Raw genomic sequence first — 63584 nt, 5'->3', positions numbered from 1 at the left:
AGTGAAGGTGATGTCATGCGCATTGCCTTATTGGGATGTTTCTAGCACAAAAGACAGGTGGTACTTTGGTGTCCATTGTCAGACAAATGGCCGGCTCTGCTCTGTCACCACACCTTGTATTGTGAATTTAATTCTCAGACAGGAAGAAATAGAGACGAAGGCTTTCACTAGTTTTCACACCCCGTCACTTGAAGGTGTGTGAGAGAGACCCAATTGTCTCAAAGGGTTTCCCTAGTTAAATAAAGATTAAATTAATTAAATAAACTCAAAACAAAACATAAATACACAAACAAACAAACAAACAAACAAATAAACAAATAAATAAATAAATAAATAAATAAATAAATAAATAAATAAATAAATAAATAAATAAATAAATAAATAAATAAATAAATAAATAAATAAATAAATAAATAAATATAAAAATAAATATGAACAGGTTTGTATGGTATTTAATTACTCATTTAAACGGGACTTGTTGGTTCAAAATAGGACCCTGCAATACGCCACGCATAAAATTATATGTAGGCTATTTTGAATTGAGAATTGAGGTCTGTCTGTCTGTCTGTCTAATTGATTGATTGATTGATTGATTGAATACTTTATAACAGTATTCAATACACAAGGCACCCTGGTGGTCATCTTGGTGGTATAGACTAGAGCAGTGGTTTTCAACACTGAGTCCATTATTGTCTCCACCAGGCCGAAGGCATGTGGAGTGTATGTTTTGCGGATAGTGTTTTCCATTAACTGCATTGTGTTGTGATATACAACATGCTGTGTACTGATACTTGGTACTTGTATGTGAATATGCAATGTACGGTATGGTGCACTGCCTGAACTGTAACATACTTTAGAGCTGTGTTAGAGCATGCTGAAGGCCGCGTGCTGCAGGCAGTGATTGTGATGTCTAGTCAGTGACGTCATTAGGACATAGTATCCAAGCTATATATGTTGCTGTATGTGTAATAAACTTTGTGAACGTTTTAATGTGACCAAGTCTTCGCGTCATGTTAATATCTTCTCCCGGGCTAGCCTGTCTGTCTGTCCGCCGCCGAACCATGGAAATGTCAACCGGGTCGTCACACACCAGAACCAGACGAGCGTCCAATGCATAGAACAGAGTTTCATAACACATTGTAACAGCTGAAATCAATAAAAGGAGACTTTTACAGGCAAAAAAACGTTTCTGCTTACCTACTGTAATCATTAATAAGAGAAACCTATGAAAATCTGGGAACTAAATCGTTACTAAGAAATTTCTTCACCAATATGTTTCTAAAGGTGTCTAATGACATGTACTAAAAGTTTGAAATTGTGGGAAATTTGACTTAGCATAAGATTCAATTCAATTCAAGATTCAATAATTTATTTGCCATGTCAACAAGTTGATAGGAATTTGTCTTGGTTCATACTCAACATGTATACAGACAACCATAGATACACAAACAAGAAGGACAGTACCATACAAAAACAAAAATCAGCAGCATAGGAAATTACATCCAGTTTTTTAAAGTGCTATATGCATATACTATGAGTTCAGATGTATAATGGCTACGGGGTAAGTGCTATCCCTGAAGCGACATGTAGAGCTCTGGATACTTCTATATCTCCTGCCTGATGGGAGGAGATTGAAGAGGTGATGTGCAGGATGGGAGTTGTCTGCAATGATTTTATTTGCCTTCCTAATTATTCTGGTGGAATAGAGTGAGGAAAGTGTAGGGAGGCTACATCCTATGTTTTTTGATGCGCGACGTACTACTCTTTCCAGCTTTGATTTGTCTTGAGAGGTTGTGTGACCAAACCAGACAAGCATGGAGAAGGTGAGAACACTTTCAATAGTGGCCCTATAGAAGTGAGTCATGGCTGCTTGGCTGACTTTGAACTTCTTAAGCTGCCGCAGGAAATAGAGACGCTGGTGTGATTTGCTTATTATGAGACTGGTGTTAATATCCCATGATAAGGATTCATGGATGGTGGTCCCTAGGAACCGGAATGAGGAAACTCTTTCTACCTCTTCCCCATTGATGAAGGGGGGGGGGGGGGGGGGGGGACACGATTTATCTTTCCTAAAATCTATGAACATCTCTTTGGTTTTAGAGATGTTTAGAATCAAGTTGTAACTCTCACACCATCTCACCAGCTCCTGTACTGCTCTGCGGTAGTCGGTTTCAACCTTGTTGGTAATAAGACCTACTAAAGATGTGTCATCAGCAAACTTATACATCATAACTGTACTAAAGTGAGATTGACAGAAATGAGTGTATAATGAGTACAGAAGTGGAGAAAGGACGCACCCCTGGGGGGCCCCAGTGTTTAGGAGCCTCGACAGCGAGACGAGATCACCTATTCTGACCACCTGTTTCCTGTCACATAGAAAATTAAAGATCCATTTACATAGATGTGTGCTGACGCCTAGCTCCTGTAGGGTTGAAATCAGCTTCCCAGGCAATATTGTATTAAATGCGGAGCTGAAGTCAACAAAAAGTACACGAGCATAGGTGGATCTGGATTCTAGATGTTGGGTAATAGTGTGCAGACAGAGGGATACTGCATCATCTACACTCCTATTTGCTCTGTAGGCAAATTGGTGGGGGTCTAGTGCTATGCTGGACAGGTGCTTACAGACCAGTCGCTCAAAGACTTTCATAATGACAGATGTTAGGGCAACAGGCCTATAGTCATTAAGACAGGTGATATTATTTGTCTTTGGGACAGGAATGATAACCGCAGATTTAAAGCAAGCAGGCACAGTACAGAGTTCAAGTGACCAGTTGAAAATGGAAGTGAGGACAGGTGCAAGTTGGTCGGCACAGTGCTTTAGTGTGGCAGACGACACGCCATCAGGCCCTGCCGCCTTTCTGGGGTTTTGCTGACGGAGCAACAGTCTGACATCATGTTCATGTATGTTGGGTGGAGAGTCACCCTGCTCTCTTGGAAAAGAGGGGGACCGTCAGTCCAGAGGTTAGTCCATTCTGTGGACTCCAAACAGTCCTGTAATGAATCTATGGCTTGTGTAGACCATTTCCTACATAGTTTGACAGTTGGTTTTGCCACCTTTAGTTTCTGTCGATACTTAGGGGATAATATGTGACCATACCATTGACATCCTATATAAGGCAAAAAGTGCGTGCGAGCGTGCGTGCGTGTGTGCGTGTGTGCGTGTGTGTATGTCGTGTGACGTGAGTGTGAATCTCAGTATTACATTATAAACAGAATAGGAACATGAATGCATGTTTTCATTATCTCTTTTTTAAACAGGGGGTATTTAACCTGCAGCTATTATTGTTTTTTATAAGAAAGTATAAAGAACTACCTGTAGTAATAAATATTTCATTCCACTTTCGTCTTTTTTGTGCGACTCCTCTGAGTACCACCAGAGGGGGGCTCAAGTACCACCAGTGGTACTGGTACCAGTGGTTGGGAACCTCTGGTCCACAACAACAGCATGCTGCATAATGATATGAGGAACATTGATTACGATTCACTATTAGACTAATTGGATTACTAATACTGAGTTCTTAGAACCCTAAAAATTAAACAGATTAGGCACAAATGCTTATCATATACAGAAATGGTTTGTGTGTGTGTGTGTGTGTGTGTGTGTTCATCCATCTACCGTGCTACCAAGATTGGTTTGATGAAAATGCACCTGGCATTCACGACCTTCTCAAGGCAAAACACGAAGCACATACCATCGCTCTAGCCAACCCTCAATCGGAAGCCCTCAGGAAAAAACTGTCAAAGCGGAAGCTCAAAGAGCCCTTCGGCAGATGGAAAATGACTGGTGGGTCAAGAAGGTGGAAGAAATCCAATCTCTCGCAGACATCAACAACACGCACGGCTTCTATGACGCCATCAAAACCATCTATGGCCCTCAGAGAAGAAGCATTGCACCAGTCAGATCTGCCGATGGAACCACCCTCTTAAATGATCAACAACACATACTAGAACAGGGGTGACGTCGTCTTATGCGGCCCGCCTGCCTCAAGCAACATTTTTTTTTTTTTTTAATAGCTAAAATATAATAAGCAATAAGTAATGCTGCATGATATATCGAACATGTACCTTCATCAGAGTGGAGAATATAAGTATAAATCAAGTTGAGCAAAGCCACTCTTCTCTGCCCCTCTCTCTAACAGACACAGTTAATGATCGCTTGTTACAGTAAGTGCCTGCCAGACAGACAATCAGATGAAATGAAGGCAGGTGTAGAGTAGAGTGTAGACTAGTGAACTGAACATGTTCTCTTTATATCAAGTACTTCATACCAGCCCCTTATGAAACTACTTCTCCCCAAATCCAAATGGATTTAATTTTCCATCCTGAATGGCAGTAATTAGCATACAATGAGAACTGAGAAGATCTCCACAAAGGTTTACTCATCAAAACTGATTATAAAACTGTAACCATCAAAGCATGCACTCAACATATAATGGTTATGTGACCATGGCATGTGCATAATATAAAATCTTATAAGTTGTATCTGATATTGATTAATATGGGGGGTGGGTTCAATGAATCGATTATTAATCGGCAGAGCTGTCGACTATTGTCAACATATTCCCCAATTTCCACTGAGATTATGGGGTGAATGAATGTGGCCAGACCCATCTTCTCATTCTGTCATAGTGACATAGTCCTGCATCAGATCATGTCCAAATCAGGTTCTCCAATCTCCAGTAGCCTCTTCAGTTTTTTGAAGATTTTTTGAGTGGTGCAACCACTCCCTTACGGAGCTATGTGTGTGGCTGGCTGGGTCTGAGAACTATGTGTGTGTGTGTGTGTGTGTGTGTGTGTGTGTGTGTGTGTGTGTGTGGCTGGCTAGCTGGCTGGGTCTGAGCATACATAGACAGATAGATAGATAGATTATAGCAGTGACTGACTGAGACATTGAGCGTGTGTGCGCAACTGGTTGTGGCCCTCATCAAGTGACCTTTTGACCAATGCGGCCCTCGCCCCAATTTGAGTTCGACACCCCTGTACTAGAACGTTGGGCAGAGCACTTCTGCACCCTATTAAACCAGAGCAACCCCAGAGACACAACCATCCTGGATGATCTCCCAAGCTTCCCCTCTGTTCCCCAACTTGATGAAGTTCCTGAATTTCATGAAGTTAAGAAGGTGATCAAATGTCTTAAAAACAATAAAAGTGCAGGTTCAGACTCCATCCCTGCTGAAGTATTCAAGTGTGGAGGTTACCTACTCAAACGACGACTACACCAACTCATCTCTGCCATCTGGACAACTCAGACTGTCCCACAAGACTGGAAAGATGCCACCATTATCACAATCTATAAAAAGAAAGGTCACAGCAGAGGTGTGTCACTCCTGTCAGTTGCAGGCAAAGTTCTGACAAGGATCATGTTCTCCCGCCTGGCGACACACATCTCAGAGAACATCTTGCCAGAAACCAATGTGGTTTCCGTAAAGACCGCAGCACAACAGACATGATCTTTGCCGCCAGGCAAATATAGGAGAAATCCAGAGAACACAAGCAAGATCTGTATATATATATAGCTTCTCTGGAGCATACTCAGCCGGTTTGGGGTCCCACCCAACTTCCTCTCCATCCTCCAACAGTTCCATGATGGCATGCAAGCCAGGGTTCGAATGGGTGGACAACTGTCTGACCCCTTCGACGTCAAGATTGGAGTAAAGCAAGGATGTGTTTTAGCTTCCTCACAGCAGTTACAATCATCACCCATAAACGTCTGGAGAACACGGATGGAGTCAGCATTAGTTTCCGCCTGGATGGAAACCTATTTAACATCCGACACCTCCAGGCATCCTCCAAGTCCGCGAACTCCAGTATGCGGATGACTGCATGCTGATTACTCACTCCCCTGAGTCCCTTCAGCATGCCCTCAATGTGGTAGCTGCCACGTACAGAGCTGTCGGTCATATCAAGAAGACACAAATAGTCCACCAACCAAGCTCCACACACACTCCCACACCAGTCTTCTACATTGACAACACCCCTCTGGATGGAAGGATCCTGGGCATCACATTGCAGCACCACATGACCTATGAGGAGATCTACACACGCACCAACTCTTCCAGCATAGAGGTGATTCTGGCACGCAGACAGCTCCGCTGGTTAGGGCATGTGATCTGTATGCCTGCAGTCCGGTTACCTCGACAGGTCCACTATGGCCAACTCCAATCCGGGCAGAGGTCTGCAGGAGGACAACGAAAGCGCTATAAGGACCACATGAAGGTGCTGCTCAAGGACTGCAACATTCCACCCTCCAACCTGGAAAGGACAGCAGCAGATCGAGACACCTGGCGCCTCACCTGGCGCCTCCCACCAGGAGGCCAAGACATCCTTGAGGCGCGCAGAGAAGCGCAGGCAGCGGCATGAGCACGCTGCAAGACCTGTCCAATCAGGTTCAACACACATCTGCCCCACATGTGGACAAGATTGCAATCAAGAATTGGTCTAAACAGCCCCATGAGGGCGCATGAGCGCAACAAGCGCTGAAACCCCCCACCCCCAGGAGACATGAAGTCATCATCGACAACGATGGACTGCCATAAGCAAGCAAGTATGTGTGTGTGTACTGTGTCAGATGAATGACAAAACAGTGAGCCTATTGCGAAAATGGTTTGGTCTCAACTCCCCCTGTGACATCATTTTTCATCCACATTGGGAGGGAGGGCTGGGAATCCCAAACGTGGATTGGATCTACACACCAGCATGAGGATTTCCCACCTCCTAAAAATGTTTAACAACGATGACAAGGATGTTAGGGAGCTGGCTCGATCCTCCCTGTTCCTGGACCTAAGGAGGCGTAAGGTCCCTCTGACCAAGGATTTAGAGCAACACTTTCTTGGCTTCAAGATGAAACCCAGCGGGAAACCCGTTCCGCTGGCTTTGGGGTTTGGTCGGACCAGAGCTATCTAATAGAAGAGTTGCGATGTTGAGGGGGCAGAAACCGAGCGCTTGAGCTCTGTTCATGCAGCCAAGACAAGCTGGAGTTGGAAATACATTGTTTTCAACAAGGGCAAGAGCTATTTTAAGCATGTGTGCAACATGACAACTGTTTTAAAGTATTGTATTACTTACAACTTACAACTGAAGTCTCTTTAATGTTTATGTTGTACTATTACTACAAAACAATTTAAAATAAAGGGATTTAAGATCATTGAAGCTGGGCTGTTGCCTGAGTCCAATGCATTTCTGCCTACTTCCGGTCCAGGACTTGTCCCAGTTGGTTGTCCCCATTCTCAATAGAAGTCTATGTAGAAGACTGGCCCCATGAAGTGAACGCAGTTTGCGTAACTCTGTCTATATCTAAGGCTCTGGGTCGGACTAAGTAGCCTTGCCAAGCCATGAGGCCCATAGTGCAGGAGCCTATCTCCTGTTTCTGTAGCGTGAGGCAGCTTGATGTACACTGTGAAGTACACCCCCTGGACATAACGCTAGTATGTCGCTAGTTCGTTGGACTGGCCAGACCTAAATGACCTCTGTGTCTGCACTGGAGTGTCCCTGGAGTGGGTGCGGTCTGACTCAGAGACTGTGAGGGTCTCCGAGGACATTATAATCATCCAGGTCACCTATGCTGGACAGTGGACACAGTCACCTGCTAACGGCTACAGGTGCCAGACGAGTCCTCATGGATGTACACCAACAACAACAATACTGGACTGGACTAAAACTCCAAGGGAAACTTGCATGTCTTCCCTATGCTGATCACTCTGTCTCACATTCATTCATTAAGAACACTGCACTAAATGAGGACATTATCACATTCACAATTAAAGCCAGACTACAATTCCTTTCCACCAGACTCAGTCTCTCCATATGGTTCCCCACAGGTCCCTCCTTGCATGCACCACACCACAGAAACACTGTCACACATCTTAAACGGTTGTTGTTATGCATGCAAAGGAATGTACATAGCACGCCATGATAGAACAGTGGAACTCATAGCAAAGGACATATCCAAATATCATGCATCTTCAGTGAGAAGTAATGTACAAACATTTCTACGTCATTCCATCCATGTTCCAACTCTGTGATAATAACCCAGATACCTTTACATCTCTGACAGCTAAATCTAATACACCTGTCGTTGTCGTTGATGAAGAGAAGTGTCTGCATTAGATAGCCTGCACCTTTAACCCTAGCCTAGAGGAATGACCAAGGCCATTAAATACCTACCACTTCTACATACCATCTCAGAGCTGGACTATAGGTGCAGACTATTTGTCTTTATATTTGGCAGCCTATGGCATACGCACAGACTGGTTGTTATAGCCTTAGGGTTCCAACAAAAAGGCTGGCAAAGTATTATGGTGTCTCCGCTATAATTAGCAGCCGCCGCCAGTGGCGGAGTGTGTGTGTGTGTGTGTGTGTACAGTGTGTGTGTGTGAGAGAGACAGAGAGAGTGTGAGTGTGAGTGTGAGTGTGAGTGTGAGTGTGAGTGTGTGTGTGTGTGTGTGTGTGTGTGTGTGTGTGTGTGTGGAAATACAGCCTGATTCAGGCTTCCATCTGGGGGTCGATGTTATCTGTTGTCACTTCTTGCTCTCTTGGGCTAGGTGTGTGTGCTGCAGGGAGTGACATGCAGGATCAGAGCCTATACATCAAACTAAACTGTATATTGTACTAAATAATAACCATGAGGTTATTACAGTAAAATAAATCCTTATTCACAGATGCTATTGTCATTTATAGATAGTATATTGATAGATGCTAGGTTTACTAGTTACTTTGTAGCACTTTACTTTTTATCATTCTAATTGCCTAGTCATTCATTGAGACATTGACTGACTTGTATAGGTTTCATGACTCTTAACTCTGACCTTGGCAGAAGACTTAATTCTGAAGGGCCTAATTCTGATGAACACTTCTTCTGTCTGGTGAATTAGGTCATCCTATTATTCTACTCCAACATGTTTGCGCTCCAGTGGGACACCAGCTAGCCCCAAGGGCAAACCCAGAGATGCCAATCCCGTTTCAATATGAATTGACCTAACATTAACTAAGTAAGCCCTATTTATTTTATACTTTGTATGGTGGTGGTCGTGCTGCAAAAAAGAAATGCAAAAATGGCTGATCTAAAAACTCACAACGCAAATAATTTACCTCTCTGGAATCATCTCCATGTGGGCAGTTGCAGTAGAACCAACCAACCATCTTCACTCCAGTGCTGCACTATTCCCTGGCCATCTCACCTCCTCCACTGCATGGGGACTCAAGATAGTGAGGTAAGATGACACTTTTGTGCTACAGTATGAGTTACGGTAAAAATGTATTTCCATCTAAAGCCTCATTTATACTTTGTAATGAATGACACTGTCATACAAACTTCTAATAAGGGTCCATTTGGTTAACAACTCTCCATCATTTAGCTGGGGACCACCTGGAAACTCCTCAAGGACTACTTGTGGTCCACGGACCACTGGTCTATCCTGGTCCTCATGTATCCAACAAGCGAGTGGCCACCTTCCACAAGATTCACTTGCCTGTGTCAACTGTCCATCCATACCACTGTCCACTGCCCAACCTTCTTACATTGGCATCCTAACACAGCATGCTTCAGTTTCAAAGTGTTGGCACTTACGATATTAGATATAGTAGGAACATTTAGGATGGGATATAGCGAAACTGAATGCAATGTAGATTTAGATTACAAGCGGAATGTAAACCCAAGATGTTGTAATTAAATGTAAAAAAAATTAATTGAATGTAAAATAACATTAAATGTGGCCCATGTGGTAGGCTACATTATGATTTTGTACTGCAATGAAAATGGCTACACAGTTTCAATACGGTCGCTATCTGACCTTGTATGTGAAGTGATGAAACTGTATTGCAAAGTAGAATTTAATTCAATAAGTATGTCACAGATTCATAAAGATATAATATATGGCAATAGGTCAAGCTGAATCAATGCACAATTAGGTCTATGGACAATGCAAAAATAGGAGTTGATAAGACTACACAAACTCTGCTAAAAGCTAAATCCTCTGTATTTATCATGTAAAAGAAGAAACAAGCAGCTGTTTTAGAAAAGTAGAAATGAAATAGTACTATACTTGATTTACATTCCAAGGACGTACATGCTAATTCAAGCCATTGAAGATTCTATAGATAAGGAAGTTATTTCACAGAGCTGAATTGGTACAACAGCAATTTCCCCTGTCAAGGGACCAAAAATACTCCCGTCATCCGATTTCATCCCTGTAATTTCTTTCAACAACTGCAATCTAAATTTAAAAAAAATCTCAGTTGTCATATTCAAACTTCAACGTTAAATTTGTGTTGCTTTATAGCATTGGAGACCTTACACATTTTATTTGTACAAAGATAACATACAGAAAAAGTTTAAACTGATAAAATGGTAAAACCAATGACTTAAATATGCAGTTGAAACAGGACATTGGAGAAGCCAAATTACAACTGTACATTTGGAATGATGCACAGAGACAGCTTGCAAATTAAATGTGAGGCTTTAATGCAGGGGTGCCCAAAAGGTAGATCGTGATCTACCAGTAGATCACAAAGGCAGTGCAGGTTAGACCACGACATGCCCTGGCCTAAAATAGATATTATTTAAATGAAAAATAAATAAATAAAAAGGGCATCTGCCAGTTGAATTAAGGTGATTTGATTGACGTCAAAAAGGGCCTCAGCTCAAACCCACAATGCAATACTTTGTCTTTAAGTATTGTATGATCACAAACATCAGTATCAGTTCAAAGTCTTATATGTAATGTAAATTTAATGTAATGTAAAGTTAGTCTTATATGTAATGCCATTGCCGCTATTCCAAAGCCCCCTCAGGTACATTGTTTAACAATGTTCAGCAATTTGATAATATTTTTTTGGTGGGTGGGTAGATCTAGTTGAACTCTCAAGTAAAAAAAGTGTGGGCACCCCTGCTTTAATGCATGAACTTTTTCAGTGCAAGGAGGAAGGTTCAAACTACATCCATGCCCAGGCCCCTTGCGACATCAGTCAGGGCCTGCACTGCTCCAGAGGTTCCACCAGAGTCACCATCCTCCAGGGCTAACCCCCCTGGGTCATCTTCAATAAGAGGGACACTGTTCATGACGCAGTACACAGGGTATATAGAGTCACTGCCCCTGCTGGGACTACCTTGAGGTGAGCTGTCTTCCCCTCCAGACGGCTCAGAAGAGGAGCAGGACGAAGACCAGGAGGACGGAGATGAGGAGCCCGGGGGAGAGTTGGGGCGGGACTCTTCTCTGGTGGCAGCTCTTTTTGCCCGGCTGCCGATGCTCTTCCGAACGGTCTGGCGCTTCTTATCCATGTTCTTCATGAGTTCCTGGGTCACCTCCACTGTCTCATACCGAACCATGTTCAATTTCAGGTAGCCATCTTCATCCTCTTTGTATCTTTGTTGCAAAACCAAACAAGCAAAACACAACATTATTCGATTTTGAGCACAGATCTATTGGTTGGTGGTTATTGACCAATCAATCTATCAGTTGTCCAATTGAGGCGCTAGCCCCTCCTATATTCAGCTATAGTGTCCTAACACAAACATTAAATGCCATTGACAGACAACAAATGGAGAATTTACGTCTGAGCAAATCGGCTATTTATGCGTTAGCAGCACAGACATTAAATGCCATTGACAAAGAATGGAGAATTTACGTCATATGTGGACGAACAAATCGGCTATTTCGGTCCAATTTAGTCATGATGTACGATTGTACGATGATAAGAGCCCCCTCACTTCACATGGGTGTGATACTGTGATTTTTGAGGGGTGCTAGCCCCTCCGACGTATATACAGCTTTTGTCCCCACAAAATGTCCGCAACACAAACATTAAATGACAACGAAGTGAAAATGTTCGTCATCTTGTCCCCACACGTCTCATATTTGCCATCGATAATGAAAGGAGAAATTAGGTCAAATGTCCGCCAAATATGACGTAAATTTGTGGCAACAAACATTACAGGTAGTTTTTTTTTCTTTTTCGTTTCACACTAAATTCAAGCGTTTAGGTTCTAAACACTTATTTGTAACACTTTTTAAACATGTCACAGTGTTTAGTTTATAAACAGAAGAGCATGTTTAAATGCCATGATTGCAGGCTAGTCCTGTCCGCCTCGGCAGGTTGTGTTTTGTCGCTGGGACGGCAGAAGGTTTCAACGGCAGGCTGGCAGCCAGGGTGTTCTTGCTGGTGGTGGTTTCATTGTGAACAAGTAGCCTAAGAAGCAGAGTACTGTATGCATGCATACCCATACCTACCTGGCAGGTTAAGCACCCAGATTAGCATTTTAATACCTGATCTGCATGTGTACAATGGGACAGGCGACGCGGTCCACCCCCACCACCCCCCGCCCCGGACAGTGAGGAAAACAGACGTGTTAAGGTGCCAGACTTGGATGGTTAGAGCAGCTCCCCGAGTTTGGGGAGGGTGTCTGACTGTTGGTATGTCTAACTAAACTAAACACAGGCCAAACTGTGTTTCGTGTTAATCCATTCATTCCATGAGCAACAAGTGTTGACCGACTTGTCAACACTTGTGTCGCGGAGGACCTCCGCCAACAGTGTTGTGTACCTCCGGAAACATACAAGGTTGCAGACGCCTTCATAAAATGTTTGGTTGGGAAGATGCACGAGACTACATCCACTTCCTTGTTTACTTTTTGTGGCAAAGCTGTCATGCTGGCCAGTTGCAGAGCAGATGGTATGAAATGAATACTCAAAACATTTGAGAGATACGTAGCTGCTCAACGTATAAATTGGGCTTTAGAGACAACTCCAAGTACAGCCTCTGAAAGATTGGGTATTGGGTAAGACTGACGTTATGTATCTTTCAGGACCTTTCATGGCCTTTCTGGTTTGTGTTTGTACTTTGCAAGTTGAACCTGTAAAAATGTTGCATTTGTGGATATAGATTTTCTATTAACATTTGTGAACAGAAAAAGTATGAATGCAAAGTTATTACTATACATACATTTGCATTCCATCACACAGTGTACTCTATTAAGAAAGTTACAGATCTGTCTTAGCTGTGAATACTCATACCTGAAGCGGGAATGGCCAGATGGCCATTTCAGCTGATGTTGCTTGCGCAGGTGAAGGGTGAGTGTGTAACACCAGGAGAAGGTCTTTTCACAGATATGGCATTTGTATTTGGAAATCATGCTACCCTGAGGATATAAACCCAAAACACACTCATGTAATAATGCAAGTAACAGAAAACCATTGCAGTTATCATCAAGCACAAAGGTTTATCTGATAGACTTGTGTAAATTGATAGTGTGTAGTTGTACTCAGATGACGGACCTCATGGATTCTCTTGTAATGCTGTTTCATGACGTGTGACGTACGGCAGGAATAATCACAGCTCTCCACTGTGCAGTGGTAGCTACCACCCTCATTGTGGGTGTCCATGTGTTTCCGCAGGTCATGCTGATTTTTAAACCTGTGGTAAAGATGTTACACCAGTAACCAGTACAGAATTTGGTCATGATTATGTTCAGAAATACATAGTAATTAATTACATTATTTCATCATAGATAATTGATGTGAATGAATTAGCTGCCTTATTAAAGAAATATGAACTGAAATAACTCAACCCAATTTACAATGTTATTGTTTTCCATACTTTTCTACATTAGATTATAGTCAATATGAAACGTATTAAGTAAAAGTGTTTGTGTTTTTTGTTACCACATTCTTGCCATTATTAGACAATGAGATAGACACCTATTTACTTAGAAGTAGGCAACAAATAAAATAACATAAAACCATAGTAGCAAATATCAAACTGAAGAAACAGTGTAGCCAAATGGCATTGAAATCATTTTTTATCTATCTAATATCTATATCTATCTAAAAGTACTAATTATTAAAAAAATTCTAATGGTAGCTGATATGTCCCAAGTAGAATGAATGTTGTAGAGTTGGAATGGAGTTTATAGCTAAAAGCATGAAGGACTAGTTAGTTAGGTGCCAAAAATAATAATAATAAAAGAATAATAGCCAGAGAACTCGACATTTCCCTATTGAAATGAATAGGGGAATTAATTATTGTTTTTTTATTGTTTTCTTCTACCAACATATTCACCCCAAGTAGTCAGTGAGACCCAATCTGTTTAACTTAAATTGATAGTTTTGTTTGGGATTTAGTTCGGGTGAGGTACAGAAACAGAAACAGAGATACAGTGAGATACAGAAGCAAACATTTCAGCAGCCGTTTTGATGGTCTACCTGCTCTCACAGAAATCACAGGGGAAGGGCCGCTCGTCGCAGTGGCGGAACTTGATGTGGATTTTCAGAGTTGCCAGAGTAGTACAGGTCATATCACACAATGGACACTTGACATGATTCACTGCAGAAGAAACACAAGGTTACTAGGTTATGTGTGTAATATATTTTATAGAATATGTAGCGTGGCTACATTATTATTTTAATGAATGATGTGAAAACGTCTACAATATACTTGGAAGAATTCTCTCTCCTGCTTCCTCTTTAACCTGTGTCATTGAAAACTGTGATTGAAATCACACAGTAGTCCATAGAATTGACGTATATTGATGAATTGTGTATTAATTCAATATTGCAATGTAACAAATATGACCATTTGGTCTATAACTTGTGATGACACAAACTCAATATCTAAACCAGCTACATCAAGACAACTTTAGGTTTACAAACTGAAGAATATAATTACCATGCTGTCGCACATGGTCCCTCAAAAGTCTCTCATTGGCAAAGCCTTTGCCACAATGCTCACAAACCAAAGATGCTGTTGGAATGAGATCAACGGGTAAAATACACGAGGAAATCGAAATGAAGACCACTGCTATTGAATAGATTTAAGATGCAGCTTCTCTTCTCACCCTCTGGTGGAGCTTGCCTATGGAGGTGATCAAAGAACTTGGTGTTGCTGGAGAACATACAACCACAGGTAGGACAGGCCACAACTCTCTCCTGAGTGTGGCTACGCAGGTGTTCCCTAAGGCGGTACTTGATCTTGAAGAAGGCATCGCAACCTATGGTGAAAAACAAAAAGCCAAATGTCACTCAAACTTTGACCAGAGTTGGAGCAAACTAAGCTGTAGAACATCAGAGTGGGGTACATGTTAGCTCTGATCCATAGCTCTAATGCATTTCATTTAGAGCTATGTTAATCTCAACTTCCGCCGCTCGCATAAATGCAGACCAGCCTCTCCTCTTTAGCGTAAATAAAAAGAACGTTTTTGCTACTCACCAAAACAAAGGCGAGTTGTGTCATTAGAAAGCCTACTTTCCTTAGTGGACGCACTGAGACCCCCACCACACGTATAAACGGTACTTTTTGGCCAAAAGGGGATTTTGTTTCCACAGGGGAAAATAAACGTTTAGTTACTCCGCTGCGCCCTCTACCGATATTGCCCAGAGAATTGCCTCATAGAGAATATTTTTCCTCCTTCCTCTAATGACACAACTCGCCTTTGTTTTGGTGAGTAGCAAAAACGTTATTTTTATTTACGCTAAAGAGGAGAGGCTGGTCAGCATTCATGCGAGCGGTGGAAGTTGAGAGTAACATAGCTCTAAATGAAACGCATTAGAGCTATGGACCAGAGATAGATACATGTGCACCTTTTGTCAATCCTTAATTTCCTAGTCATACCGTACCTTTCCAGTGACAAAAGAGGGCCGTCTCTTGACCTGCGAGAGGCTCCTGCTCTGCACACTGAACATGATTGTCGACATGGCGGTAGAACCACTCTGGATTGTTAAATGTACTCTGTACAAATATAAGGAAAAAGGTAAGTAAGTAAAGTTTATTTATAGAGCACCTTTCACAGACAATTACAGTCACAAAGTGCTTTAACAACAATAAAATGAAAACAAGTCAATAGTCAATAAAACAAGTTAAGAACTAAATCACTAATAAAGTAAGACAAAATCGAAAATAGAAAAAAGTAGAGTAAAAATAAAGCAATCAACATTTAACCAGGCCGGCTATGGAAAGGCCTGTTTAAAAAGGTGAGTTTTTAACAGTCCTTTGAAAATGTCCACAGAGTCCACAGTCAAGGTCATGGTTTCATAAAATTATGTCTAGTTTAGGTAGGGTTAAGTGATTTTCTTTGGTTAAAACATGTGTTAAATAGCTCTATATTCTCATAGCACTGATTGCTATAGAGTGTTTGTTCAGTAACCAGTCTCAACCATGTCTCTCCAGTCAAGATACAGATTAAACAAGTGCAATTGGAAGTGATGACACAAATCAGCATGAGACATAATTGGAACTGGAACACAATCAGTTAACTACTTCTACAAAATGATGGAGCTTTACACATGTGATGTGACAATTAAGTTGATTCTGATTCTCTCATTTCTCCAGATCTCATCTCGTTTTTCCTTTATGAAAAATCTATACAACAATCAAGAATTAATGTTCATGATAAAATACCACAATACATTTCTTTCCACTCGGTCTGTGTCTCATAGGAGGGCTGTGGCTGGGCAGTTCAGAAACCTGTCCACCAGTTACATCATCTTTAGGCAGATTTAAAAAAAAAAAAACATATTTAGATTTATTTCTTATTATTGTGAGACTGATGGCTTCCATTTTCATATTGCAACTGTTCAGGAATAGAAAGCCTGCAGTTTCTATTAGCTTGGATTCCCCATCGATGTCACAGCTCAGCTGGTGGATGGGTTTCTGAACTGCCCACAGCACTCCTATGAGACACTGAGTAGAAAATAATTGTGCTATTTTATCATGATCATTAGTTTGAGGACCAATTATACGAAGATAGGTTGAAAAGTAGTCCTTTAACAAAGTCAATACACATGTGTACATACATCACAGTGCTCCCACAGGCAAATAAGTCCATCTGTGTCCTCACAGATCAGGTTGCTGTTGTGCTGGTTACAGCTGGGGAGGTCTGGGTGGGATTTGCGAAGTTGTGTGCCTATGAACTTGAGTTTGCCGTGATAGGTGTGGAAGTGAGCATGGACCTCAAGCCCCTTGGGCTTACCCATGGCTAGGAACTCACAACCCTCCCAAAGACAGGGATAGTCATCTAAACAACAAGTAAGAAGAAAGAGACAAGGGTTACATGGCAAAACTACTAAATATATATTTTGACATCATCTTTCTTTCACCATCCTAACTGATCATAGACCACAGGAAGGAATGTTCGTGTGGGACGGACAGGACAGGAGGCATGAATACATCTTCCTCACGCACCTAATTCCTCCATGGCATCTCCTTCTCCCAAGTGGTCCTTCAAGTGCAGAGACATGTGCTCGCTCAGCTCCTCCATGGAGGTGCCCTTGAAGGTGCACGACGCCCATTCACACATCACCACTAAATTAGAAAGTTGCTTCTTCTTTGCCATAATTCTGCGGGAACGTACCCTAGATAGCAAAAGGCTCACAACAATGAATCCAATAGCACATAGGTTGGTCCTGGGCACAAAGGATACAGTGAGCAATGAGCAGATGGAAATATGATCGAATTAATCCGCGAAACCGTGTGTAAAGATGAGCTGTTTAGGTACACGGTCACGACCAGAGATGGATTAATTAATCCCAGGATCGTGTTTAGCAGCCGTTGTTGTCACCTGTCACCTGTCACTGTCTCCTAAAACCTTTCTCTGGGTAATCCTTTTAACATACCATTAATAGGGGAGAACGTATGCAGCCATCATAATTTAATGACAGGCACAAAAAACACATTAAAGTTATGTTATCTTGCTGTTGACACCATAGATTAAGATTCCTTCTCTGTCAAGTCTTTCGGTCTTTTTTCCCTCCAATGTTTTGGTTTACTTCCTGCAAAAGGAAGAGAGTCTTCTTTGTTGTCGGAAGGTCACACTCTGACAAGCACATACCGCCACCAAGGGGCGACTGTAAGAAATGTCACTCAAAGCTTTATTTGGATGGATGAACAATACGATATACTCAATAAGTACGTGTTTCATTTAGACTTCCATCCATCCATCCTGATCTTGTAATATGTTATAGGCTGGTGAGTTTGTAATATAATGAAAGAGGACTGCAAGCATGCAGTCATAGTCACATAGTCACAGCCATAGCCTTCTATACAGCCCTACAAATGAAGTAGTCTATTTTTATCTGAAATAATTTGTAACTAGTCCACTTCTGCAATATACAATATTACATATTTTGTATTATTAAATATTTGTTTGCTCTTATCTGTAGCGTTTGTAACAGGTGAATAATACAAAAAGTATGAACAATACGATATACTCAATAAGTACGTGTTTCATTTAGACTTCCATCCATCCATCCTGATCTTGTAATATGTTATAGGCTGGTGAGTTTGTAATATAATGAAAGAGGACTGCAAGCATGCAGTCATAGTCACATAGTCACAGCCATAGCCTTCTATACAGCCCTACAAATGAAGTAGTCTATTTTTATCTGAAATAATTTGTAACTAGTCCACTTCTGCAATATACAATATTACATATTTTGTATTATTAAATATTTGTTTGCTCTTATCTGTAGCGTTTGTAACAGGTGAATAATACAAAAAGTAGGCTACTGAATTTGTCTTGCAGTAAGGATTTTGTTTTTACAGAAGCTACTGTGTTCATTCTGTTACAGCTCTTTTCCACTAGAGGTCAGAACTGGCTGACATTTAAGGTACATCTTTCATTTCATAAAAATGTATAGCCTACAGTGCTCAATATAGTTGTTGATAAAAAAAATAAAACATGAATGAATGAATGTCTGATTGTATGTTCACAGGTAGACATTTTTATTTATTTATTGTCAAAGATGTGTCACTGACTCACTGTAAATGTATATAAAATAATTTAAAGCTGTAGGCCTACTGAAGACTGGAATATGTATACTTCTCCCACGTGTACATGGTCTTACACCACACAGCTCTTTCAGAGAGATCACTGCATTGGTGGCTGATCCACTGTCATATGGTCTTGTTCTCAATTTTTCATACAGCTCTACAAATGTAATTTTGCCTCATAACAACTGAATTATTCATACAGTCTTATGTCAGGATGACTGATTCCCAAAATGACCACCACCATGTAATAGCAATTCAGTGAACAACTGAACAAAAAAATCCATTAAACATGATAATAATGTGTACATACATCATGTAAATAAAATAGAAAGTTACAGCTTTTCAGGACATTTTGTACAGACTCAAGACACACAATGATAAGGGGCATGTATGGTACAGTACAGATCTACTGTACCTCAGAGCCATCGATGCATGTAGCCTAGTTGGTTATCAACCAAGATATTTTAAGCTTTATGTTCCCGAAAGTATACTTACTTTCTCTCTGAGGTATAACCAACCTTATACACATGAAATGTCGATTTGGATTATCTATTGTTCAAAGTTCAAACTAGACACTGTAAATAGCCACTTGTGGTATTAATAATGTTGCCCTTTTGCCTTTATTGTTACCAAATTATAGCCTACCAAGTTTGCTTATTTACCACCACAAAGACATCCACAAAGACTAGAAAGATTTTTATAAAGCAATCACTAGTGTTAATCTGAAAACCCATTGTTCGGCTCTTAAAAAACACCTTTTTTGTCAGGATTTTACATCCAAATTAATGAATGAGCTACTGGTCTTATTTGTCCGGTAGCTGTTTTTTTATTGCCTGTAAATCACTTTCAGATTAAAAAAAAGCACTTAAATATTATATGTCATCATACTTTATGAAATGTAGATGTATTTTTTTGTTTTAACAGGATGCAAGTGAATATTTTATACACGCATGCACGCATGCACGCACACACACACACACACACACACACACACACACACACACACACACACACACACACACACACACACACGCAAATGTCTAAAGCCAAGACTTCAAGAAGTCACAACAGATGATTTTCTTTTGTCCTTTTAATAATCATTTCACCCAGCAAGCTTAGAATACAAGCACATAATCACAATGCATCTGTAGCAGACAGTATAATGACACAAACTTGTCATTTCACTCAGTCAAACAACCCCACACAACCCAAAAACAGACAGCATAGATGAGATATAGCACCAGGGTGTCGGCATGCTCAGCAGCACTTCTAGTGACCATAATGGATGCTAGTGTAGGCAGGCTGCTAAGGTCATTTTTCACACACGCACGCACACACACGAGTTTGAGTTCAGACAAAGACAGGAAGTATACAAGACTAATAGCCTACTAGAACTAGACTGTGCACTCACTCACAGCTAGTTGGGCTGCCAACATTAATGTGTTACAGGACAGTGTGTTACTGTACAGCCGTAAAATAGAAGGCTGATATAAGTGAAAACATGGTGAATAAATGTGATTTCAACATTTTTGAACAGCAGCATTTTAAGAACTTCAAGTCCTGGCCCACTCCTGGTCTTACAATACATTGTTGGCATATGCCCTTTCAAAGTGAAGGTGATTGAGTAAATACAGTAGGTTCTCCTATTTCTATATCATAGGCCTGTGCATAATTACTTTCTTATTTAGCAATTATATTTCAGTGAAGAAAATGGGCTACTACTAGAGAAAGCTTATCAGTCACTGTAAAAAACAGTAGTAGTATACAGTATGCATGTTAAATCAAAGTAGTAGAAAGCAGACAGTGATTTCCAGTTCAGATTGCTAGAGGCAGTTAGTGGATAGAACCATATTGTTGATTCGTTGGTGAGTTGATTTAGTAGCTACAGACACTACACTATGTGTTTACTTATTTGTGAAAGTCTACTTGTTGATTTCTGATCTCTGCACATGCATTAGATTGGGAAATGTCCAGCCCCTATCGTGTTCTTGAATTACTTAATTTACAAGCTACTACGCTTTGGCTATTACTCAACCAGACATGGGGCCTTGCATGCAAGCTGTAGCAATTATATTACAGTTCAGTTGGTTTCCTAGCAACCAAACGGATGAAACAAGATATCATCCAATACGATGAAATGAAAACCAGGACCATACAGCAGACTGGGCAGAGGCACTGTAACCAGGAAATGCAACACTAATGCAGATTTAATATCTTAGAGAAACCTCAAGTTTGATCTCAGAGATTGAAAAGGAGAGCCTTTATTACTGTTTACAATCATTACATTAAAGATGAGTTGAATTGAGTTTTTGCTGGGTCTGGATTCTCGGATATCCAGAAAATATAAAGGTAAGAATGGCCTTTCATAGACATAGCTGATGTGTACAGATGGCTCTGAGATTCTTTCTTTTTTAGTTTGGCTTCAGAATTAACTGATATAATAATGAACAAGTGCAAAATAAGCAAAATAGGGGCTCAATAATGTAGAGAAAGTGCACAATAACACACGTACATCCAATCCCACTCTGACACTCACACAGGGTGCATGCACGAGTAAGCCCGCACATACACAAACACAATAGCTTATAGTGAGATTATGTCAACATTTGCATGAAATCAAACTCTCAATATCAGCCGGCACCACATTTAAACAGTAAATTAAAATGCAACAAAAAGATAGACAGAAGGGAAAGGTTTTGTTCACGAAGCGGCCTTTTGTTCCACAAATAAAGAACAAAACACAGAGATGTATCTTTTTACTGCTTTGCCTCAGCCAGTCTGTTGCTTATTTCTTTGCTCTTCTTTGTGACGCCACCCTCTGGCTTGGGTTCTGCAGTGCTTGGTTTCTTCTTGGCTGTCTGGGAGCTAGCTATCTGCTTCTCTTTGGCTTTTTTCACCATTTTGCTTGTTGTGGTCGTCGGTGTCTTTTTTGTTTTGGTGCGAGATACAGGCTTGTCGACCTGAGGGAGAGTATAAAGTGTGCACCAAATTAGTTAATTTAACTACTACAGAAACCAAAGCACAGACATATTATGCCAGAGCTTTATTTTGTACATGCAATACATACCCTGGCCTCTTTATCCTGTTACCAAAGATTAATGGCAGACAAATGCCACCACATTACATTGGTGATATTTGCATGTGGTTAGTGCAATGAAAATAAAACAGCACATTGTGTGCTTTCGTGCCTTGTTTTATATATTTGTGATACATGCATAATTCTCAACTTAAAACACATTTTCTAAAAACAAATGATATGTTCTGTTAGTATCTGCAGATAGATGTTTATGCCATATAATGGTGTATTTGGTATCAGTCAACCAGTAGTACTCTGTAAGAAGTTAAGAACTGAATTCCTCCTTTGTGACAGGCCTTTTGTGACACTTTTACAACTAAAGATGAACTGCTATCAAAGGTATATTAATCAAAAGGTGGAAAGAAGTCTACTGATTTTAAATCTATTGCAATGGCATAGTTGCACATTATTTTGATCTGTGTCCTTTACATGTCTCCCAATGCATCCATCCAAACCTTCCATCCTTCTGTTAATCCATCCATCCATCCACTCATGCACTTGGAAGTCCCCAGAAAATACACAATCAGTAAATGTAAATTAACAATAATGTGACCTCTGGTCTCTACTAACCTCGCCTCACCAGGCTTTCCACCTCAGAGGAAAGCCTGGTCTCTGTTCCAAAAGTGCCGTGTGAACCGGTCTGGAACGGATGATACGATCGTTACGTGTTATGTTGTAGTACTGTTTTCTTTTGTAGGCGAGGAGGGGATCTTCCGCGGATTCTTGGAAACGCCCCCAGCCACTGCGTTTACTTTTACTGAGGTTAGGTTTAGGTATAGTTTACTGAGGTTAGGTTTAGGTATAGTTATACTGAGGTTAGGGTTAGGTTTAGGTATAGTTTTACTGACGTTAAGGTTAGGGTTAGATTTAGGTATAGTTTTACTGAGGTTAAGGTTAGGGTTAGGTTTAGGCTGTCAATCACAGCGACTGGCCAGTCACAGCGCACCCTCTACGTCACTCTGTACTCAACCCGAGGAAGGAACCATGCTCGCGTTTTGTAGTCATCAGGCAGGAACAATCAAACGGAACTTCCTTTTACCTCAAACCGGAAGAATATCAATAAAAGCTCTTGTAGCCTGTAGCTTTTATTGAGAAAAATCGGTTTGAGGGAAGAGGAAGTTCCGGAGGATTAATGACTACAAACCAATACTACTACATGACGTAGCGATATTATCCGCTCCCGACCGGTTCATAAACCCGAAATGGAATGGTGCCCAGGCTAGGTCTCTACTAGTGCATTCTGCATCTATAAATGTGCTTGTGCGTGCGTGTACATATCTTGATGTGTCTGTTGGTCAATCTGAGGTCAACCTCAGAACCAACCATGCCTTCTAAAAGAAATAGACAACACACCTGACTACAGCAGATTTAGAACAGAGCTGTTCTCAGTCTCTGAGAAGTCCTACAAGAGTGAGAGAGGGAGTGTCCTTTTAAACACACTGCATGCAGACACACATTACCTACTACTGAGACAAACATGCATGCATCTATCTATCTATCTATCTATCTATCTATCTATCTATCTATCTATCTATGTACGCACGCATGCACGCACGCACACGCACACACTTTAAAACTAAATAAGTCATTTTCTTTCAAAAAAGATACCCTGATTACAAACTAATATTGTTTGCTGTATTTATTTGCTCTCATAGGTAATTGTTACTGACTATAGCCTACACACCATACATTGGATGTTCTTGGATAATGATATCCTAATCCTAATATCATGATGAATGATTTATTTTTATTAAAACAAATTGCAAAAAAATTAGAAACAGGCTATGAATGGTTTTAATTAACACAAGTTAAATAGCTAATATATATTTCATATATTTATACCAGTTAATTACTACTTCAATTTTGGTAATTGCCACACTAAGCCTACCACAAAAAAGATCATCCAACTCACATTGATTTTTTTAAATACAATACACGGGAGCTGAAATCTAAGCATAACGCAGATTTTATTCATTGTACAGTTTCAAACTCATGGTGTTGAGTTAAAGGCTATAACGACATGGGATGACATGGAGTGAGTCCCTCACCTTGGTGGGCTCCTTGCCTCCAGGCTGATTGTAGAGGCTACGTATCCGTCTGCGGTCCACCAGCTTATTATCAGCGGGACACACCTTGGCCTGCTCGCCCTTGTACGCAGCACTGTAGGTGCTGGTTTCTAGGCTGGTCTCCTTAACAGCGTGTTGGTACTGAGATGGGGCTTTAATGGGCTTTACTGGCTTTACATCCTTGTATGCCTTGAATTCATTCCTAAGAGCAATGATAAACAACAGTTTAACATCCATGGAAAAATAAAGATAAGCTGTCATGTCAACACACTATTCTGACTTACAATAAGAAAATCATCATCAGAAATATCCAACCAAAGCACACACAAAATCCAAATTCAATGACCGAAAAAAGGCATAGGCTGTTGCACAATGCTTATTCTTTGACTATACTCTACAATCCTTATGCATGCATGGAGCAATCGCTGTATAATATTGGTTCACCTATCTGATCTAAACTTATTATTATAATGTAATATATTGCCACATATAAAAAAGAGAGTGGAACATATCACTCCAGTTCTTAAATATTTACGCTGGCTCCCTGTGTGTCAGATAATTGATTATAAAATACTACTGTAAAGCTTTAAATGGTTTAGGGCCAAAATATATTTCTGATCTTGTACGATATCGTGAACCATCCAGAACACTCAGGTCAACTGCTTGCTGTCCCTAAAACCAAAAATAGACATGGGAAAGCAGCATTTCGTTTTTACTTTATATGCACCACATATCTGGAACAGGCTCCCGCCTCCCAGAAAACTGCAGGCATGGGCCAGACTATATGTTTTGCACCCTGACCGTCCGTTTGTGGTTCTGCCTGTGAGCAGCTAATCTCCAGCACTGTTGGCTTGATCGCAGCACACGCCATTGACGCCAACACTCCCTGGGTGCCAGAGCAGAACCTCATACCGGTTTTCTGGCTGTTTTGTATTCCTTCCTTTCATTCCGCCAGCACACCAACTAAAGGAGGTCTGGAGAAACATCTAAAGTTTGCAAGAGTGGCCTGTATTGAAGGAAATGTGTCAAATCATGAACACAACGTCTGATTCCGGTGAAACTTTGCACGCACATTGCTGGCCAACAATAACCTACTGGTTCTGATTCCTGGTGACCTGTGCTCCAAGGAGGAGCATTTCTCTATAGTCTATTTTAAAAATCAGACCAGTCTGAATGCGTGTGGTGCAACAGCACCCCCAATTGGTACTCTAAACATAGTAACACAGTCACATAGTCCCATAGGGACAAAGCTGTTCCTTAGTCACATAGTCCCATAGGGACAAAGCTTGTTCCTTGGAGTGGTTGCACCACTCAAAAACACAACTAAATACCTTTCTGTTTGGCACTGCCTTTGATTTTTGTCCCCTCCACTGCATGTTTTCTTTTGTATAATTGTGTTTGCTTTGCTTGTTCTGTGTAAAGCACATTGTATAGCCTTGTTAAAATGTGCTATAGCCTACAAATAAAACTGTCTACCTGAAAATGTATTTTATGTTTATTAAAGAGCTAGAGAAACAAGGAGAACCTTGCAACTGAACAGTTTGTACAGCAATTATTGTCACAATATATTGTTAGTGTGGTGGCTTTTTGAGGGGCGCTAGCTCCTCCTATGTCCAGCTTCGAGGGTCTGTGTAAACACAAACATTGATGACATAAGTGTGTAAACACAAACATTGAAAAGTGAGGATGCAAATTGTGATTGGCAAGAATGAGATGATGTATGAAAGATGAAAAAGTGATTTGTAGTAAATATCGTAACTTATATTGGCTCATAGATACCTTTATTTTACTTAACATAATTGTACCCACTACCAACCAAGACAATAAATATCCATTCTAAGAATGTCAGAGACGAATTGTACCAACCAAGACAATAGATCCATTCAAAGAATGTCAGAGACGAATTGTACCAACCAAGACAATAGATATCCATTCAAAGAATGTTAGAGACGGGCTAGAGTAGATTTAGATTTTGTGGCTATGTGGCTTTCCTTTTAATTTAAAAAAAGGTGTGCATAAAAAAAACATCCATTAGACTTGATATTATGCATAATTCATTAATTACTGATATGCCTATGTGTAGCCAAATTCATATAGGCCTACATGAGGCTGATTTATTTAATTTGCTTTAATATTAGTAAAGCTCCAATAAATAACTAGATATGCCCATGACTTGGATTTCCGAGGCTATACCCTAGCTCTGGTCCATAGACCAGAGCTAGCTATACCCATGACTTTCAATCCCACAACCAGGCTAGCCTATAGGCTAGTAACTAAGGCTACTGTACTGTACTGTACTCACTGTACTTACCTGTAGCTGCTGCCAGTCGAAACATCCTTTATCTGTTTGTTCACGGCGTCTGCAGCTGCTCTGCCTTTCCTCTCCATAGTGACATCTGCTGGCAACTGCTCTTCCGTTTTTTCAGGCATTTTTACATCTACGGCTTGATCTTTCTTAGGCGTTTTTACTACATTCTCTTTATCTTTTACTTTCTCTTGGACCTTTTCCTCTATTTCACTCTTCTCTACGCCGCTGTCGGCTTCAGCAGGGATATGTTCAAGCTTGGTACTGGAGGAGGTAGTGGTAGTGGCAGTGGGGCTGGGCTTGGGGATCCATGGGTGATCTCCCTTTTTCGGAATAGGCCATGGTTTGTAATCCTTCTGATACTGGGTTACGTTGTTGAAAGGTTCCACCGAACGTTGGAACTCATTCCTCGGCTTGCAACTAGGTTCAGGGCGCACTTTCCAAGCCTTGAAGTCTTGGCGCATGACGGACGCAGAGCCATCTTCGCCCGCTGCGACACCAGTCGCGGGCGGTGCCTTTGGCCCCTGTTCCCTGGAATGAAGCTGGGTTTCTATGGCAATGGGGCCGGTCTTCTTCTGTTGAAGTTGAGGCTTGGCTGAGAGATACTGCGCTTCGGTTGCATCCGAGTATTTTGCGAAAACCAACGGCACCGAGATGTCGGCTTTGTCCAACTCACTCCAATAACGATTGATGCAGCAAGCACGCGTAATGCACGGCCATGCCATTATTATCGGGGGAGCAATACGCCTAGAGTCGAATACTACTGAAATGTGGCCCGGTGATGTGCTAAAACGAATGCGCTACTCACGATAAGACTTCTGCACGCTGCCTGCAACCACTCAATGTCGGTCCACCCAGGACTGTTCTCTATTTTAAGATTGACCGCACTGATCTTTGCCAGGAGTGAGGTAGAATCTGCACGCTGTGTTCTTACCAAGTAGGCTACCAGCTATTGTTGAAGTTTAAATTGACTTTGGGGTTCGGTGGGTGGAGTAGCTCAGAGAGATCTGGACTGGAGTAGCTTACATTGCTTGCGAGTTGCGCATCATACCGACCCCACCCACTCTAGTGATGCGAGCCTCCCTCCAGATGCCCAGGATGGCGAGTCCGTAGTACCATTACAGTCTGTACGGTGAACTATCACCTGTATCCATCACCGTCTGGCCAGCAGAGGGAGGACACATTCTTAACCCATCATTCCCCACGACTCATTTTAAAAGCTAGGCTTTTTCTTCGATTCTTTCATCAATGGAATACCAGCGGTTACACTGTGCACTACTAACTATAATGTATAGGCTAGTACCTCCTAAGACGCCTATGGAGAGAACGCAGAGAAGCGCTCTTTAATTCAGATGAGTCTGTTCTATATAGTTTGTAGCCATCACCATAAACACACAAGGTCATTAATAATACACAATTGCTTTAATGGAATACATCATCCCATTTAAACGGAGGGTGTGTCTAAAAAGGCTGTCTAGGAAGAATGATTCCGAATCATTTTAGTCCTATTAAAATGTGCTAAACATTGCTCTTGTTTAGCAGTTTAGCATTAGCTGTAAATTAAATTCAAATTTTACCATTTTATGATGACATAATACAGATTATAATCTAAAAGCAATTGTTGCATTATCACCACACCTACCTGGGACTGGCCTGACAGGCCTAACCATGTGCCTTATATAAATATGGAAATTAAACATAGCATAGACATTGATGATTTTATTAACACCAAGAACAAGTATCTTGTATTAGAAGAAAATCTATACTACTTAAGAAAATAATGCAGGAACATGTTAAACGCCATATAAAATACCAGAAAATACTTTCATACAAATCACACCATTATAGGCCTCAACACAATAACTATCTACAGCTGACATTGTCAAGTCTGAGAACAAATCAAGTTAATACAAAAGTAATCACTCCCCTCAAAGTTCTGTTGTGCATCAATTCAACATTATATTGCATGTCAAGTCCTCTAGTCTCTATACTACCAATGGCTTCATGTCCAACATGCACTGTTATCTACCTTCACTAAAATTAGTGTATTTTCAAGGTAATTTGTTTAGAATCTTCTAGAATAATATACTGTATAATTATGTTCTAACCTACCCATGTAATATGCATATGAAACATGAATGAGTTATGGTGAATGTATTCTAATCTAGAGCAGAGTCCCACTTAGAACCATACAATCTTATTATGCTGTGAATTCTTTGCAAGAAAAACCAGAACAATGATTCATTGATTAGGTTGATATGAAATGGATAGAAAAATGCACACAAATAAGCCTTTTCTTTTTTGCAAAAAACATTAATGAGGGTAGAAACATTTATGAGCAACATCATATATTTTCAACTCGATTGTGTCCAATTAAGCTTAATCTTAAAGTCAATGTCAAATACATTATGTCACCACATCTAACTCTCCATGGGCTCAGCCTTGGCAATGGCTTCCAATTCAATTTCAACTTCAGACTCATCTTCAGGGTAAAGTCTGCAGTATTTGTCCACCATGACATCAAAGTCATGCTTGACATGGGCGTTAACATTAAGCACGGCCAGACTCTTGTTCCGGTGCTTGACAGGTGTGCTGCTAAGGTAGGTCTGCAGCCGCTCACCTGCTCTCTCAACATTGCCTTCCTCCATCTTCAGTACGGGCAGGGTGGAGAGAATTTTGAGGAATGAATTCACATTGGGGAAGAACTTAACATCTGATAGCTGGAGGGTCTCATGGATGGTAGTGGGCAGACGTACCTCCTTGCCTCTGTGCTTCCACTTGATCCTCCAGCAGTGAAGTTCTGCTGGGAGCGTGTCTGGGGTGGGAAGGTCATTGCGGTAAACTTCTGCATAGTTTTCCTCAGAGGTGTTAAACTTCATCTGACCCATTACAGCAGGGACCAAGGACAGACATTTGAGGGTTTTAAGGTTGGACTCTGAGAATATGTCTTCCACCTCCTGGATTACTCCTCGGATCACAGGGACAGTCACATATTCTTTGAAGTATGCCTCTGGGTGGACCTCCCCGACATCAGCTGCACGCTGTTTCCGAAGGAACAGCCGAGGTACTGTCACAGGAACCCCCATCGCAGTAGCCAAATTCACAGCCTCCTCAAACCAGAATTCATGGTAGACATCAATGTTATCAATGACCTCATTCAGGGAATGCAGCACAGCAGTTAGGGTATTGGCAGCAAAAAACACATCAAGCGTTTCTCCTTGGAGATTCTTGCCAAAAGCTCTGGTGAAAGACAAGGCATTTTTTAAGATGACTATAGTGACAATAATCTCAAAGTCAGCCAGTATCTCTGTGATTGAGTAGGCATCTGCTGTAAGTGCATCACTGAACTTTCCGTCCTCATTGTCCCGGATGCTATCCATGCTTTGCACAAGGGCCTCCAGCATATCCACCATCAAATCAAATACGTTGTGCTGTTGTGTCCAGTGTGAGCCACAGACTTCTTTTAACTTGGTTTCTTTCTCTTCGCTCCCTTGGTAATTAGCAGAGATAGCTTTCTCTAATTCTACCCGAGTAGAAGGGTCGCTAAAGAAACTATCAACCTTTCTCAAGGTTGCCATGGCAATCTGGACACTGGGGAAAGGTAGACTGTTGGCCAGGTGGATGTTTAGTGCGGGAGAGGAGCAAGGCAAGTGCAGTGCCAACGGATACTTCTCCACCAAGATTGCTGCCACTGCTTTCATTTTGATGGTTGAGGTCCCTGTGGCCTGGTGAGCTTGCCCACGGCAGTCCTCCATGCTCAGGCCCCAACGTTCAGTCAGTTGGGCTTCTAGTCTCTCCACTAGAGAAGCCTCATCACCACAGAATGGAACAAAGTCCAGAAACTCCTCCCTAAGCATGTTGCGTTGATCCACAAAGCGCAAAAACAGAGGGAGATTTTTCTCATTGGAAAATTCAATCAGGTCTCCTGTGACTAGAGAGAAGAAGCGACTCTCTCTTGCCTCCATGAGTATCTCTTCTCTTACAGTGTTCTCAAAGATGTCCAGGAGCTGGCTCTGCTGTTCTATGGAGAGGCACTCTGTGTTCACAGCCGATGCCCCAAAACGCTTGCTCAAGGCCACATCGCCAGCATTCATGCGGTATTCTAGCAGGGCCTGGAAGTTACTACCGTCTCGTTTAGCTTCTGGTAGCTTGTCAGTACCCAGTGAGATGTTCTGCTTTCCCAGCATGGCAACAACTTCAAATAAGGACCTCAAGTACTCACGAAAGCCCCTTTCGTCTGGAGACAGCTGCGGCTCATCGTCTTTGTTGCCGTCCTCCTCAACTGTATCTTTTTTGGAAATCAACTGTTCAATAGAAGATGCTACTGTAGATGAGAGGAAGAGAGATATTATTTGATTGAAGATATATATATATATATATAGACAGAATACATAGAGAAAAGCAGGGGCTCGCAACTCACTTTGTAATGCTCCAGATAACTTTTATTCACGAACACAGCAGGCAGGACCAGTATAGGTCTTTCTCAAGTATACGTGTAAGTGATGACAGGAAATTATTTTTATATAGTACAGAATTCATTCCATGTTGATCGGACCTCCCCCTTTAGGGCGAGGTCGCTTCTCTCTCTCTCTCACACACACACATGCATACATATATAATATAATAAAATGTTACTTACATCTCCTTTCCTTGATTTTCCTTATATCCTCTTCAGTCTATTAAGAAAAGAAAAAAAATTACTTTGGGGAGAAATAAACACAAAAATACTATTGTTTGAAAAAAACTAGTTGTCTTTTTGTTTTTTTAAGAATTGACTTTTTCATACCAATTCTTTAATTCGTTTGCGATGTCGAGTGTGAGGATTTTTGAGGTGGCTTGTCAAGTCAAATATAGTTGGAATGGCTGTATCCTTCAGAACGGTCCTATAGGGGCTCTGAAAAAACCCCCCACATAAGATCACTTGAGAAAATTCTTAATGTGGAAAAAGAATGGCTCACTGAGTAAGGTTTTTTACAGCAATAACACAAAAGGCTACTTACGGTTTTGCACACCATTGCTGGGTCAAAGTGTTTGGCACACAATCTGTAGTGCTTGTTTAATTGGTCTGAGGTTTTTGTCTCTAGATCAGCCCTGCGACAGTTCTCTACCCAGAGTCGGCATCTGCATTATAAACACAGTCACAGAACAAAAGATAAGTGGAGGGATTCATCTAGGTGGCATACTATTGTGATTTTGGTTGACCACCTGAGTGCCTCTGGTCCCTCATAAGTCTCCATCTAAACCAAAGGGGTGGTGCACTGGTGGGTGAGGATCAGCTGAGTTGCACATGTCAACACACCAGGCAAGCATTGCATATACATTCTAGTTCATTGTAGACACCCAAAATACACATGACGTACCTAGCAGATTAGCTCGGATCCATAGCCCTAGCCCATAGCTTTAATGCAATAGCATTAGAGCTATGGACCAGAGCTACTAATGCCCTATGGTCTGGACCAGAGCTGCTAGCAGATATGAAAAGGAGGATAAGCGCTGAATGAACAGGAACAGAGCATGCATCTCATATCATTGCGCACAGACAGACAGTAGATCTGATAAAGTAGTGATGGTCATCGTATCATAGAAATTATGCTTACGTAGACGAGTGTTTCGCCACAGGGTCAAGCATAAATCATAACACTAATTTGCTCTGTGTTATAAGCAATGCATATGAGCCATTCTAGGGCTATGATAGCTCTGGTCCAATGCCTTACTCCTTCTATGATTCTGAAGCAGTAAGGCTATGGATCAGAACTAGGGCTATGATAATCCTGCTGAAATAAAAAGGTGTAAATAGTAGAATCGCCCATAAGGCAACCACCACCGATACGGTAACTTTTAACTTGTTCCAGCAATGCTTATTGCTTACACAACATCATATATTTACTAACAAATACAATACAGACTACACTCTTGCGCCTTACCGTTCCGGGTCCCTAGGAAACCGAAAAAACGCCAGATCAGACTGAGTACTCTTCCTGGTGCAGTTTGGAGCCGCGCAAAAATTTGGCATTATCCACCTAGCTAACGCTAGCCCCGCTAGCCAACTTTTAGCGAATATGCCAAGCAAATGGCAACGCTAACTGTAACGCGAGCCGTAACTGTGGAATCTCAAACTATTTCGTTTCTAATACTGTGCTCAAGGTTCTTCGTAGAAGACGTAGATAGATACGACAGTTAACAATTGTGAACATGCAACAGAGTGTAGCAGGCAGCGTGATGGATTCAAAAAACCTCTACCGACTTTAGATTTTATTCTTCGTCTTGTACATTTCGGGAAGTTCGTGGTTATTGCAACACAATACTGCCTCCCACTGGTTGTTAGCCAGGTTGTTGTACTGAGGATGTTACCATTACGCTTTCATGTAATCGCTAATCCTACATCAGCTGCAGTCTTTTCTACTGTATTTAACTTAACGAATAAATGTAGTTTGCATGTCTTTAATGCGCATACAAAAACACATAGGCGGCCTATCTATATGGACTATATGCAGGTGTAGCCCCAGGCCCCCAGCCTCCAGAAACAACAACTCTGAAGTCTGCACTAAACACTTATTTAGGTATACTTCCAGGGACATTTGGCTCGTTGGTCTAGGGGTATGATTCTCGCTTAGGGTGCGAGAGGTCCCGGGTTAAAATCCCGGACGAGCCCTTGATATTCTTAGAAATGATGTAAATTTTCATTTGGTATAACGTCAGCGGAAGTATCGCCTTATTTATCGTGTACTATTTATCACTACATTTCACTTTATTATCGTTGCCGTCTCTACTTCACAGATAATATTTGGCAATAGTTTCTTTTAAAGAAACAAATTATGATCTATAAATCAGTCCATGCGATACAAAAATGTTAACAAAAATGGGCTCGTCCGGGATTTGAACCCGGGACCTCTCGCACCCGAAGCGAGAATCATACCCCTAGACCAACGAGCCTGGGCTCATGATTGGTTGACTTTACCATTATTGACAGTCTTAATCGAACGTACATTATCTTTGTCAACATGACTAGTTCATCCAAGAATAGTTCGAACTTTCTGTTATAATATAATCATCTCAATGTGAATGCTAGGGTATATGCATTCACATATGCTTCTTTATAAAAAAATGGTGAACAACGATTAGTGGCTAGATACTGGCAATACACATCCGACAGAAGAATAAAGACACACAAAAGATTTCAATTAACTTCTTTTTATATATCATACATAAGACTGTCTTAATATAATACAAAGGGCATTGTCATAAACACAGCAAAGTCTTGACTAGATCTTACAATCTGTGGATACATGGACTTATCCTTTCCCCCATGCTGTTCAATTTTATAGTGCATGTTGCATGTACAAAAAAAGTGATAAAATGTGGGGAAAAAAACTTAAGGAAAATATTCAAATGAAATCAGAGGACTTAGACTTCTGTTGGGTGTAAGATATAATGTCAACAAGTATACACGTTTGTGTAACAACCACAAACAGAACAGGCTTATGGAAAATGGAACCACTTTTCAACCATGTGCTTCTCATTTAACCAAAAAGTAAGGTTTGTGATGTACATGCACTTACAATATACCCTGTGAAAATTATTAAGGTTTGAAGATCTAGCTTTCCCTGTTTGATTCAAACCCTACCTCATAGTGTTGTCCTGATGCAGTCAAGTACCTCTGCCAAAAGGCAAGGTTTTGCCACTAAGAAAACAGGAGTTCCTGCCCACTGAATGGTCACCACATTGACAAACATAATCAACATACCAGCAGGAGCAAGGTAGTGAGTTCTATACTTCCTTTATTAAAAAAATATAAATATATACATAAATTCTATTTCAACTATTAAAAAGGGGCTGCATTTCATGACAACTGCTCTAAATAAGAGGTCAATCAGCATGATCTGAAATAGGCGCACACTTACGAGTCACTGCAGTCTTTTTTTTTCCTTTTTTCTTTTTTTTCAGTCTTTATTTTGGAATGTTTAGTACCAGTATGAGTGCCAGTAATCAAACTCCTGGCAATTTCTGAATGTCTCAAATTCTCAGGGGTATGAAAAATGATTGCAAATTTGCAGTTAACCTTGACATCCAGATAAAACTCCAATCTCAATATAGGTAGCGTTACATTTGTATTTGTTGAAACACCAAACATGATTTGTCCTTATGTCTCTCCTTTTGAATTATGACATTAAAATGACCGGTTTCCTGCCCTGTACTTAAAATGCAGTTGTGGGCAGGTTTTCTGTCTAATTCCAAAGTTGATAAAAATGAGCAACAGAAAAAGAAAGCACTTCAAAATCCCTGATATAAAAAAAAGAAAAAAAAAGAAAAAGAAAAAAAAATGAATATTCTGTATCAACTATAATGTTCCGAGGACATACATGTCTGCCAAAGCCGAGCATGTGATTGTGGGCTGACGGGCACCAATTCCCTTTGAATAGGACAACAACCATGGGGATCTGCCCTAACAAACCAGAACAAAACCATATCAAACAAATTCCGATTTGCCACAAGTATCCCTTTCCTGCCAGGACAATGACACAAAGAGTCATGGCAGAAAACTAGCAAGTTGACCAAATGATGTATGAAAGGCAGCAAAACCCTTTGAAATAGTATGATGGGGGCAAAAGAAAAACAACGACACAGAAATAGAACGCATTAGTCTCCTTTTTTTTTTAACCATCAGCTTCTATCTTGCTACTCCGGAGCCTGCAGAGTAACTACCAAATTCTCTAACATACCAAAGTTTTAAAAGACTCCCAAAATAATCTACCAATTAATATGGAAACAGTTTTGGTAAAACGTTGCAAACAAATCTGATCAGAATACACAATAGCCAACGGTCTCAACAACGATCTCCAGTTTTGCTAAAGTAATATATTGCAGCTGTTTTGTATTGACGTTAAAATAAGATCTTGATAAACTTTGCGTCAAAAGTGGTGAACTGCTACATTATTGGTTACAGACACCTATATGCTATAAAACAACTGCTTTGGTATAAAAACATATCCAAAGGGAAAATAAATTCTTGTAAAATTCACAGCATAATTTGAGGAGAAAAAAGGCAGTCACTTAAATTATTATTTTTCTTCAGTTTCCATGTTTTGGATGGAGAGACTTGTGCAGGTGTTCTGATGAGGAACTACATGCAAAAGGGAAAAGTAACAAAAAAGTAAAACAGTAGACTCTGGAATAGATAGTTCTTTCCACTGCAAAATCCTTAATCGGTGAACAAGATTTCAAGGAAGTAATGTTTAGGTTGATGTGTACAATAAGACCCTGTTATGTAGGGCCCTGCTGAAGAAGAAATCTTTGTAGAGAAAGGCCTCAAATTACCATTCTTATTTACCTTTTTCTATGTTGTTTTAATTTCCTTTAAGAATTAAGGGCTGTCTAGAGAGAAAAATAGAGAAAAGCCATCTTAATTCAAATAATAATGTCCAGCTCCATCTCGTTCCAAGTCCATGAGTCATAAGGCCAAAGGGTTATCTAAGAACCAGCCACTGACTGTCTTCCATTCATTGGGCTGGAGTCTTCCGTCTCCCGAGCCCACTGCTGCTCTCGTTTGTGCCAGGCCCAGTTGCAGCTGCAGACTACAGGGCCTCTAGGCCTGAGGGGTACCACCTCCCTCTTTCCAGCCGACCGGCGTCGGTATCCACCTGCAGGGCCTCCCCTCCACTCGGCCAGCACACGCTGTAGGGACTCCACTGCTATGTGCTCCCCTTTTACAGAGTTACACAATACCGACCAACAACATGAAATATCACCGCAAACACTTCCCCTCATCAAGCTACAGGATTTACAAGCAGCTCTTATGTGAAATTTCACTTAAAATAGGGCAAAACAATTAATAACCAGTGGAACAGTAATGTCAGACATTCCACCGTTTGAACCGAAAGAGGACGCTAAGCATTTCATCACTGACAGCTACCTGTAAAACAGCTTAAAACTTCATTCTGAAATGCTCCTCAGAAGATTTTGCCACATAATACCATATGGTGATTACTCTATGGTTACATGGAATCTGTGAAATGGTAAGATGGATGTCTCAATCTTACTATGGTTATTCTGCAATATTACTTTGTGCCTAATGATTGAAAATAAATTTGATGAAAATTACATATATACTCTTAACAAAATGTTTTTCTCTGTAGTAGCGGTTCAGTGATATCTCCCTTCTGACGTGAGCAGCTTTTGTTCTCAACACACCTTGTAGTAAAAAACATCACCTTAAAAATGACGCACAGGGGGAACACACAGCCAAATGTCAGTGCAGTCACGAGCTGGCCATGGAACTCTGCTGCACACACACTCCAGTCATCGGAGACTCCTCTCGGTCCATGCCCTGCCTCATGCCCAGGTGGCCTTCCGCTAGGTAGTGGGCAGGCCCTGTGTTCGTGCCCATGGGGAACGCGGGGTGCGCTGCCATGCCAGTCTCCTGCCGCGGGTTTGAGAAGGCACCCAGCCCCATACTCAGCCCACCGTTCTGACCAAAGTCCAGGGCACCAGCGGGCAGGTGGCGGAGCTGGTAGGCCTGGTTGCCGTGGTTCCCAGTGGAAGAGGACGACGTGGAAGAAGAGGAGGCAGAGGAAGACAGGGAGGTCATGGACAGATGGCCATGTACCACCTCCATGGAGTCCTGTGTCGAGGAGCTGTGTGTCGGGGAGGTGTAGTGGCGTGGGCGTGGCCGGGTGGCCATCATGTGCCCGTGGTGGTGATGGGGGTGTGAGTGGGGATGTAGGGCCTTAGGGTGCTGAGGGGGAACATGGAAGGTGGTCTCCTGAACTGGGTGCGTCTCTCCAGTAACTGCCTCTGGTCCAACGCCTCCACCCCATACCAATGGAGGAGGGTAAGGCTGTCTTGCCTGTCAAAATCCAGCAAACAATATATTAACAATATATTTCCCAAGGTGTACACAAGATTTCAAGCAAATTAAAACAAAAATTAATACAAAAATAATATTACAGCAAGTTTGTTCAACTTAGACAGCCTTCAAATTTGGCATTGGTCCTTGAAATATTATCCAAGCTAATCTCCAATTAGTAGATTTTTAACTACATGAAATTCAAATAAGAACTTGAATTTGAGTTACAGATGATATGCCATACTTAAAAAACTCTGGAGTCGACATTGAATCAATAAAGAAAAAGGGAGACAGGTAGAATGATAATCATTGTAAAGAAATTTTACAAACCTGTGGGCAGAGGCTGTCACCATCGATGGCAGGCAGGGCCGTGCCAAAGTGCCCTCCACTGTGCAAGTGGTGGTGGGTGGGGTCTGACCTCGCTCTGCCACTGGTACTCGTCCCAGATGACCCTCCTAAACAGGACAAAAGGTGTACCAAGCACACCTTGATTATGACTGAATAACAAGAGCATTGATGCATCAAGGATGAATTACAAATAAAAAAAGAGTAGACTAAATTTGTAAGCCATTTGTTGTTATGATGACATACATGTTCAGATAGAGGCATGACTTCATCAGCTAGTACTTATAGTACTAGTTAAGAGTTTTGCAATATGTATTATCCAGTCTGTAATGTGTAGAGGTGATTAAGTGAGTCATTAAGTCTAGGCCTGTAAAATCACTGAATCCAGTGCTGAATCCATGCTTTTTTCTTTTTCCTTCTCTTTTTAGAAACTAGAAACTTGATTCGATTTAGCTTTTAAAGGTTTTCATTTGAAGGTATATGGTGAATCCAATGTCATATTCTGATTTGAGATCAAATGTGAGGAAACTGCTTGAAACTCATATGGTGAAAATTGACATTTATAGTCAGGGTTATTGCAAAGAAATTAGGACAAATTCCTTACCAAGACATAATCTTCAGCAATGTGCTTGAATGTGTCTAGACTACACACACACGCCTATGGGAACTCGCCCAGGGGAACTTGTGACAGATGCTGAAAGTCGGGGTACCCGCAACTTTGTGGAAAACATTGAAACCATTTCATTCTGCCTCAAGAAGCTTGTGTGGGGTCAAACTATGGGTTTTCATGATCCTGGATCAATTGCAAGCACTTGTTTTTCACCACGGCCACTTCTTGGCAGAAGAACACTAAACCACCCACTTTTCCCTCTCATCACAGACCCATTTCTTGTGTGAAAGAATACAGTATATTGCTGGCTGCATGTAAATTAAAACTTAGCTTGGTTTGTTTCACAAATACTACGATATACTGCTCCACAGTCAAATGTCAAGGGCCTGGTACCTCAGAGCAGTACTTCTCAACCTGAGAAGTAGTAGTTCTCTGAGGTTTCTGCAAATACTTTGGAGGGGTCTAAATGCATTCAAAGAAATTAAAATCTGAATAAATGATAATAAAAATAGTATTCATATTTTTCTTATTTCAGTAAAAGCACAGTATTTTTTATTAAGTTATTTAATTCATGACATCCGTTATTTAATTAGTATGTAAAAAAAATTCGGAGGAAGAGAGAGTGAGGACGGGTATAGACACATTCAGAGAAGGCGAACGTATTTCCTGTAGGCGGAGACAACTTAGCTGTACACAGTCACATCAGTCAGCCATCGTTTTTTTAATCATGATTTTTCTACTTCAACTGCACAGAGCTGTCTTGGACCCTCTTTAAAGTTCGCCACCTTCTTACCTCCTTCCACATTGATTTAGACTCATTCAAGGTATAGAACTTTTAAAGAACTCATGTGCTGTATTATGGGAAAGTGACTGGTGTTAGTGTGCTCAAACGTTACTCTTTTACCTGCTAACACTAACTTTACAAAGATGCCCAGAACATTGGGATGAACATGTGTAGTGTAGTATATGGCTGCTCCGTTCTCCGTTTCTCTCCAATTTTGCCAGTACTGTTGGAGCAGCCATAAACTACACAGGTTCATCACAGGGCATCTTTGTAAAGTTAGTGTTAGTAAAAAGCAGGTAAAAGAGTAACGCACACTAACATCTGTCACTTTCCCATTCAACGTAGTAGAACAGCTGACTGTCTTTACATGTTGTCTCCGCCTACAGGAAATACGTTTACTGCGACCAGGGGACCCATCTCTGAATGTGTCTGATTAAACCTATATATAAAAAGGGAAAAACTAGGGGTTATTCATGATTCTGAATCGATTGCACAAATATGATCATCACATTTGGGCACATTTGGCCAAGTGTACCGCAGCTTTCAACCCCATAATTTACCATGATCCACAACTTTTCAATACAACCATTTTTTATATGTTTTTTGGATACCTTGAACAAGTACTATTGCAATTTATTTTGGGCCACGCCCCCTTTTAGCTTAGATTGACTGGCCTAATTCACCCTGGCTCTGCACTCACTGCGGCACAGGGGATTCATACATTTCCACATAAGCTTAACTTGCTCCATGAAAGTTTAAGAAGTGTTCATGTGACAACAGCGAATGGTTAATCCATGTAAGGAAATAATCTCAAAACATGAAACGGTGCCTCTCAACAGCCTATCAATGGTGAATGAAACGGCGTGATGGATGCATCGTGCTGTTACTAAGATCAATACAAAATATCACACACTCAACACCTTTGGACTTTGGCCCGCAAGTGAGAAACTCAAAGTGGGCAAGTTGAGGCACAGCTATTTACAAAGTGGGGGGCATAAACTGATGAGCCCAAAAATCGTTGTCTTTTTTTCAGACTGCGCCCCTGGGCCAGTGTAATAACTGGATAAATAACTGGACAAATACCGAACTCATAAACCCATGGGTGGGTGTGGCTGTGGAGGCAAGAGGGTCTGGACATGCAGGAAGTCCTGGGCACTTGAAAAGCTCCAGACTCTGGGACTGAGCTGGGCCATCAGATATGTGGGGAAGATTGGTTAGTCAGTAGATACAGTGGGGAGACATGGCCCCTTCTGGGCCTGGAGTTCACTGTAGAGATGTCGAATGTATTTTTTAATGGAGCTTTTTAACAGCAAGAGTGGAAAGGCGAACAACCCATGATACCCTGGGCTCCAGTCCTCCCATTGTGATCCTACTCTCCGACCTCCCTACTGCCATCTGATAGACGAGCACTGCTTTCCACATACACAAAATGCTCAGATTCTGTGTATTCTGGTCTGGAGCTTTTTAAACTTTGAGTAATGATCAGTAGCTGGGTGGGGAGTGACCCATGTTAATATTACTGGTCTTAGGAGACTCAGTATTGGGTTGTTTCATATTTTTCTGTGAGCGAGTCTGGCATATGGATATTGCCGTCTGCCTGACACAGCCATGCACAACATGGAGGTCTCACAAATATTACCATCAGGTAGGGCTGGGCGATATGACAAAATCTCATATCATGATATAGCTCATTTAACATCACGATAACGATATAGCATTATATATAGTTATAATGCTATATAACTATATGAAGGTACGAGGATTGAGGCAGAAGTGTTTGCACACGCTCTTTGTTCAACAACATCGCTGTGGAAAACTATGCGTGGTCCACGCATTTGACCAGCATGAAACCTGACTTTTAGAACAGTGACCAGTTGGTTACGCCGCTCTGAATCTCGTCAGCCATCGTCTCCTTTCATGTTTGTTATGAAATAGCAGTATAGATTAGCAGCGTGTCTGGGCGCTGTGGCGTAAAATACTGCTGTAATGCTTGTTTTGCGACACGCTGATTTTTAAGATCCATATACTGTATTGCATTTATTTATTTATTTGACAGTAGGTATGTTATAAAGTCATGTGAGCAAGCAAGTTGTTTGAAAAAAGTATTTGATCTCAAATCAGAATATGGCACTGGATAGTGTCTAGCTTACCTGGACATACAGTAGATTTGGATTCAGCACCCCTTAATACCCTTAGACTTTGGGAAATCTGACCCAGTCTACAATGCAAGTAACTATCGAATATGTATTAAATGAGAACAGCTGAGGAAACTTCAAGTGGAAGTTACCTGAACTAGAGGAGGTGCTGGAGGTGGTTCCTGAAGACTGGGACTGTTCTAGTGCGGGGCTCGTGGACACGCTGCTGCTCGTGTTGGTCCCCTCATCCGCAGTCTTCTTGAAGAAGCTGTGCTGCAGGGCGTAGTAGGGCTGGATGCGGCTCTTCGGGTCATAGTCCAGCATCCGGAGGATCAGGTCCTTAAACTTCAAGTAGTCTGCCACAGCATGGCCAGACTCCCCCGCACGCCGGCCACCCGGGCCCCCTGCCTCCACACCCAGAATGGAGTGGAGCTTCCGTGAGGCTGGAGGCTTATACTGCTCATGGAAAGGCACACACACAGGTGAGGAGATTTAATACCAAGGGAACTGCGCATAACACCATATAATTGCAACCATGGTTGGTTAAAAAGAAACATAATTCAAATTCACAATTGTCTTAATTGTCTATATTAAGACAATTAACAAGGTATTAAGCTCACCCTTTTGCCATCTTTGGTCTTCTTAACACTCCAAGTACCATCTGATAGCTTCTCAAAGAATTTCCTGGCTTTTGGGGCTAGGTCCATTATATGATTGGGAGGAATACCAAGAACTTCAACTATTTTGTTCATCTGGTCCACCTGAGGAAATGTTTGGCAAAGTTAGAAAAGATGTCAAATACTTTCTGATTATTGATCTTAAAGAAGAGTTCCGTGATTCTCCCCCCTAAAACATGATCATCAGGTACTATGATTATACTAGGAGGTAGATTTATTTCAAAAAAAGTGTTTGGCCACACCCACAAGTTCATTAAATATACCTGGTTTTCACCTTAGCACCACACTGAACTTAAGCCTCACCCACAGCTGTTGTTGTATGATAATGTGAGGGGTTAGGGTTATGATGTCACTAAAATGGTGTTCTTTGATTGGGCCTTTTGACCCAAAGGCTTTCAGGATAAACCAAAAATACACAGGGAAGACATATTTGAATATTATAACCACACCTGGGGGTCTATTAGAGTAATGTTAACTCCATAGTCACATTTTTAACTCTTTTCTGGTTAAAAAGGTGAACCATTCTACCAAATTCATCTCAACACAGTAAAAGCGGGTAAATTAAATGTGGGATTAGTTTTTGTACCCTGCACAATACAAGTTACAACCCTGATATAACAAATCTGAACATGATACTTCTTAGTAGTATTCCCTACTACTAGTAGGAGGGGGGCCTACTAGTAGGCTAGAAACGGAAGTAGTCTAGAATTACCCAGAGATCAAACCAAACAGCCACTCTACCTCCTGAGCGACAGCCACCCTATCCAGTTAACTTTTAAGAATCTGGAATATTTCTGATTCATGGGCATTAATGTTACACAATGAAATAATCTTCCACTTTTGCTATTGATTTGATTTATTCATTCTATGCCCCATTAGCTTACTGTACTGTTACAGGAGCTACTCTTCCTGGGGTCTCAAAATATAACCATATTGAAGAAAAATATGCCCAAACAGCATTATTGGTTGTGACAATCATGTACATTATCTTTCTTCTAGTTACTTGCTGTAAAGCAGGGGTAACCAACCGGGGGTTCGCGATCTACCGGTAGCTCGCGGGAACGTTTCCAGTCGATCGCGAAGTGTCAGACAGACCCATTGGAATAATGTCAGTGCCGCTCGTCACATGCAAATTAATTTTGAGCAGAGCGCTGTGGCTCTGAGTTTGAGAATAGACCCCATCGTCCAAGGGTGTGTGTGCGTGTGTGGTGGGGTGGTGGTATCTTAGCAACACTGAATGATCTGTCCCATTGGTCGTGTGCTCGTATCATGAGCCAATGGCTGCAGCTCTGAGCTTCCCAGACCCAGGTTCACATCTCAACTATTCTACACTACGTCATGCCGTAAAGAGAACTGACAGGTCAGCAGGGCTGCTACCATATTAGCAGCTGTGAGCGCTCTTCTCTTCTCGTGAAGAAAGCAGGACAGAGTTGTCAAATAAATCCCGCCGTCATTCATACTGTATTTATTCTCCGACCCGACATTAAAATACGGAACAACGTGCGTTCATTACGGGCTCGTGACAGGCTGCAGACACAGAGTTGGGACTACTAGCCGATAGCGCCGCTGCTACTTCAGTTTTCGTTGTTCGTTGTTATATTTTTTATTATTGGGATTTGATCATTGATGCAAATTCTAAACATATGGATGCAGCTGCAGAAGTTGTGTTGCTTAAAGGAATGCATAGTTGCGTTCTCCTCAACTGCTGCGCAGCAACAACAAAAATATAAAAATGAGAAAAATATACTGAATATACCAGTCTGCAATGCAAACTAATAGGCGAGTGCACTCCAGGGCATATGCAAAGGGAAAGAATGACTTCTGTCCGTGACAATAATCAACGCTACAGTTTGAATTATGTACACATGCACACATAGAGCAAAAAATATGAAATATGAAAACTTGTTGAAGTACAACGCATGAGTCAAGTAGCTGCTTTCCTTTCCTCTTTACTGAGCCTACTGTCATTGAACTGCTGTCCGATAAAATGCAGGATGTGTTTGCATTAACTTCAGATATTTAAATGGAGATTATTGGATTAGTAAGTGACTGTCACCTGCAGGTCAGAGCTAAAGAGAAGGAATTTTGGTATCTTGTGAGCAGAGAATGGCCTTTTCACAAATGAAAATAATAAAATCTAGAAAATAGAACTCGTATGACTGACTCACATCTTAATGACACCCTCAGACTGGCAATCACTAAATATGATTTCAAAACGCTTGCAGATAAAGTTCAGTCACAGCAGTCTCATTAAAGGTGGGCTGACCCTGAGAGTATGTCACCATATCTGTGCAAATATATATGGTCATGTTATGCCTATGTCATTTGAACATCTGCCAATGTGAATATTCATTGAAATGAGAAACAAAATATTTCTAATACTAATTATTTCTAATTTGTCTTAATATTATTTGACATTGATAATATAACTTACTATAAGTATTTATTCTAATTTAAGCTTTAGTCTTTGTGTGGATGTGTGCACATGCATTGAGCCTGTCAGAAATAGCAAAAAAACAAGTGTTTTTTCTAACACGTTTTAGTGGTAGATCTTGGCTTACAATTGGGAATAAAATGGGCTCTTGGGCTTGAAAAGGTTGGTTACCACTGCTGTAAAGCTTAATGCCAGGATAACACAACAACTTCTCACTACTGGGTACAAATTTGTGATTTGATTAATGTCATTTCCAACAGTACCTCATTGGCTCCACTGAAGAGGGGCTCTCCAGTGTGCATCTCCACCAAAATGCAGCCCAGGGACCACATGTCGATGGCCAGGTCATAGGGCATTCCTAGCAGCACCTCTGGGGAGCGGTAGAAGCGACTCTGGATGTATTGGTATATCTAAAAAAAATTAGACACACCATAGATTTTAGCTTTAAGCCCTTAGTTAGAAATGATCTGGCATTATCATTGATTGTGTAATCTGTTGATAGGTACCCTTTGTCCTAATTGGCATGAGCTGCCAAAGTCCACTATTTTGATGGCACTCCTCTTGGGATTACACAGGAGGATGTTCTCGGGCTTCAGGTCACAGTGGATGATGCTGAGCTCAGGCGTAGCCAAGAAAAGCAGCGCTGTGCAGAGCTGCTGGGCAAACTTCCGGGTGAGGTTGAGAGAGACGCCACGGAAGTTGGTATTCCGCAGTAGGTCGTACAGATTATATGAAAGCATCTCAAACACGAGGCAGAGGTGGTTTCGGAACATGAAGTGACGCTTGAGGTGAACTGGTGAGGAAGCACAGAGTGTCCAAGTCAGACATACACAAAGCCTTCAAAATACTTTGTGAAAAAGCATACAGTGCACATTAACAGGGCTTGACAATAACTTTTTGAGGCACTTTTGTCCTTTGGACAAGTACATTTCCCATTCACTTGTCCAAACACAAAAGTCACTTGTCTGGGGCACAAGCAGTCAAGCACACACAAATATTTTAAATCAACTAACTGTAGTTGGGTTTGGTGAATACATGTTTAAATATTGGATGAATATTCTCAGTTTACAAGTTAATAGCCCTAGAATGTCTGTGATCTTACATACATTTCATGTATTCCACTATCCAGGCACGGTTCCCAGACTGACCTAGTCGGCATTTAAACGTAATTAATTCCTAACGTGGAGTCCGATACTGTTCTCCAGGTTTCATATCCATTTTTTAAGTTCTGGCAGACGAGGCCACAAGGAAAAGCTGGACTGAAAATATGAAAAACTTCCTTTGGGAAGCACAAACGTATGGGGCACACAATTGACAGGTGCGTTGCAATTAGTGTGGGGTTGATAACTGCCTGTATCTTTGCTCCGTGGTTACCAGAGAGTCTGACTGTCCTCCTCCTAACCTTAAATCAATAACAAACACTAACTAATCCTAACTAATCCAAACATGAAAAATAATGGTTACATTATGATTGTGCCTGACCAAAAGACGTTTACAAACAGCAAGCTCTGTTAAATTATACCAACATAATTATTTTTACAACTTAAGCATGACTCAATTTAACATTATCACTACTGAGGCAGAGAAATATCTACAACTCGGGGTGCTCCTAACTTTTAGAGTCCCAGAGTTTTGACACGGCAGCAGCCGCAGCGCCCTGGACAGGGGCGGGTCTTTATACGCAACCCTATCAGGGTTTTGAATAACAGGTTTATCACACCACCTGCCAATTGTGTGCCCTATACATTTGTGCTTCCTAAATTAAGTTTTGATATGTTCCGGGCCCCTCACCGGAGAAAATGTTGTGCGTGTGTAGCTTGTGGACAAGTGGAGATATTTGACAAAATACACGTTTTCTGCCAGAACTTTCACATGGATATAAAACTAGACTCCAAAACGACTCCATGTCTTAGGAATTAATTATTGGATGAGTGCACACAGTGCTACAAGTTTAAATGCAGACGAGATCAGTTTGCTAACCGTCAGCGGATAGGACAGATCTATGGCTGTGTATTTGGAATTATGAAATCTATGTAAGATCACATATTTCAGGGCTAACAAGTTAACAGAAGTCCATCGATTGGCATGCATACTTTCTAAATGGATCAATGCCGTCTATTTGCTGAATGGCGTATAGTTTTTCTAATTAAGAACATGTTAAAACATGTTTTAAATCATATTCGAGCCATAAGATTGATTGGTCATTTAGCACAAAGACTTTGTGCCACACTTGATGGCAAGTAGCCATTTAAAATAAATAAGTGGCATAGGGTAGTTTTTCCCCATTAAAAGTAAAGCCACAGAATAACATGAGGTTCGGTTTTCCTGAAACGGAAGGGTGATTATTAGGAAAGCCAGACAAAATTGTTGGCTGCTAAGAGTGTCACAGAAAAAGTTAAACCAAGAGTCACTTGTCCAACGGACAAGTACATTTTTAATGCACTTGTCTGGAAAGATTTATTAGTTCTTCCGGACAACAGGTCAAGAATTCCCCTGCTGACAATGGTAAAAGCACATTACCTATGTAGTATTTCATCTCAGTATCATGTTTGTTCATGAGCTCTAGGAGGCGCACTTCAATCTGGGCTTGATTGAGAAAAGCTTTCTTGTTCTTGATGATCTTAATGGCAACCCATTCCTGCTCTGCACGGTCATAGGCTTTCACAACCTGCGGATGGATGGAGGGGAAAATAAACATATGTTAACATATGTATTGTAGACACGTTTATAGTATCAGAATACAGATATTTCTCAGTTCACATACCAACATGAACATGAACATACCAATACATCGACTGAAATTACTACATAGAGCAGATCAGTACCACAGTATCTTTTATTCTCCATTTCACATGCCATGTTTACTTTCACATGTATTTATTTTTAAGCACCTGTCCAAAGGACCCTTTGCCTATCAAGGAATCGATTTCATAGCGATCCATCCATTTCTCCCCATTTTTGACGATGTAGTCATAGTTATCATCGTCATAGCCATCGTTGAAGACCTTCCTCTCTTTCTTGTGACTAGAGTCTTCGCCCTGACCCTGTTGGTGCCGTCGCTTCTTTTTTGCATAATACACCTGCACAAATTACAAGAAACTCAATGACATTGCTCATCTTATAACAAGCCATCTGGAAAATATTTGTAATAATACATTTAAAGAGAAGGGAAAGAAATCCATTCTCACCTCATTGATGTGTTTATATGTTTTGATAAGGTCAATGGAGAGCTTCCTCAGGGGAGCTGAAGTTGGGTCACGAAAGCACTGGGGCATGTGCCTCTGATCAAACGGGAAAATCATATTAACATTTCAGCAATATGATCAATACAAAGCATACTCTGACAAGTACCAGGACTGAGGACTCATTAATAACTTGATGTATGAACAATTATGTAACAGTAAATATGTGGGCTGAACCAAACATATGACATAACCTGTTTGGCCTGGGGTAAAATAAAAATAGGGGGATAAAAAAACTGACATCATTAGGGTTACGATTCTGGAAACAATGAATGAGCCAATAGACAACATATCCACGTGGTATGTGTTGTGGGATGCAGGCTCCCCATATACTGTATCGTAACCTATTCTTAAGAATGTACTAAAGAATTGCATGTTAACCAAAATTAACTAAACATGTGAGTCACAGTATACCTGATTGGCAGTGAGCTGTGGGTTCTGATCGCTGTACGGTAAGACCGCAACAGATTGGTCAGTGCTTGGCTGGTGGCGGTCACTGTACTGCTGGTGCGTATGGGGCATTGGAGCAGCCATCTGAAGACCAGCAGTGTGGAAAGAAAAAGAGGGCGCAAGCCGGACGGACGAAGGTTTGCATGCTGAAGTCTCTCCTCCTAGAAGAGATGAGGATGATAATTAATTGAACATGTCTATGAAGATAAAAATACAAGCGGCGAAAAGAACAGGTTCCTGGGTGTAAAACAGGCACATCCTTTCTTTCTCACAACTGATCATAACATGGCATAGTATATTATTTTTTACAAATAGCATATTTGAAAATATAGCTTATTCTGAGCATAAAGCCTTAGTACAGGTATAAAATAATACCAATGACCAGCAAATACAATATATAACAGTGCCATTTTCCTTGGTTAAAAAATAATAATCAACTTGGGGACTTAAAATTAAGATAAAATTGTGGTTGAGCATTATTATCATGCAAATGTGTTCCTTCTAAACAAATTAATCATAGGATGGTATTGTAGGAGAAATAACTCCAGCATAAATCCATTGTTGAAAAAAAAAGAGATTTGTTTGCCTAAAATCTATAAAATAATAAATATTCAAAGATTTTATTAAATTGAATACACAATAGCAGTCAAATATATATCAAGCCTTGTAGGGGAAAGGAAGGGAAAATTTGTGGGCTTATAAGGTAAATAAAAATGAAAATAAATCTCCACACTGTATGTTCAGTGAATCATCCTTCATTTTAAGCCAGAAGGAATCAAAAAAATATTAAATAGCATGTTCAGCTATCAGCATCTCTCACCAGACAACACAATTCACCAGTGCTACACAGTAACCACTATTCAGAATCCCAGCAACAGCACCTAATTAGCATAGCCTATCACCACAGAGATACAGCGTGATTTGGCAAGCCCATCAATGCACAGACCAATCACAACGCAGTATGCAAATAGCCTACTTTTGTTGCCAGGGCAGAGCTGCTCCCATTTTCCAATGAGAAAACAAGAAATAAACAAGAAATAAAATTGAACTTTGGCACACTTAGACGCTGCTTTCAACACAAGAGCCTGACAGCAAAATAGCAGCGCAGCCCAAAACCTGCACTCTATCTGAGAGCATTAGAAAGCTGACCCAGCTGTGGAAAAGGAAAAATACACATCTAGTATGAAATAAGGGGAGCCTAGAGAAACAGAATAGCAGTTGTATACCAAGAAATTTAGGACGTGTTATATTTATTTCCATGTTATCATTATGATTTATATATATATATATATATATATATATGCTAAGATGAACAGGTGACAGTTTGACAGAGCTCTAAATTGAATATATATTTAGAAATGTGTTTCTTCAATTCAATTTGTTCAAAATTAATACATTTCAGGATGACATGTTCCTCGGCTTCAGCTATTGCAAATGTTTTGAGTAAGCCTGACCCTAAATAAGTAAACTTACTTGAATGAGTAGTTTTACTTTTACCCCTTTAACATCGATTGGAGATTCTACTTAATCCTGTAAATTAGTTGCTGTACAAATTTAGAACCATTCCTTTATTAGAGGGAGGAAGAACTTACACTGTCCCTCTCCACCAAAGGTAGACTTAATATATAGCTAACCTGGATGCATCGTCTCCTGTAAAATTTCATATCATCCTGGGAGGAGAGTCCAGCAGCAAACCACAACCAACTACAAAGAATAAAAACAGATCATTATCATTGTGCAATTTTGTTGGGATTCAATTTCAGTGTTTATGCTTTAGTGAAAAGGAAGGGATAGAAACCCCAAACATTAGGTAGGAACTTGATGGAAATTCGTGAACTTTTGCACATTTTCAAATACAGCTCAATATGCAAAAGCCTAAACAAAGACAAGCTGCTTAGATGGAGTGAAACAAACAAGGCAATAGTGCCCAAACAACTAAAATGTAAAAACTAAAAAGGTGTCAGATAGAGCTAGATAAACATATTGTTCACTCAGGGGGATAAAGATGAGACCACTCTAGAATCAAATCTGTATTATTGTTGTGGATTAAAGAAGTCTGGATATTCCTCTCAGCATGTCAATCCAGTTAAAAAAATATAGTATATCTATGGACCTGACATCTCTCATTGTTTATAAATTAGTTACACAGCCCAGCTTGATTATGCAAATATGTAAGGAAGTGCAGAAGTTTGTTTAGAGCCCATCTCTGAACATCTTAACTGAAATCAGTCAAACTATGGGATGCTCTTTAACTTCTTTGAGTACACATATACTGTTAATGGTCACAATCTAAACCATAGCAACAAAGCAGATTCATAGGACACATCTCCACTGACAATGTACATTCTTCCATTTTCAGTACCGACCTATGAACAGTTCCTTCCGTGGCTTCTATTCATCAAGGCACGAACGGGCCTAAATAGGTGTAAATAAAGCTAGCTTGCTATTAGAAGCCTTCTCATATAAAACGATGCCTATGTAAATGATCTGACCGACTTGTGTTTAATTTCACACCCAGCTGGTTGCCCGAACGAATTCCTCGTTAAATGAAATGTAATCCATCCAAAACAATCGAAAGCATCAGATGTATGTCCATAAGTCACCCGAACAGCTCTGTACTTACAGTTGATGGGGTATATCTCGTCATGGTTGGAATTTAGAGAGCATATTCAGTACATTTCTCGTCTCCACTTGCTATAGTTTGTGTATACCTCAAATCCCCCGTATAAATGACAAACGCATCCAAGCTCGCGTTTACTGTTAGCACTCTACCGCCGTTAACGTTACCCAACAAAAACTGCGGGACAAGCCAGTGTATCTTTCACCAATCCAACGTTAGCCAGTGACGATGATGTTCAGCCAGCGGGTTGTGGTGCTGCTGGCGGGCCCATTCCACTGGCTCGTCAACAAGCAACCGTTAACCATTGGCTAGTTTAGCATGTTAGCCAAATAAGTTAATATAACCTCTCACTATGGAACGTCTAATGACAAACATGTATGCCTTCAAAAGGGGCGAAAAACGATTTTAGTGCAACGTTAACAGCTCAGATCGCGTTAACAACACTGATGCCACTGCCAGTCACACACACTACTTCGCAAGGTTAGCTGCAACGTTAACAACACTGCCAGCAACAAGCCCACACAGCCCGCTAGCAACGTTAGCAACACAACTACTAGCATGACAGCTATTCAGAGTTCGATGCGCGACCGTGTTGCTCGACGAAAAAAAACATGACGTATTTCCAACTGGAAGAAATGTCAACGCGCGTCGCGTCGACACCTTTTCCTGTTGAATATGACGTCATTTTTGTCGAGCGACATGGTCGCGAGGAGCCAGTCCAGTCTGTAAGGTTGGTTCGTTGACCTACTGTCTGTCTGGAGTTCCAACGTAACGTTAGCAACAAGGGTCGACAAGCTAGCGCTGTTATAACTATGACTATTAACGTCAACACAGTCTAGCGTTAACACATGATAACAACCGCCATGGTTATAAATATAAACGTTGCATGTCGTCAGAAAAGATCCGTTTTACTTTATGCTCACCTGTGATGGCACGATCTTCATTTAAAGTCCAATAACCTGTATGATGAGGCAACTTATCCAGTTTGAGATTCTCCCCTCCTTGCGCGGTTAGCGAGGAACATTTAAACCCGATCACCCACTCCTCTGACCGGCAAACTACACAGTTTCACCACACTAAACGTTACTGGCCGATCAAACCCAGGAGGGTTCACAAACTGCTCTCGGTAACTTTGACAAATGTCAGCAGATGAACAGCAGTCTGCTAACGTTACCGATCTAGCTAGCACGCAGAACTTACTTGCTAACCATAGCAAACTGGATTGCTAGCTAGTTGACAAAATGAACGCGGCTAACATTGGCTAGCACCAGGTTCTTTAGCTAGCCTCAAGCTAACAATTCTAGCTACCGCTAAAATAAACGTTGAGTCAAATTCAGATTTCAGGTTTCTTCGAGAATTCAGCGTCGGTCACTTCGATATATAAGAGCGTTGAGGTAATCCAATCCACTAGGGTGAAAAAAACCATGAAACAGAAACCGTGTCCTCTGATAATTTTTGGACAAGAATTTTATGTCAATTTTCACAAAATGGCGCGCGGTCCAAACCTGCGCAGTGAACCGGCCCGGTGGACCAGAGACACGGACAACTGAGTTAGCGCGGCGCCGCCTAATTATTTCAACTCCGTTAAACCGTTTGCCTCTTGATTTTCTTAATCCGATCTACTCGACGCATTTCTTTAACCGAAAATGTCAAAGATATATCCAGTGACAGCATTATTCCGGCGGGAAGGGAGAACATTTGAAAAGACTGAGCTGGGGGAAAAAAAACCCTTCTGACAAAATGGCGATGCTCTGGCTTGTTACCATGGCAACTGTCAATCAAAAACAAAAGTACCCGGATGTACCAATGACGAATAAAATCTCACTGTGTCTAGAGCAGAGTAGAGCTACCATAGATATGTCTATGAGAGCTACAGCTACCTGTCTGGCCTTGTAGCAATGAGCCCATATCTACAATAAATACATAAATTAATGTCTATTACCAGTGATTCTCAAACTTTCTCATGCTAATGACCCCCAAATTGATACATATTAATTTGACCCCCATCTGTAAAGAGTTTGTGCCAGGGAAGGTATAAGTCAGTGTCCAGGAGATTTGTGTTGTTTAAATATAATATATATATATATATATATATAATTATTTTAAGTAAATAGGGTTAAAGTGGTTAAAATACTGATTTGTTAAATATATTTAGAACTACAAATAGTGCTCCTCATAGGAATTTGTAGTAATAATACCTGTATAATTATTTGAAAAAATCTGCCTCCTGGTGGCGCTATTATAGGGCAATAGTTTTTTTGTGTGTGTGTGTGTGTGTGTGTGTGTGTGTGTGTGTGTGTGTGTGTGTGTGTGTGTGTGTGTGTGTGTGTGTGTGTGTGTGTGTGTAAACAAATGCAAAAAAGCTGGCTAAATACTGTTCTGTCTCAGCTACTATGGGCAGTCTGTCTGTCTGGAGAAGTCGTTGTTTCATTTATCCCTAGGTGGCTTAAAAACCCCAAAACAAACATCCTGTCTAGTAGTATCAAGTAATAGTAGGCTATAGTATGTCAACAATGTGCTATATATTTATTTACTTTTCTCACTTCTTTTCCCTCTGTGTGTTAAGCATGTGCAGCAGCTTGGTTGGACCATATAATTGCGAACTCAGTGAGCACTAACTATGAGACCTAGCAGATCATGTCTGTCTGTCTGTCTGTCCCGCTTTTGTGCCCATATATGGAGCTGAGTGATTTGTTTGTGATTGATGCAACACACTCCATATTTGGACGTATAGCTGCTTTGGGGACTCCTTATATGGTTATGGTTGCAGTCATGGTGACATGAGTACTACACACTTCTCACTAATTCGTAATTTATTCTAATTGTTATTGCAATTTACGATCTGCGTTCGCTTCCCGCATTTGCGCGTCTTACTTGTGTATATTCTGATCAGTGTTTGGGTCTATTGTTTACGCCTCTTGTGCAGATCCAAATAAAATAATTCAAATGTGTGTGTGTGTGTGTGTGTGTTTTTAGACTCTGAAAATGTAGTCATTATGCCAATTAATCCCAACCCACACGCATTTTTGTGTTGTCACTGTTGTATCCCACAGGCCCCCACATCAAGTAGGGCCTTCGTCCTACTCATCCCGAGTTGCTGCCCAACACTCTCTAGTGACAGCTGGTCCCGCCCCAGTCCACAGGCAGTGACCAATATCATCCTCCCTGGCCCGACTTCCCTCCCTCAAACACGGCCAGTTGTGTTCGCAATAGGTGCCCGACAAAGCCGGATGCATCAGTGTGGATTTGAACCCACAACCTCTGTGGTGGTGGTGCAGGGACTTTACCCATGTGACACCCAAGCACTTTGGGCAATGTTAAAAGGGTGGCATTTGTTCCTCAAGGTAGTGTGAATGTACCTACATGCAAAGTTTCACCACGATTGGCCGCTGCGTTCATGAGTTGCAGCATTTTGTTCAAACCGGACACTCTGTAGACACAAACTGTAGACAATCTTCAGCATGGAATATGAAAGATCAAACGTCTTGATCACTGAAGTGTATATATTATTATTTTGTACATAAGTCAGCCTCCTGGTATATAGCACTACACAATTCCCGCCACCATTAATTAATAGCGTATTGCCAAGGTTTTATAGCACGTAACACTTACTTTGAAGAGCCAAATATCCGTAATCGCATGTTACAATGACAAAATGCTGTGTGTGGTGTCATCACCGGTTGTTGTTCTCTCGGTCAGTGATGGAAAAACCCGACCGCAAGTATCACAGCGCCTGCTGTCGGCCGTTGAAAACCCTTGTCTTCCCTAGAAACGGCCCCTCAATGTAGTTTCTGAGATACAGGGCTTTGAATGCAGGGCTTAGAATGCAAGTGCGCATCTTCAAAATGGGCGTGGCCACTGTCCCACTTGAACTGTTGTACTAACGAACGGTAGCTAACGATTTGATCGGATAAAAACATGGATTAAAGAATATAAACCCTGGAAAACGGAGGTTCCGGGTTTGGCAGGCTATGGTACTAATTTAACTCTACGGTTTCGCCGGTTTTGGCGTACTCCGTGTTAAAAAAGGGCAAAGGTTTTTCCATATCCTAGGGTCTAGGTAGGGAGTGTCCTTATCCTAGGACCTAGGGAGTGTGCATACAATATTTTACAGAACTCAGTTGGGCCAAATTAGCCATTGGGCCAGTGGGGCCGTGGCCCAGGGGCCCTTCAGGGAAATTGGACCACTCTGTAGTCTGTACTGGGTTTGAGGCCCTGAAAAAAGCTCAGGGGCCCCAAGAAATGTACCGGCCCAGGGGCCCTTGTGGGGGTTAATCCGTCCCTAGGGTAAAAACACAAATCGGGCTCAGGCCGAGTCGGGCACCTAGGCTCCTAATGCAGCCTGACTGCATCACGGGTTCGAGTCAAATAAATAAATAAAAACATGAATCGGCCTGTTATAGCGCCACCATGAGGCTGATTTAAAAAATTTCAAGTGGCATTTCTCCTAATGGGAAAGTGCATGCTAAATTTCACGAAAATTTGAGGCATTTATGATTTTGTTCAAAATGGAACACTCCTGCAAACTTTGGAAGCCAATATGAAAAATCTGAAAGACCCGTTTTGTTTAATGACTAGATATAATGTGTACCGGTTTGCGTGATGTCTGTACGAGTATAGCCTGGGCAGTGGGCACCATTTAATTTCGGTATATGATCCGGGCGGGGGCGGATGATATGGTTACGTCATGTTGTAGTATTGTTTTGTAGTCGACAGGCAGGAACAACAGGCGGCGGCAACTTCCTTTTCCCTCTCAATAAAAGCTACAGGCTACGAGAGCTACGAGAGAGGGAAAAGGAAGTTGCCACAATGATTTTATTTTCTGCAAAAGATCCCCCCCCATGTACTGTAGTGTGTACTGCAAATTGCCTAAATTAAAATTTAGCAGACGCTCTTAATCCAGAGCGATTTACAGTAAGCAATAAGCAAGAACAAAAACATGGTAATACATCAAATAGGCCTACATACAAAAGTCATCAAGAATAATACGCCTGTAAGGTCATCAAGGCTAGGGCAAGTGCAGTGGCAAGTGCTACAGGCTAAAATGGAGTGAAGGTGGGTTTTCAGACTACGGCAGAAGATTGGGAGTGAGTCTGCAGTTCTGATTGCAATGACTCATTGACTGATTAAATATGAATCTTACCCCAGCCATTTATGAGTCTTAGGTCATATGCTGTAAGGGTGACAACATCTCTGAGTCTGATTCATGTCCTTTTTCATTAATTATTTTGTTTTGCTAAGAGGCCCCTTATTGTATTTGTATGTCGTCGTCTTCTTCGTCTTCTTCTTCTCCTTCTTCTTCTTCCACCAAAGATTGCAGTTCTGGCTTAACCGTGCAGTTGGTTTTCGCGAAACTTGGCAATATGGTAGATAGCTATAACAGTGAGACGCGAAGCCCACGACCATTCGCCAAAGGGCGGCGCTATAGCACTCAATTGAAAATGAAATGAAAATGGTACAGTACAGTACAGTACAGTACAGTATGGTACATTAAATTATGGTATGGTACAGTTGGTACAGTACATTACAGTACACAATACCATACAGTACAGTATGGTACAGTGCGGTACAGTACAGTACGGTACAGTGCGGTACAGTACAGTATGGTACAGTCCAGGGCTTGACATACATTTGTGATGACAAGTACATTTTCCATTCACTTGTCCGGACGCAAAAGTCACTTGTCCGAAGCACGAGCACACACAAATACATTTTTAATCAACTAACTAAGTTTGTTTGGTGAATTTGTTTTTAATATAAGATGAATATTCTCAGTTTAAAAGTGAATAGCCCTATAATGTCTGATCTTACATACATTTCATCATGTATTCCAAATACACAGCCATATCGGTCCTATCCGTGCAAGTTAGCAGACTGACCTCGTCATATTCATTTGAAAGTTCTGGCAGAAAACGTGTATTTAGTAAAATATCTCCACTTTTCCACGAGCTGCACATGGATGACATATATGGCAAGGGCCTGGAATGAGTGCAGGACTGAACATACCAAAACTTCCTTTAGGAAGCACAAATGTATGGGACACACAAAATAGGTGGTGATCAATTACCCCACAACAATCGCAACACACCTGCCAATTGTGTGCCCCATACGTTTGTGCTTCCCAAACATTGACCGTTCCCAAAGGAAGTTTTCCTATTTGGATATGAAACTAGAGGACAATGTCTGACTCCAAGTCTTATGAATTATTATTGGGTGAGTACACATGCAGTGCTACAAGTTTAAATGCCGACGTGGTCAGTCTGCTAAGCATGCGTGGATAGGACTGATCTATGGCTGTGAATTTGGAATACATAATGTATGTAAGATCGCAGACATTAACAATATTGGAATGGTGATTATTAGGAAAGCCAGACAATAAGGCCAGACAATATACTGTTGGCTGCTAGGAGTGTCACATAGATAAAGTGAAACCAAGAGTCACTTGTCCAACGGACAGTACAGTCCTCCTGGGGTCAACTAGTCTTCCTGGGGTCCACATAAGAATAAACATTCCAGTACACATACAATTACAAGTAGGCCTACACAATTGTTAAAAAGTCAGTATTCAACACACATTAGTTCGGATAAAAGCAAATAGAAATTGCTAAAATTACAAGTGAGAGCGGGGAAAAAAACAACAACACACAACACTGTATCAAATGAAATTTTAGATGCCATGGTGACATGGTCACATGGACAGCTGGCCTGCACCAAAACCAACTGGCCACAAGGGACATGTGGCTACCTGGACGAGTGATCACCTGGATGAGTGGGCACCTGGACGAGTGGCCACCTGGACGAGTGGTCTTCATTTCTTCCTTGCAATGACAGAAAACCTAGAACCACTAACGCTCAAGATACTGTATGGGAACTATGGGCTATGTACTGAGCCTCTCCTCTATTCCCTGTACTCACACGACTGCGTGGACATTCACAGCTCCAACGTCATCATCAAGTATGCCGTCAGTGATGATGGGCCTGATCATCAATGATGACAAGAGGGCCTACAGGGCAGATCACTAACAGCGGTGTCATGGTAATAACCTTGCCCTTAACACTAAAAAAGACCAAGGAGATGATCATCGACTACAGAAGGCTATCAACAATGTCTCGAGTCTCCACGGTTTGTGACTTCAAGTTTAGACATCACTGAGGACCTTAAGGGCCACATAATATGAGGTTTCTGACCGAGGCTAAGTCATAGAATATATATTTTTTTCATGTCATGTGAAAGCAGGGAATCATAGCAATTTGGTATGTGACGAGTCTGCCTGTGCTATTAACTCATTTTGGATAAAGGGGATGAACTGAACAGTTGCCGCCATGACTCATGTCTCTGTATCAAAAAGAGTCACATATGGTGAAAAGGGCTCAAAAATCAGCAGCTACATTCTGTACAGCCTCTAGCAACTGAATAAGAAATACACAGGGTGATGAGCAGACGCTGAGCCCTGCCACACATGATTGTACATTTCCACCCTTATACCATTTCTGGCCCACATAATGCAAGTTTAACCTGTTCTGTTTCAATGCAACCACTAGATGGCCATGTCAGTCTTACTGCATGCACTCATTTACATTGGTACACTGACCCATCCAATTCATGAAGGCATAATATGATTGATTGATTGATTGACTATCATTCTTTTTTTTAAGATTTGTTTTTGGCTTTTCTGCCTTTTATTGATAGTTTCAAGTGAAGATTGACAGGAAAGAGGGAGAGAGAAGGGGAGAGACACGCAGCAAGCTGGTCGTCATGAACGGGACTCGAACACGCGACACGCTGTCAGGCCAGAGCCTATATGTGGCATGCGCCTGGACCACCTAGGCCACTGGGCGCCCCTGAAGTATTTGACAGATTGGAGAATTACAGTACATTTCAAGCACAACTCAATACAAAACTGTTAACTGTGGACAACACCATGAAGCATAAAGCATTACACTTATTTGCACTAGGGTCCACCATGTTCAATTCATCATAACATTTAAAGACCTACAAATATACACTTCTATAGCCAAAAACAGGAAATCATCATAGAGGAGGTAAAAAGGAGAAAAAAACATACAGTGAGGGGAAAGAGGGGTGGGTGGGGGTCTGGGGTATTCAGATTTTATGGGGGCCTAATTGCAGCCGTCCGTAGGTGCGCTTTGGGAGCAGTTTTGAAGGAGTCATGGGATTCGCATGTCTTAATGACTGTTGGTAGGGCGTTCCACATTTTTGTGGTATAAGAGCGAAAATAATCAAGTCCCTTAATTGTGTCGAATCTGGTTTGCACATGATTTGTTGAAATCCCTCTGGTGTTATGGGTGTGGACTTCGTTGACATTAAGGAAGTATTTAGACAGGTATGGGTATCGAATGGTGGTGTATCGAATCTTGTGGACCAGACACACAAGTGTAAAGATAGTATGTTATCAGCTCAGCGAGCCAGGTGCAGATTCTACAGAGTTCAGAGCTGAGGGCCGTTTCAACATGCAGTTTGTTCCTGTCCGAGACCAGCAGTGCAGAGTCATCTGCGAACAGGAACAAGTTGCAGTCACAAGCTGATGTCATGTCGTTTACATTAGGAACAGTGAAGGCCCTAGTATGCTTCCTTGTGGAACGCCACAGGCCCACAGCTCACTGGGAGGGGGGGGCCGGGGGACAGAGTTCCATTCACCTCCACCATCTGTTATCTCCCCTCCATGTAAGATTGCTTCCAGCTCACTGATGTGCTATCAAAACCAATTGCTTTTAGTTTGTTAACCAGTATGGAGTGGTTCACGGTGTCAAAAGCCTTTTGGAGTATTTGCCAGCATCCACCTTGTGTTTGATGTGGTCACTCAAATAGAGGAGGCAGCCACATGACCCATAGCATTCCCATACATTTCATGCATATTTTATTACTAGACAAGAGACTGAAGAACATTGACACACACGCACAGGCACACACACACACACACACACACACACACACACACACACACAAAAGGCAGTAGAGGTTGGAGGTTATTATGTTTTGGTCTCTCTTGTCTGTGAACAACTTGAGACGCATCATCTCGTTTTCGGCCAGTAGGCCAAGAAAGAACCTCCACCCCAAAATTTACAAATCAGGCAAAATAATAACAGGTTGAAAAATATCTTGCCAATAAAAAACGAATGTACGAATTCCAATCTGGCTTCAGAACATCCCATTCCACTGACACATGCCTCCTCTCCGACCACATCAAACACGAGGTGGATGCTGGAAATTCTGCGCAGGCCCGGATTTACAATGGAAATTCTGGCGCTTAATCCCCAGGGCTGGCAGCTTGCAGGGCCCTGTGTGAGACTATTTCAAATAGGTAAAGCTGTTATTGCTTCCGTCGAAAGCGTATTCATAGGTCACTGATTTCATTGTAAAGCTCAAACCAGACCAGGGTCGCCATGCAACTCCTTGGGTGACCCTTTTCGTGTGGTTTGGGCCATTGAATAGCTGTTGCCAGACCTACCAGACAGGCACGGCCGTTTTCTGCTGTCTGCTGGTGTCTTTTCCGGGTTTTTAGACAGCTGGTGGATGAAAATTAAACTCCACCCACGCGGCTGACTGACATTTTGGGCAAGTGGCTTGATTTAGTACTATAGACAATGATACCAGTAAGACGCTCTGAGGTCGTGTGCACGCATCCGCCTGGGTGAAGCTCATAAAAGCCAGAGTAGGCTGCCTGGATGTTAAAAATTACCCCAAACTTCCATCTCTGAACCTGATTAGCTGTTACCTGACTAGCCTGCCTGTCTTGCCTGGATGATGTTTGTGACCATGAGCTGATTTGTATATTCATTGTATTGTATTGGAGTTTGTTGTTGTTGTTGTTTTCTTCTTGTGTGTGTGTGTATTTTTGTATTCTTTCGTTTTTGTTACTCTGTTTATCTTTCTCAGGCTGTTTCTGCATTATAGGCTAGATTGCACTGCATGCTCACGACCTTCTCTATTGCTGTGCCGCCCAGCCGTCGCACGAGACTCGGAGTTATTTTTTACTGCTGTTTATTAAGACCACTGTGCTGTAAAACACAGTAGAACTGACATACAAAACAAAACACACAAAACATTAACTTGGGATATATTGTTACATTCACAATAATACATAAACCTTCACAAACAAATACAATACTGACCACTTTGCCTGCTTGCACATGAATGGGGGGGGGGGGGGGTCGACTTGGATCCTTGGAAAAACCCTCTTTGTTTTCTCTTCTTTTCTCTATTTTACTTTACTTCATTTCTTGTACTTATTACTTAACTTAACTTTCTTCTACTTTATATTTTACAGTTCACTTTACTTCATTCACTTCACTTCTCTTAGTTTACTTTACTTCTTCTGGTATATTTTGCTTTCTTCCTTCCAACTGCTTAAGGAAGAATTCTTCCTCCTGCACAGAGCTCTCTCACAGTGATCTGCACAGTGCACTGACTTCTGCCCTCTCTCACTCACAAACAGGTGTAACCAACAAGCTTAATTATCAGAACACAGATGCAACCAAGACACATAATTGAGAACCCTCAACACATAGAACACACAGAGCGCCCCCAAAAGGACACATACAGAAACATGAAAACCTTGACATGGCTGCAGTAACAATTGCAACTTGCCTGGGTCAAGGCCTTAGCTAGGCTGCTATAAGATTCTTGGCTCTTGGCTCACCAAGCTCATCTCTCCTCACTGTCCTCATGTCACTTATTCGGCATTCAGGGACTTCTTCCCCTGATTTTTGGTGCTTTATCGTCTCGCAGACTCCCATCGAAAATCCTTCAGTCCATGAAATATATACTTTTAACTTTTTCCTTCTGTCCTTCTGCATAAAATAAGTGGTAGTAAGAAGATTAAAAAACAAGAGTGTTCTCGACATAACCAGTAATCTCCTTTGCTGCTCATGTCTAAGAAATCATGCTAAAGATGAACGTATAATTCTTGTAAACAAGTGGATATTGTCACAGATAGAGTATTTGTTATCAACTATAAATTAATCTGAAATGTGATTATGCCTATGAAGAATAAATGATTTATATTCTGCATACCTTATTGTACCATTCACTCTGCTTGTTTGACCAGAGGATGGCAGTAGAACATATTTTTTGTTGCTTTATGTGCCTGGTAAAAGCAGTGAAGCCTGAAGTTGTATTACAATTACTTTGACTTGTTGTATTTTTTGTTATAATCTTGTAAATTGGTACATTGCTTAACCGTCTTCCAGTGACATCATCATTAGGCCGTTTTTAAACAACATTAACATTTGTTTTTAGATTTTCATTATTTTAAGTTGCTTAAAAACTGTCTAATGATGATGTCACTGGAAGACGGTTTCTAAACTGCCCACATTATAGGTTGAAAAGTGGTGAAGTGGTCCTTTAAGGTCTACAGGTAACCCATTCCTACTACAGTTGATGGGATCGTGAATGCACAATTGTCCAATGTTCCTCTTAAATCTGAAATAATTAGGCTACATATGGAGCTAAATTACTCAAAATCCTATGCATGCATGCACATCTTGATTTGGGTCACTCTCATCTACTCTGAGCCATTTAAACTCAGAGTACAGAGGAGGTGAGTTCTGGAATTGAGTTTTTCCTCAGACATAACGGGAAAGGAAAAAGCATCAAATATCTACTATACTGTAGCTTGTTTGCTATGGTGTTTACTACAACATATTTAGGAAATTATCTACATTTTGTGCTTACAAGTATGCTTATTTCACAACATGAAAGTGTCTGTTTCAGACACTTTCATGTTGTGAGTTTGACCTGTTCTCTGATATTCTTTTATCATAGCCTGTGCCTTCTTTATTAGCCCTTATTTATAATGGGTTTGAATTTCTTAAAAGCCAGCTCAATCTTATTTTTTCACCACTTTGTGAAAGTGGCATTTCTGGAATTGTAATGGCTCTTACAATGTCAGCATTTATCCAGGGTTCATACCTTTATTACCTTGAAAGTAAAAATGAATTGTTTTTTTGTTTTGTTTTGTTTTGTGGTATGGCATTTCATTTATCACTTTTAACAGCATTGATTGAAAAAAGTCCCCAGGCTTGGTCCACTGACAAGCATCTAACAAGAAATGATTTGAATAAATCAATGTCACAGCTAGGCTTCTCTGGCTTTTATAATAATAATAATGGTAATAATGGTAATAATAATAATAATTATTATTATAATTATTATTTTGTTTGGTGAGTCACTTCTCCACCCGTATTTTCCTTGCCGGTCCGGGAGATCGAACCGGGAAGCCCCCATATATGTAACCTTTAGGCCAGCGCTGCCCCCAGTGTGTAATGTAATTCCCCCGGTTATGAAAGCTTACATACTAGCCATGTATTTGCAGTAATCTAGATAGATCAATATTTTTTGAAATGCACAAAACAATATACATGGGCAACCTGGGCCGCCGCCCGCAGGGGCCACATGCAGGCCCCCACCTTCACTTAATTTGGCCCTGTTGGCTATCAGAATATGATATATTATTGATTTCAGCTGTTACAATTCTAAACATGCAAACATGACTCGCCAATATTAGTCAATATTAGTATAGCTAGTAGTATTAAAATGTTAGTATTTTTCCAATTTGTCCAATGTATTTGTATTTAGTTCATAAAGTTAACATAACCAAAGGCATTTGAAAGGCATTTGAAATAAAATAAAGTAATTTACTCAAAAATAGCAACAAAAAAAACCATTCAGGATTTGAATTCAAATATAGCAAAAATAGCTTATCTACAAGCTCAAAATGCGGCGTAGTGCGACGTGTTTTGAGTTTGTAGATTTTTTTTGTCGATCTATACAAGCTCAAAACATGGCAATGCGTTTTACACTTGTAGATCGTCTATATTTGCTACGACAGTAATATGCAATGTGGCCCTCTGGAGTGAGTGTGGCACAATAATGGCCCTCTCCATCATCAAAGTTTCCCACACCTGCATTACATTACACAAATAAATTACTCGTGCATTTGTGCAAATCCATCAGATACAGCACTCATTATTTATTGTTGAAATAATTGCACATTCTAGTTTGGTTTAATTCTTGGAAAAAATAAAAGGATGTAAACAAACCATTCATGGCTTCAGAGGGCATAACATATGCAACTATAATCCTCCCCATGCCATGTCTGTCAATGACAATGAGCTCATGACAGTACCTTAAGACTTGTGTGAATCAAAAAATAAAATAAAGAAGGAAATATCACAGTTTCACGACTGAAAAACATTCTGTTGACATAATGTTCTGA

At 41.1% G+C, this 63584-nt stretch overlaps 5 protein-coding genes across 9 annotated transcripts in view; all 5 read right to left on the bottom strand.

Moving 5' to 3' along the window:
* Nucleotides 1-9857: 9857 nt before the first annotated feature.
* LOC308321095 (histone H4 transcription factor) lies at nucleotides 9858-17744 on the bottom strand. Its single transcript, XM_080771887.1, has 9 exons — nucleotides 17173-17744; nucleotides 16785-17005; nucleotides 15609-15720; nucleotides 14831-14983; nucleotides 14662-14736; nucleotides 14199-14319; nucleotides 13272-13410; nucleotides 13011-13135; nucleotides 9858-11363 (listed from the first exon to the last, which is right to left on the bottom strand). Exons 1-9 carry the CDS (start codon nucleotides 17321-17323, stop codon nucleotides 10928-10930), a joined length of 1533 nt encoding a protein of 510 aa, XP_080628013.1. The 5' UTR covers nucleotides 17324-17744; the 3' UTR covers nucleotides 9858-10927.
* A 2126-nt stretch (nucleotides 17745-19870) lies between these two features.
* map6b (microtubule-associated protein 6b) lies at nucleotides 19871-27210 on the bottom strand. The gene is made up of 3 exons (XM_080772358.1): nucleotides 26213-27210; nucleotides 23884-24103; nucleotides 19871-21719 (listed from the first exon to the last, which is right to left on the bottom strand). Exons 1-3 carry the CDS (start codon nucleotides 26929-26931, stop codon nucleotides 21516-21518), a joined length of 1143 nt encoding a protein of 380 aa, XP_080628484.1. The 5' UTR covers nucleotides 26932-27210; the 3' UTR covers nucleotides 19871-21515.
* A 784-nt stretch (nucleotides 27211-27994) lies between these two features.
* On the bottom strand, nucleotides 27995-32434 carry thap12b (THAP domain containing 12b). 2 transcript variants are annotated; one of them, XM_080772356.1, is made up of 5 exons: nucleotides 32131-32434; nucleotides 31207-31327; nucleotides 30993-31100; nucleotides 30846-30882; nucleotides 27995-30530 (listed from the first exon to the last, which is right to left on the bottom strand). In XM_080772356.1, the coding sequence occupies exons 1-5, from the start codon at nucleotides 32217-32219 to the stop codon at nucleotides 28627-28629; spliced, it is 2259 nt and encodes a 752-aa protein (XP_080628482.1). In that variant the 5' UTR covers nucleotides 32220-32434; the 3' UTR covers nucleotides 27995-28626. The 2 variants fall into 2 exon arrangements, with proteins under 2 accessions (XP_080628482.1, XP_080628483.1); XM_080772357.1 differs by having other exon boundaries at nucleotides 27995-30527.
* Nucleotides 32435-33381: 947 nt separating this feature from the next.
* On the bottom strand, nucleotides 33382-52087 carry dyrk1ab (dual-specificity tyrosine-(Y)-phosphorylation regulated kinase 1A, b). Of its 3 annotated transcripts, none has more exons than XM_080772548.1 (12): nucleotides 51270-52087; nucleotides 49361-49430; nucleotides 47691-47887; nucleotides 47223-47315; nucleotides 46926-47114; nucleotides 46555-46702; nucleotides 44541-44827; nucleotides 44298-44444; nucleotides 41544-41684; nucleotides 41076-41379; nucleotides 37380-37504; nucleotides 33382-37049 (listed from the first exon to the last, which is right to left on the bottom strand). In XM_080772548.1, exons 2-12 carry the CDS (start codon nucleotides 49368-49370, stop codon nucleotides 36462-36464), a joined length of 2229 nt encoding a protein of 742 aa, XP_080628674.1. In that variant the 5' UTR covers nucleotides 49371-49430; nucleotides 51270-52087; the 3' UTR covers nucleotides 33382-36461. The 3 variants fall into 3 exon arrangements, with proteins under 3 accessions (XP_080628674.1, XP_080628675.1, XP_080628676.1); XM_080772549.1 differs by lacking the exon at nucleotides 51270-52087 and adding an exon at nucleotides 50350-50814; XM_080772550.1 differs by lacking the exon at nucleotides 49361-49430.
* Nucleotides 52088-63359: 11272 nt separating this feature from the next.
* The window catches only part of LOC308321171 (CD166 antigen homolog A-like), a 25822-nt gene continuing 25597 nt past the window's right edge, over nucleotides 63360-63584 (bottom strand). For both annotated transcript variants that reach the window (XM_080772009.1, XM_080772010.1), the window contains one exon: nucleotides 63360-63584. This exon is cut by the window's right edge and continues 1547 nt beyond it. The gene's annotated coding sequence lies outside the window, so the exon portion shown is untranslated.

The sequence above is a fragment of the Protomyctophum bolini genome (genome assembly GCF_963924005.1).
Source record: "Protomyctophum bolini genome assembly, chromosome: 9".
Classification (NCBI taxonomy): domain Eukaryota; kingdom Metazoa; phylum Chordata; class Actinopteri; order Myctophiformes; family Myctophidae; genus Protomyctophum; species Protomyctophum bolini.
Note: the sequence above shows the minus strand (reverse complement) of the source record. Positions and strands in the feature narration are given on the sequence as shown.

What these genes read in the sequence shown, in the direction of transcription:
- map6b (XM_080772358.1), bottom strand. Translation starts at nt 26,931, where the DNA reads ATGGCATGGCCGTGCATTACGCGTGCTTGCTGCATCAATCGTTATTGG. An exon ending in TCGACTGGCAGCAGCTACAG is followed by an intron (nt 24,104 to 26,212) that starts GTAAGTACAGTG and finishes CATTGCTCTTAG; the next exon opens with GAATGAATTCAAGGCATACA. An exon ending in GAGGCAAGGAGCCCACCAAG is followed by an intron (nt 21,720 to 23,883) that starts GTGAGGGACTCA and finishes ACTCTCCCTCAG; the next exon opens with GTCGACAAGCCTGTATCTCG.
- thap12b (XM_080772356.1), bottom strand. Translation starts at nt 32,219, where the DNA reads ATGCCAAATTTTTGCGCGGCTCCAAACTGCACCAGGAAGAGTACTCAG. An exon ending in CAGCAATGGTGTGCAAAACC is followed by an intron (nt 31,101 to 31,206) that starts GTAAGTAGCCTT and finishes GGGTTTTTTCAG; the next exon opens with AGCCCCTATAGGACCGTTCT. An exon ending in GAAAATCAAGGAAAGGAGAT is followed by an intron (nt 30,531 to 30,845) that starts GTAAGTAACATT and finishes TCTCATCTACAG; the next exon opens with TAGCATCTTCTATTGAACAG.
- dyrk1ab (XM_080772548.1), bottom strand. An exon ending in CATATAAACACATCAATGAG is followed by an intron (nt 47,115 to 47,222) that starts GTGAGAATGGAT and finishes TAATTTGTGCAG; the next exon opens with GTGTATTATGCAAAAAAGAA. An exon ending in GTGACAGCCTCTGCCCACAG is followed by an intron (nt 37,050 to 37,379) that starts GTTTGTAAAATT and finishes GGATTTTGACAG; the next exon opens with GCAAGACAGCCTTACCCTCC.
- LOC308321095 (XM_080771887.1), bottom strand. Translation starts at nt 17,323, where the DNA reads ATGGCAAAGAAGAAGCAACTTTCTAATTTAGTGGTGATGTGTGAATGG. An exon ending in AGATGCCATGGAGGAATTAG is followed by an intron (nt 17,006 to 17,172) that starts GTGCGTGAGGAA and finishes CTTGTTGTTTAG; the next exon opens with ATGACTATCCCTGTCTTTGG. An exon ending in CCTCTTTTGTCACTGGAAAG is followed by an intron (nt 14,984 to 15,608) that starts GTACGGTATGAC and finishes TTTTCACCATAG; the next exon opens with GTTGCGATGCCTTCTTCAAG.